Here is a 72089-nt window from a genome sequence, read left to right on the forward strand (position 1 = left end):
GAGGCTTAGTCCAGAAGCTCGCTTCCGACCAATTCAAGAAGAATTAGCAGGATTTTTCATGAGGGAAGTCATCAATTCTAAAGGAGAACACTATACCGAGGACGAAGAAATTTATATGCATACCCGAGATTGAAACTTGTACGAAGTTGTATATGGTCATCCATCCTAATTGTGTATGGAAACTTGTTCGAAGTTGTATATGGTCACCCGAGATTGAATATATATTATATATTCCTCTTGAATTCTTCTTGTTTGAAATTTCATATGCATGTATATAGTAGCGTAAAATATGTGTACTGAAACTTTATCAAAATTAAAATAAAACACAAAATATAATATAAAAGAAATAAAACACTCCAAACTAAAAAGAAACCAGGTTTAGGGGGGCTAAAACCCTAAACCTGCAGAGGAGCCCTTTAGTCCCGGTTGGCCACGAGAACCGGGACTAAAGGTCCTCCGCCCCGACGGACCACGGGCGCCCACGTGGACGGGCCTTTAGTCCCGGTCAGCCACAAGAACCGGGACTAAAGCCTTTAGTCGCGGTCCGTAAGAGGCGCGACTAAAGGGGGGTCTTTAGTCGCGCATATTTAGTCCCGGTTGCACAGCCGGAACTAAAGGCTGTTGCGAACCGGGACTAAAGGGCTTTTTTCTACCAGTGAGCTCAGAGCAATTAAATTACCTAAGTTAAAGAATGTGTACTCTACCTGCAAAGGCAGTTAACGCAGCTTGATAGATCATCTGATCCGATCCTGTCATCACGCCATACACAGAATCCTCGTACATGTTTGTGGTTGTCAGGACTTGCTTGCTGCCATGAACAAGCGACAAGGACAAATGGGAGGCTTTCTACCAAAACTGCATAAATAAAAGAAAAACTACAGATTGTGTACAACTAGTTCAAGAGAAGAACAACACAATGCATTAGAAGGCAATGAGTACCTTAAGGTAGTGGGCTTCCCTGCGAGCACTGGTGTGTCATCGATGGTCTCTTTGCAGATGTAGATCATCCTTCGTACTGGCAAAAGCCTTGCTTTATCACCTGATTTACCATCATCCCCAAGAGATCACAAAAAAAACAAGAAGGTAAATAAAGTTATTATGTATAATTTCTTAGCACAATATTTTATATTATTGGTTGGTTAGTTTCCATGTTCAATTTTTGCCTAACAATTTTTAGAGCAAACTGTTCACTAAGGTTATACGGAAAACTAGAGATAACTGCAAAGATTGGCGTGGATCATGAGTGAACATAGACTTCAAAGCTAGATCGTCAGAATTACCAGCATTTGGGATGGTTGCGTGAGCATAGACTTCAAAGATAAGCTTGTTGCTACGGTCCATCTGCTGCAGGAGCTTCTTCTGAAAAAAAAGGAATACCAAAAAATTGACACATGCAAGATTTATTTAACAATTAAAGATCATGCCAAAAAAAAAGAAATGAACAAGAAGAAAGGAATGAATATGTGCATCCTATCTATAGCTTCTTTTTTCGAAAGCAAATCAACTCAAGTGTGGGCTGCTGGGCATGGAACAAAAACATGGAGTACCTGGCACTGTCACACGTATCGGTAGGAGTGCTCGACGTAGGGCATGCAGGTGCTCAGGGGCGACGATGATCCCGTTCATCCATCCGCCGGTCATAGTCTCGCGAATGGACTAGAGTCGCTGGGGCTCACATAGCTCGGCGTAGGTCTTGCTAACCCACAAGTATAGGGGATCAGAACGGTTTTTGAGAGTAGAGTATTCAACCCAAATTTATTGATTCGATACAAGGGGAACCAAAGAATATTCACGAGTATTAGCAGTTGAGTTGTCAATTCAACCACACCTGAAAGACTTAATATCTGCAGCAAAGTATTTAGTAGCAAAGTGAAGGAAGTATGCCCTAGAGGCAATAATAAAGTTATTATTTATTTCCTTATTCATGATAAATATATATTATTCATGCTAGAATTGTATTAACCGGAAACATAATACATGTGTGAATACATAGACAAACAGAGTGTCACTAGTATGCCTCTACTTGACTAGCTCGTTGATCAAAGATGGTTATGTTTCCTGGCCATAGACATGAGTTGTCATTTGATAAACGGGATCACATCATTAGGAGAATGATGTGATTGACTTGACCCATTCCATTAGCTTAGCACTTGATCGTTTTAGTTTACTACTATTGCTTTCTTCATGACTTATACATGTTCCTATGACTATGAGATTATGCAACTCCCGATTACCGGAGGAACACTTTGTGTGCTACCAAACGTCACAACGTAACTGGGTGATTATAAAGGTGCTCTATAGGTGTCTCCGATGGTACTTGTTGAGTTGGCATAGATCGAGATTAGGATGTGTCACTCCGATTGTCGCAGAGGTATCTCTGGGCCATCTCGGTAATGCACATCACTATAAGCCTTGCAAGCAATGCAACTAATGAGTTAGTTGCGGGATGATGCATTACGGAACAAGTAAAGAGACTTGCCGGTAACGAGATTGAGCTAGGTATTGAGATACCGACGATCGAATCTCGGGCAAGTAACATACCGATGACAAAGGGAACAACGTATGTTGTTATGCGGTTTGACCGATAAAGATCTTCGTAGAATATGTAGGAGCCAATATGAGCATCCAGGTTTCGTTATTGGTTATTGACCAGAGACGTGTCTCGGTCATGTCTACATAGTTCTCGAACCCGTAGGGTCCGCATGCTTAACGTTCGGTGACGACCGGTATTATGAGTTTATTTGATTTGTTGTACCGAAGGTAGTTCGGAGTCCCGGATGTGACCACGGACATGACGAGGAGTCTCGAAATGGTCGAGACGTAAAGATTGATATATTGGACGGCTATATTCGGACACCGGAAGTGTTCCGGGTGGTTTCGGAGAAAACCGGAGTGCCGGAGGGGTTACCGGAACCCCCTGGGGAAGTATTGGGCCTTAGTGGGCCTGAGGGGAGAGAGTGGGCAGCAGCCCAGGAGGTGGCGCACCCCCTCCCATGGGGAGTCCGAATTGGACTAGGGGAGGGGGGCGGCCCCTCTTTCCCTCTCCCTCTCCCTCTCTTTCCTTCTCCCTTCCCCCCTCCTAGTATGACTAGGAAAGGATGAATCCTACTCCTACTAGGAGGAGGATTCCTCCTCTCCTTGGGGCGCACCAAGGCCGGCCGGCCTCCCCCCTTGCTCCTTTATATACGGGGGCGGGGGGGGGGCACCCATAGACACACAAGTTGATTGTTCCAAGCCGTGTGCGGTGCCCCCCTCCACCATAATCCACCTCAGTCATATCGTAGCGGTGCTTAGGCGAAGCCCTGCGTCGGTAGCAACATAATCACCGTCATCAGGCCGTCGTGATGACGGAACTCTCCCGTGAAGCTCTTCTGGATCAGAGTTCGTGGGACGTCATCGAGCTGAACGTGTGCTGAACTCGGAGGTGCCGTGCGTTCGGTACTTGGATTTGTCGGATCGTGAAGACGTTCGACTACATCGACCGCGTTGTTATAACTCTTCCGCTTTCGGTCTACGAGGGTACGTGGAAACACTCTCCCCTCTCGTTGCTATGCATCACCATGATCTTGCGTGTGCGTAGGATTTTTTTTGAAATTACTACGTTCCCCAACAGTGGCATCCGAGCCAGGTTTATGCGTAGATGTGATACGTCTCCAACGTATCTATAATTTTTGATTGTTCCATGCTATATTATATTCTGTTTTGGATGTTTAATGGGCTTTATTATACACTTTTATATTATTTTTGGGACTAATCTATTAACCGGAGGCCCCGCCCAAATTGTTGTTTTTTGCCTATTTCAGTGTTTCGTAGAAAAAGAATATCAAACGGAGTCCAAACGGAATGAAACCTTCGGGAACGTTATTTTCAGAACAAACGTGATCCAGAGGACTTGGAGTTTACGTCAAGAAATCAACCAGGAGAGCACGAGGTAGGGGGCGCGCCTACCCCCCCAGGCGCGCCGTCCACCCTCGTGGGGCCCATGTTGCTCCACCGACGTACTTCTTCCTCCTATATATACCTACGTACCCCCAAACCAACAGAGGCATCCACGAAAACCTAATTCCACCACCGCAACCTTCTGTACCCGTGAGATCCCATCTTGGGGCCTTTTCCGGCGTCCTGCCGGAGTGGGCATTGATCACGGAGGGCTTCTACATCAACACCATAGCCTCTCCGATGATGTGTGAGTAGTTTACCTCAGACCTTCGGGTCCATAGTTATTAGCTAGATGGCTTCTTCTCTCTCTTTGGATCTCAATACAAAGTTCTCCACGATTCTCGTGGAGATCTATTCGATGTAATCTTCTTTTATGGTGTGTTTGTCGGGACCGATGAATTGTGGGTTTATGATCAGGTTTATCTATGAACAATATTTGAATCTTCTCTGAATTCTTTTATGTATGATTGGTTATCTTTGCAAGTCACTTCGAATTATCAGTTTGGTTTGGCCTACTAGATTGATCTTCCTTGCAATGGGAGAAGTGCTTAGCTTTTGGTTCAATCTTGCGGTGTCCTTTCCCAGTGACAGCAGGGGCAGCAAGGCACGTATTGTATTGTTGCCATCGAGGATAACAAGATGGGGTTTATATCATATTGCATGAGTTTATCCCTCTACATCATGTCATCTTGCTTAAAGTGTTACTCCGTTCTTATGAACTTAACACTCTAGATGCATGCTGGATAGCGGTCGATGTGTGGAGTAGTAGTAGTAGATGCAGGCAGGAGTCGGTCTACTTGTCACGGACGTGATGCCTATATACATGATCATAGCTAAATATTCTCATAACTATGCTCAATTCTATCAATTGCTCGACAGTAATTTGTTCACCCACCGTAATACTTATGCTCTTGAGAGAAGCCACTAGTGAAACCTATGGCCCCCGGGTCTATTTTCCATCATATTAATCTTCCAACACTTAGCTATTTCTATTGCCTTTTATTTTACTTTGCATCTTTATTTCTCTTTATCATAAAAATACCAAAAATCTTATCTTATCATATCTATCAGATCTCACTCTCGTAAGTGAACGTGAAGGGATTGACAACCCCTTGTTGGTTGCAAGGTTCTTATTTGTTTGTGTAGGTGCGAGGGACTTGAGCGTGGTCTCCTACTGGATTGATACCTTGGTTCTCAAAACTGAGGGAAATACTTACACTACTTTACTGCATTACCCTTTTCTCTTCAAGGGAAAAACCAACACAGTGCTCAAGAGGTAGCAAGAAGGATTTCTGGCGCCGTTGCCGGGGAGTCTACGCAAAAGTCAACATACCAAGTACCCATCACGAACCCTTATCCCTTGCATTACATTATTTGCCATTTGCCTATTGTTTTCCTCTCCCCCACTTCACCCTTGTCGTTTTATTCGCCCTCTTTTCGTTTGCCTCCTTCTTTCTTTTGCTCCTCGCATTTTCTGCCGCTATGTCTGAATTTGGGGAAATTATTGTCGATATGGACAATAATAATAACATGGAAAATTCTGATGCCCTTGCTGAAGAACCCCCTATCTTACATACAAAAGAATTCCGAATCGGTAGTGGTAATATTATTGGAGAAGGGGTTATTCAAGATTTCTTTACTTGTGCCGGTGCTTTGCCTTCTATGGGTAGTTCTATTCTTCATAGAACTAGCAGTCTTGCGGACGCTATCGCCATGCTTGTAGTTGAACTTGAAAGGCAATTTATGCACATGCACCCTTGCATACAAAGGATTTTCCTAGAATTTTATAATATTGAGCATTCTTCTGTTAAGCGTGCCGCTACTACCTTTTTGGCTCATGAGTTCAGATTTATAATAAAAGAGGCCAAAGAAATCTTTGCGCACTATAGGGTGGATGCTGGCCGTCCTCCCATAGAGGCTATCCTCTTTGATCAAGAGGAAATAATGCGTTTTCAATCTCTAGACTATGTTGCTTTTAATGAAAACCTTAGAAAAAGGGTTCCTACCAATGTTGTAGTTGATAGAATTTCTGAACTTAATAATGATTTTGCTATTCGAAATAATGAGCTAGGATACTCTCTCGAGTATAGGCTTACGAAATTCTATCAAAAGAGTGCTTATAATGATGAATTGGTTGTGCAATACGAAGGGCCGAAGGAGGAACCTATACCGCCCAAGGTTGATCTTGGGGACTTCTGTCCCATTAAATTTAGCCCTTTTGATTACTTTTGCTTGCCTCAAAGAAAACTTGCTGCTGAACGTAGAGAATATGAAATGAGTTTTCGTGATCTATTCTATTATTATGGCAATACCTAGATCTATCCTTGCTTTTATGCCTAGCTAGGGGCGTTAAACAATAGCGCTTGTTGGGAGGCAACCCAATTTTATTTTTATTTTTTTGCTTTTTGCTTCTGTTTAGGAATAAATATTTGATCTAGCCTCTGGTTAGATTTGTTTTTGTGTTTTAATTAGTGTTTGTGCCAAGTTAAACCTATAGGATCTTCTTGGATGATAGTTATTTGATCTTGAACCCATAGGATCTTCTTGGATGATAGTTATTTGATCTTGTTGAAAATTCCAGAAACTTTCTGTTCACGAAAACAATTGTTAAAAATTATCAGAACGTGATATGATATTGATTCCGATTGCAGAAGATCAATAAACAAATTATTTAGGTCTTCCTATTTTGGCTGAATTTTTAGAGTTCGAGAAGTTTGCATTAGTTACAGATTACTACAGACTGTTCTGTTTTTGACAGATTCTGTTTTTCGTGTGTTGTTTGCTTATTTTGATGAATCTATGGCTAGTAAAATAGTTTATAAACCATAGAGAAGTTGGAATACAGTAGGTTTAACACCAATATAAATAAAGAACGAGTTCATTACAGTACCTTGAAGTGGTGTTTTGTTTTCTTACGCTAACGGAGCTCACGAGATTTTCTGTTAAGTTTTGTGTTGTGAAGTTTTCAAGATTTGGGTAAAGATTTGATGGAGTATGGAACAAGGAGTGGCAAGAGCCTAAGCTTGGGGATGCCCATGGCACCCCAAGATAATCTAAGGACACCTAAAAGCCAAAGCTTGGGGATGCCCCGGAAGGCATCCCCTCTTTCGTCCTCATCCATTGGTAAATTTACTTGGAGCTATATTTTTATTCACCACATGATATGTGTTTTGCTTGGAGCGTCTTGTATTATTTGAGTCTTTATTTCTTAGTTTGCCACAATCATCCTTGCTGTACACACCTTTTGAGAGAGACACACTTGATTCGGAATTTGTTAGAATACTCTATGTGCTTCACTTATATCTTTTGAGCTATATAGTTTTTGCTCTAGTGCTTCACTTATATCTTTTAGAGCACGGCGGTGGATTTGTTTTATAGAAACTATTATTCTCTCATGCTTCACTTAGATTATTTTGAGAGTCCTACAAAACAGCGTGGCAATTTTCTTTAATTATGATAGTCATTCAAGATTAGTAAAAAAAAATCTTATGAGTGTGTTGAATACTATGAGAAATTTGATGCTTGATAATTCTTTTGAGATATGAAGATGGTAATATCAGAGTCATGCTAGTTGAGTAGTTTTGAATTTGAGAAATACTTGTGTTAAATTTTGTGATTCCCGTAGCATGCACGTATGGTGAACCGTTATGTGATGAAGTCGGAGCATGATTTATTTATTGATTGTCTTCCTTATGAGTGGCGGTCGGGGACGAGCGATGGTCTTTTCCTACCAATCTATCCCCCTAGGAGCATGCGCTTAATACTTTGTTTCGTTAACTAATAGATTTTTACAACAAGTATATGAGTTCTTTATGACTAATGTTGAGTCCATGGATTATACGCACTCTCATCCTTCCACCATTGCTAGCCTCTCTAATACCTCTCACTTTTCGCCGGTATCATACACCCACCATATACCTTCCTCAAAACAGCCACCATACCTACCTATCATGGCATTTCCATAGCCATTCCGAGATATATTGCCATGCAACTTACCACCGTTCCGTTTATTATGACACGCTCCATCATTGTCATATTGCTTTGCATGATCATGTAGTTGACATCGTATATGTGGCAAAGCCACCGTTCATAATTCTTTCATACATGTCACTCTTGATTCATTGCATATCCTGGTATTCCGCCGGAGGCATTCACATAGAGTCATATTGTTGTTCTAAGTATTGAGTTGTAATTCTTGAGTTGTAAGAAAATAAAAGTGTGATGATCATCATTATTAGAGCATTGTCCCAAGTGAGTAAAGGATGATGGAGACTATGATTCCCCCATAAGTCGGGATGAGACTCCGGAGTAAAAAAAGAGAAAGGCCATATAAAAAAATGAGAGAAAAAGAGAGAAGGCACAATGCTACTATCCTTTTTACCACACTTGTGCTTCAAAGTAGCACCATGATCTTCATGATAGAGAGTCTCTTATGTTGTCACTTTCATATACTAGTGGGAAATTTTCATTATAGAACTTGGCTTGTATATTCCAATGATGGGCTTCCTCAAAATGCCCTAGGTCTTCGTGAGCAAGCGAGTTGGATGCACACCCACTTAGTTTCTTTTGTTGAGCTTTCATATACTTAGAGCTCTAGTGCATCTGTTGCATGGCAATCCTTACTCACTCACATTGATATCTATTGATGGGCATCTCCATAGCCCGTTGATACACCTAGTTGATATGAGACTATCTTCTCCCTTTTTGTCTTCTCCACAACCACCATTCTATTCCACATATAGTGCTATGTCCATGGCTCACGCTCATGTATTGCGTTAAGATTTATAAAGTTTGAGAACATCAAAAGTATGAAACAATTGCTTGGCTTGTCATCGGGGTTGTGCATGATTTAAATATTTTGTGTGATGAAGATAGAGCATAGCCAGACTATATGATTTTGTAGGGATAACTTTCTTTGGCCATGTTATTTTGAGAAGACATAATTGTTAAGTTAGTATGCTTGAAGTATTATTATTATTTTTATGTCAATATTAAACTTTTGTCTTGAATCTTCCGGATCTGAACATTCATACCACAATTAAGAGAATTACATTGAAAATTATGCCAAGTAGCATTCCACATCAAAAATTCTGTTTTTATCATTTACCTACTCGAGGACGAGCAGGAATTAAGCTTGGGGATGCTTGATACGTCTCCAACGTATATATAATTTTTGATTGTTCCGTGTTATATTATATTCTGTTTTGGATGTTTAATGGGCTTTATTTTACACTTTTATTTTATTTTTGGGACTAACCTATTAACCGGAGGCCCAGCCCAAATTGCTGTTTTTTGCCTATTTCTGTGTTTCGCAGAAAAAGAATATCAAACGGAGTCCAAACGGAATGAAACCTTCGGGAACGTGATTTTCGGAACAAACGTGATCCAGAGGACTTGGAGTTTACGTCAAGAAATCAACCAGGAGAACACGAGGCGGGGGGGGGGGGGTGGGGGCGCCTACCCCCTGGCGCGCCCTCCACCCTCGTGGGGCCCATGTTGCTCCACCGACGTACTTCTTCCTCCTATATATACCTACGTACCCCCAAACCAACGGAGGCATCCACGAAAACCTAATTCCACCGCCGCAACCTTCTGTACCTGTGAGATCCCATCTTGGGGCCGTTTCCGGCGTCATGCCGGAGGGGGCATTGATCACGGAGGGCTTCTACATCAACACCATAGCCTCTCCGATGATGTGTGAGTAGTTTACCTCAGACCTTCGGGTCCATAGTTATTAGCTAGATGGCTTCTTCTCTCTCTTTGTATCTCAATACAAAGTTCTCCATGATTCTATTCGATGTAATCTTCTTTTGCGGTGTGTTTGTCGGGACCGATGAATTGTGGGTTTATGATCAAGTTTATCTATGAACAATATTTGAATCTTCTCTGAATTCTTTTATGCATGATTGGTTATCTTTGCAAGTCTCTTCGAATTATCAGTTTGGTTTGGCCTACTAGATTGATCTTTCTTGCAATGGGAGAAGTGCTTAGCTTTGGGTTCAATCTTGCGGTGTCCTTTCCTAGTGACAGCAGGGGCAGCAAGGCACGTATTGTATTGTTTCCATCGAGGATAACAAGATGGGGTTTATATCATATTGCATGAGTTTATCCCTCTACATCATGTCATCTTGCTTAAAGCGTTACTCCGTTCTTATGAACTTAATACTCTAGATGCATGCTGGATAGCGGTCGATGTGTGGAGTAATAGTAGTAGATGCAGGCAGGAGTCGGTCTACTTGTCACGGACGTGATGCCTATATACATGATCATACCTAGATATTCTCATAACTATGCTCAGTTCTATCAATTGCTCGACAGTAATTTGTTCACCCACCGTAATACTTATGCTCTTGAGAGAAGCCACTAGTGAAACCTATGGGCCCCGGGTCTATTTTCCATCATATTAATCTTCCAACACTTAGCTATTTCTATTGCCTTTTATTTTAATTTGCATCTTTATTTCTCTTTATCATAAAAATACCAAAAATCTTATCTTATCATATCTATCAGATCTCACTCTCGTAAGTGACTGTGAAGGGATTGAAAACCCCTTTATTGCGTTGATTGCGAAGTTCTTATTTGTTTGTGTAGGTGCGAGGGACTTGAGCGTGGTCTCCTACTGGATTGATACCTTGGTTCTCAAAACTGAGGGAAATACTTACGCTACTTTACTGCATCACCCTTTCCTCTTCAAGGGAAAAACCAACGCAGTGCTCAAGAGGTAGCAAGATGTTATATGCACGAGTAGAACACAAGTGAGTTGTGGGCGATACAAGTCATACTGCTTACCAGCATGTCATACTTTGGTTATTGTTGGATGAAGCGGCCCGGACCGACATTAAGCGTACGCTTACGCGAGACTGGTTCTACCGACGTGCTTTGCACACAGGTGGCTGGCGGGTGTCAGTTTCTCCAACTTTAGTTGAACCGGGTGTGACTACGCCCGGTCCTTGTTGAAGGTTAAAACAACACTAACTTGACGAAATATCGTTGTGGTTTTGATGCGTAGGTAAGAACGGTTCTTGCTCAGCCCGTAGCAGCCACGTAAAACTTGCAACAACAAAGTAGAGGGCGCCTAACTTGTTTTTGCAGGGCATGTTGTGATGTGATATGGTCAAGGCATGATGCTATATTTTATTGTATGAGATGATCATGTTTTGTAACGGAGTTATCGGCAACTGGAAGGAGCCATATGGTTGTCGCTTTATTGTATGCAATGCAATCGCCCTGTAATTGCTTTACTTTATCACTAAGCGGTAGCGATAGTCGCAGTAGCAATAGTTGGCGAGACGACAACAATGCTATGATGGAGATCTAGGTGTCGCGCCGGTGACGATGGTGATCATGACGGTGCTTTGGAGATGGAGATCAAAGGCACAAGATGATGATGGCCATATCATATCACTTATATTGATTGCATGTGATGTTTATCCTTTATGGATCTTATTCTGCTTTTTTGACGGTAGCATTATAAGATGATCTCTCACTAAATTTCAAGGTACAAGTGTTCTCCCTGAGTATGCACCGTTGCCAAAGTTCGTCGTGCCGAGACACCACGTGATGATCGGGTGTGATAAGCTCTACGTTCACATACAACGGGTGCAAGCCAATTTTGCACACACAGAAATAATCGGGTTAAACTTGACGAGCCTAGCATATGCAGATATGGCCTCGGAACACTGAGACCGAAAGGTCGAGCGTGAATCATATAGTAGATATGATCAACATAGTGATGTTCACCATTGAAAACTACTCCATTTCACGTGATGATCGGTCATGGTTTAGTTGATTTGGATCACGTGATCACTTAGATGATTAGAGGGATGTCTATCTAAGTGGGAGTTCTTAAATATGATTAATTGAACTTTAATTTATCATGAACTTAGTACCCGATAGTATTTTGCTTGTCTATGTTGTTGTAGATAGATGGCCCGTGCTGTTCTTCCGTTGAATTTTAATGCGTTCATTGAGAAAGCAAAGTTGAATGATGATGGTAGCAATTACACGGACTGGGTCCGTAACTTGAGGATTATCCTTATTGCTGCACAGAAGAATTACGTCCTGGAAGCACCGCTAGGCGCCAAACCTGCTGCATGAGCTGAACCAGATGTTATGAACATCTGGCAAAGCAAAACTGATGACTACTCGATAGTTCAGTGTGCCATGCTTTACGGCTTAGAACCGGGACTTCAACGACGTTTTGAATGTCATGGAGCATATGAGATGTTCCAGGAGTTGAAGTTAATATTTCAAGCAAATGCCCGGATTGAGAGATATGAGGTCTCCAATAAGTTCTACAGCTGCAAGATGGAGAAGAATAGTTCTGTCAGTGAACATATACTCAAAATGTCTGGATATAACAATCACTTGATTCAACTGGGAGTTAATCTTCCGGATGATAGTGTCATTGACGGAATTCTTCAATCACTGCCAGCAAGCTACAAGAGCTTCGTGATGAACTATAACATGCAAGGGATGGATAAGACAATTCCCGAGCTCTTCGCGATGCTAAAGGTTGCGGAGGTAGAAATCAAGAAGGAGCATCAAGTGTTGATGGTTAACAAGACCACCAGTTTCAAGAAAAAGGGTAAAGGGAAGAAGAAGGGGAACTTCAAGAAGAACGGCAAACAAGTTGCTGCTCAAGAGAAGAAACCCAAGTCTGGACCTAACCTGAGACTGAGTGCTTCTACTGCAAAGGGACTGGTCACTGGAAGCGGAACTGCCCCAAGTATATGTGATATACATGTTATTGATGTATACCTTACTAAAGCTCGCAGTAGCACCTGTGTATTTGATACTGGTTCTCTTGCTAATATTTGCAACTCAAAACAGGAACTGCGGATTAAGCGAAGATTGGCTAAGGACGAGGTGACGACGCGCGTGGGAAATGGTTCCAAAGTCGACGTGATCGCCGTCGGCACGCTACCTCTACATCTACCTTCGGGATTAGTTTTAGACCTGAATAATTGTTATTTGGTGCCAGCGTTGAGCATGAACATTATATCTGGATCTTGTTTGATGCGAGACGGTTATTCATTTAAATCAGAGAATAATGGTTGTTCTATTTATATGAGTAATATCTTTTATGGTCATGCACCCTTGAAGAGTGGTCTATTTTTAATGAATCTCGATAGTAGTGATACACATATTCATAATGTTGAAGCCAAAGGATGCAAAGTTGATAATGATAGTGCAACTTATTTGTGGCACTGCCGTTTAGGTCATGTTGATGTAAAACGCATGAAGAAACTCCATTCTGATGGACTTTTGGAATCACTTGATTATGAATCACTTGGTACTTGCGAACCATGCCTCATGGGCAAGATGACTAAAACGCCGTTCTCCGGAACAATGGAGCGAGCAACAGATTTGTTGGAAATCATACATACTGATGTATGTGGTCCAATAAATATTGAGGCTCGCGGCGGATATCGTTATTTCTTCACCTTCACAGATGAGTTGAGCAGATATGGGTATATCTACTTAATGAAACATAAGTCTGAAACATTTGAAAAGTTCAAAGAATTTCAGAGTGAAGAAGAAAATCATCGTAATAAGAAAATAAAGTTTCTACAATCTGATCGTGGAGGAGAATATTTGAGTTACGAGTTTGTTCTTCATTTGAAACAATGCGGAATAGTTTCGCAACTCACGCCACCCGAACACCATAGCGTAATGGTGTGTCCGAACGTCGTAATCGTAGTTTACTGGATATGGTGCGATCTATGATGTCTCTTACTGATTTACCGCTATCGTTTTGGGGTTATGCTTTAGCGACAGCTGCATTCACGTTAAATAGGGCACCATCTAAATCCGTTGAGACGACGCCTTATGAACTGTGGTTTGGCAAGAAACCAAAGTTGTCATTTCTTAAAGTTTGGGGCTGCGATGCTTATGTGAAAAAGCTTCAACCTGATAAGCTCGAACCCAAATCGGAGAAATGTGTCTTCATAGGATACCCAAAGGAAACTATTGGGTACACTTTCTATCACAGATCCGAAGACAAAACGTTTGTTGCTAAGAATGGATCATTTCTAGAGAGGGAGTTTCTCTCGAAAGAAGTGAGTGGGAGGAAAGTAGAACTTGATGAGGTAACTGTACCTGCTCCCTTATTGGAGAGTAGTTCATCATAGAAACCGGTTCCTCAGACACCTACACCAATTAGTGAGGAAGCTAATGATGATGGTCATGAAACTTCAGATCATGTTACTACCGAACCTCGTAGGTCAACCAGAGTAAGATCCGCACCAGAGTGGTATGGTAATCCTATTCTGGAGGTCATGTTACTTGACTTGACGAACCTACGAACTATGAGGAAGCGATGATGAGCCCAGATTCCGCAAAATGGCTTGAGGCCATGAAATCTGAGATGGGATCCATGTATGAGAACAAACTGTGGACTTTGGTTGACTTGCCCGATGATCGGCAAGCCATCGAGAATAAATGGATCTTCAAGAAGAAGACTGACGCTGATGGTAATGTTACTGTCTACAAAGCTCGACTTGTTGCAAAAGGTTTTCGACAAGTTCAAGGAGTTGACTACGATGAGACCCTCTCACCCGTAGCGATGCTTAAGTCCGTCCGAATCATGTTAGCAATTGCCGCATTTTTTGATTATGAAATTTGGAAAATGGATGTGAAGACTGCATTCCTGAATGGATTTCTGGAAGAAGAGTTGCATATGATGCAACCTGAAGGTGTTATCGATCCAAAGGGTGCTAACAAAGTGTGCAAGCACCAGCGATCCATTTATGGACTGGTGCAAGCATCTCGGAGTTGGAATAAACGTTTTGATAGTGTGATAAAAGCATATGGTTTTATACAGACTTTTGGAGAAGCCTGTATTTACAAGAAAGTGAGTGGGAGCTCTGTAGCATTTCTAATATTATATGTGGATGACATATTGTTGATTGGAAATGATATAGAATCTCTGGATAGCATAAAAGGATACTTGAATAAGAGTTTTTCAATGAAAGACCTCGGTGAAGCTGCTTATATATTGGGCATCAAGGTCTATAGAGATAGATCAAGACGCTTAATTGGACTTTCACAAAGCACATACCTTGATAAAGTTTTGAAGAAGTTCAAAATGGATCAAGCAAAGAAAGGGTTCTTGCCTGTGTTACAAGGTGTGAAGTTGAGTAAGACTCAATGCCCGACCACTGCAGAAGATAGAGAGAAAATGAAAATTGTTCCCTATGCTTCAGCCATAGGCTCTATCATGTATGCAATGTTGTGTACCAGACCTGATGTGTGCCTTGCTATTAGTTTAGCAGGGAGGTACCAAAGTAATCCAGGAGTGGATCACTGGACAGCGGTCAAGAACATCCTGAAATACCTGAAAAGGACTAAGGATATCTTTCTCATTTATGGAGGTGACAAAGAGCTTGTCGTAAATGGTTACGTCGATGCAAGCTTTGACACTGATCCGGACGATTCTAAATCGCAAACCGGATACGTGTTTATATTGAATGGTGGACCTGTCAGTTGGAGCAGTTCTAAACAAAGCGTCGTGGCGGGATCTACGTGTGAAGCGGAGTACATAGCTGCTTCGGAAGCAGCAAATGAAGGAGTCTGGATGAAGGAGGTCACATCCGATCTAGGTGTCATACCTAGTGCATCGGGTCCAATGAAAATCTTTTGTGACAATACTGGTGCAATTGCTTTGGCAAGGGAATCCAGATTTCACAAGAGAACCAAACACATCAAGAGACGCTTCAATTCCATCCGCGATCAAGTCCGGGTGGGGGACATAGAGATTTGCAACATTGATCAGCACCAAGGCTCCATGGGTGTTAGAATCATTACTGTGTAATCTAGATTCCTGAATCTAGTGCAAGTGGGAGACTGAAGGAAATATGCCCTAGAGGCAATAATAAAGTTATTATTTATTTCCTTATTTTCATGATAAATGTTTATTATTCATGCTAGAATTGTATTAACCGGAAACATAATACACGTGTGAATACATAGACAAACAGAGTGTCACTAGTATGCCTCTACTTGACTAGCTCGTTGATCAAAGATGGTTATGTTTCCTAGCCATAGACATGAGTTGTCATTTGATAAACGGGATCACATCATTAGGAGAATGATGTGATTGACTTGACACATTCCGTTAGCCTAGCACTTGATCGTTTTAGTTTACTGATATTGCTTTCTTCATGACTTATACATGTTCCTAAGACTATGAGATTATGCAACTCCCGATTACCGGAGGAACACTTTGTGTGCTACCAAACATCACAACGTAACTGGGTGATTATAAAGGTGCTCTACAGGTGTCTCCGATGGTACTTGTTGAGTTGGCATAGATCGAGATTAGGATTTGTCACTCCGATTGTCGGAGAGGTATCTCTGGGCCCGCTCGGTAATGCACATCACTATAAGCCTTGCAAGCAATGCAACTAATGAGTTAGTTGCGGGATGATGCATTACGGAACGAGTAAAGAGACTTGCCGGTAACGAGATTGAGCTAGGTATTGAGATACCGACGATCGAATCTCCGGCAAGTAACATACCGATGACATGCAGTTTGACCGATAAAGATCTTCATAGAATATGTAGGAGCCAATATGAGCATCCAGGTTCCGCTATTGGTTATTGCCTGGAGACGTGTCTCGGTCATGTCTACATAGTTGTCGAACCTGTAGGGTCCGCACGCTTAACGTTTGGTGACGATCGGTATTATGAGTTTATGTGATTTGATGTACCAAAGGTAGTTCGGAGTGCCAGATGTGATCACGGACATGACGAGGAGTCTCAAAATGGTCGAGACATAAAGATTGATATATTGGATGGCTATATTCGGACACCGGACGTGTTCCGGGTGGTTTCGGAGAAAACCGGAGTGCCGGAGGGGTTACCGGAACCCCCCGGGGAAGTATTGGGCCTTAGTGGGCCTGAGGGGAGAGAGAGGGCAGCAGCCCAGGAGGTGGCGCGCCCCCTCCCATGGGGAGTCCGAATTGGATTAGGGGAGGGGGGCGCGGCCCCTCTTTCCCTGTCCCTCTCTTTCCTTGCCCCTTCCACCTCCTAGTAGGACTAGGAGAGGATGAATCCTACTCCTACTAGGAAGAGGATTCCTCCTCTCCTTTGGGCGCACCAAGGCCGGCCGGCCTCCCCCTTGCTCCGTTATATACGAGGGGGGGGGCACCCATAGACACACAAGTTGATTGTTCCAAGCCGTGTGCGGTACCCCCCCTCCACCATAATCCACCTCAGTCATATCGTAGTGGTGCTTAGGCGAAGCCCTGCGTCGGTAGCAACATCATCACCGTCATCACGCTGTCGTGCTGACGGAACTCTCCCGTGAAGCTCTGCTGGATCGGAGTTCGTGGGACGTCATCGAGCTGAACGTGTGCTGAACTCGGAGGTGTCGTGCGTTTGGTAATTAGATCGGTCGGATCGTGAAGATGTTCGACTACATCAACCGCATCGTTATAACGCTTCCGCTTTCGGTCTACGAGGGTACGTGGACACACTCTCCCCTCTCGTTGCTATGCATCACCATGATCTTGCGTGTGCGTAGGATATTTTTGAAATTACTACGTTCCCCAACACAAAGTAGTGTGGATGTAACAGTAACAGTGGCAATAGTAACAGTAGCAGTTTTGTAGTGATTGTAACTGTAGCAGTGGTACAAATAACTTAGCAAAGATCAATATGTGAAAAGCTCGTAGGCATTGGATCGGCAATGGATAATTGTTTTGGATAATATTCATCATGTAGTAGTCATAACCTATGGTGACACAGAACTAGCCTCAATTCATCAATATAATGTAGGCATGTATTCCGTATATAGTCATACGTGCTTATGGAAAAGAACTTGCATGTCATCTTTTGTCCTACCCTCCCGTGGTAGCGGGTCCCTAATGGAAACTAGGGGATATTAAGGCCTCCTTTTAATAGAGAACCGGAACTCAAATTTGGTAGCAAACTTATAGCCCTTCAATCTAATTGGCGAGGCGAATATGAAAAAATGATTCCTATTTTCAAGAACTTGGCATTTCTCACCATGTTTCTTGTCTGCATGCTCATCTACAAAACGGGTCTGCTGAACGTAAACACAGACATATCATTGAAGTTGGTATTTCTATTTTGACTGGCGGATCTATGCCTCTCAAATTATGTGATGAGGTGTTTCTCTCCGCAGTTCACCTCATACACATGATCCCTAGTCGTGTCATCAATAATGAAACTTGTTGGGGATATTACTACTGGGTATAAACCGGCCAAGAGAGGCCGGGTTCTCCCCGTAATGAGTTATTTATATTGGAAGCCCATGAAGACAAGGAGTGTGGCGCTTTACGAAGGCCCAGGGCCCAAAGGCGGATTAGGGCCTGTAGACATAAACCGCCATATGACATGTAACTTGTATTATAAGATAAGAAAGAGTAGAAACCGAGCCAGACACGTTTATGAGCCGGCCTCGGGATTCTGTAAACCGCCGGGCGTCAACCTGTGTATATAAAGGGACGACCCGACGGCGGTTTAGGGACAACAAACAACAACTCGAGAGCCAAGCATAGCGGATTCGCTCCCTGGTCATTGAAACCCTAGCAATTCCACAACAACTGGATTAGGCCTTTACCTTCACCGCAAGGGGCCGAACCAGTATAAACTCCCTGCGTCCTTTCTCCGCTTTAACCCCTTTAAGCTAACCCGTCGCGATGGCTCCACGACTAAGTCCTTTCACTAGGACATCTGTCGTGACAAAACCACGACAAAACTAAAACTGAAAGACTTCTCCAAGTAAAACTAGACTACACATTTATTTGTGTGTTTGGATGCACTTCCTGGCCCAATCTTAGACCTTATAACAATTTCAAACTCATGTTCCGTTCGTAACAATGTGCTTTCATTGGATATAGTTCTCAGCACAAAGGGGTAAAGTGCCTTGACTGATCCACATGACGTGTCTATATCTCTCGTGATGTCGTTTTCAACGAAATAAAATTTCACTTTGCTGATCTTCACCCCAACGCCGGTGCCCTACTTCGCAAGGAAATTTTCTTGTTGCCATCCCATCTTAAATGCCTTGATTTTGGGGAAAATAATTGTGATGCTCATATGTTAACTAATCCTCATAATCGTGTGCATGAATAGTGTGATGATGCATACATACCTACTGGAAAAGATGGTGAAGAAACTGCTCAAAATGATTTAAAAAAATGGCCTCAAATAGGCGACATTTTATGTCTCCAGCACTGGGGGTCATATCTCGCACGAGATCAGCGCTGCTGCAGCCCAGCAACCAATCTTCCTCGGGATCAACCCGGCTGCAGGGACAACGCCACTGAACCCGCGTCACCATCCGCCAGGCGTGGCGCTGACGAATCGGCGGCTGCCACTCGGACGCCCCCAACTCGCCTAGAAGTAGCACCCGGCCTGCACAAATCTGCAATGCCCACACAGTCAGGTGCGACTCGCTGGCATGTGGGTGGACCCAGATGCTACGCACAACGCCCGCGTCCTGGCGCAGAACCGATAGGCGGTCGGCCTAACGTTGGTTCGGCCAGAGGCGCGCGATCCGGCCAGGCCCATGCAATCATTGCATGATGATGGGCCTGTCATCGACTCGGGAGGCGCTGGATCTTCTATGCCACTCTTGTCTACTCTGCCAGCACCAGAATCTACACAAGATCCTGCTGCACCTGAAGGATCTGCTACACCAGGGGGGTCTGCCTCAGGATTGACTGGGGTGTCCGTTGGATCTTCTGCGCCGACTCATGTTCCTCCTCAGATATGTAAAGGAGTAATTCAACCTGTCAATTACATGCACATAACCAAATTTGGTCTAGCATGTTCCACAGGTGAACCCAACACTTTCGAAGAGGCACTTGGTGATGAACATTGGATAAAGGCTATGGAGGAAGAACATGTGGCACTTCAGAAAAACAAAACGTAGCATCTGGTTCCCCCACTGCGAGGTCAAAATTTAATTAACTGCAAGTGGGTCTTTAGAATCAAAAGGAAGTCTGATGGAACCATCGATCGCTATAAGGCGAGACTTGTTGCAAAAGGTTTTAAACAACAATATGTCATAGACTACGAGGACACTTTTAGTCATGTTGTTAAAGCTACTACTATCCGTCTTGTCCTATCTATTGTTGTTTTCAGGGGATGGAGTCTTAGACAGCTAGATGTGCAGAACACCTTTCTTCATGGAGCCTTAGACAGCTATATGAAACAACCTCTTGGGTTCGCTGATAAAAACTCATCCTTACATGTGTGCAAACTTGATAAAGCCCTATATGGATTGAAGCAGGCTCCGAGTTCCTGGTACTCACGTCTCAGTCAGAAATTGCAAGCAATTGGTTTTGTTCCTTCCAAGTCTGATACATCACTGTTTATTTACAATAAGTCAAATAAATACATATTTGTGCTTATCTATATTGATGATATTATTTTCACAAGTTCATCTGATGAGGCAGTGACAGGACCATTGAAGGACTTGCGTGCTGAGTTTGCTCTCAAAGATCTGCATTTCTTTCTAGGTATTGAAGTGAAGAAACTTGGAGACAGTCTTCATATTTCCCAAGAAAAGTATGCTGCTGATCTGGTAAGAAGAGTTGGTTTGCAAGTATGTAAACCCTCATCAACTCCCTTTTGTCTAGTACAGAAAAGTTGTCACTTGTTGAAGGAAATCCATTGAATCAAGAATACAGCACCAGGCACAGAAGCTTAGTTGGAGCACTTCAGTATCTTACTTTGACAAGGCCTGATATCTCTTTTCGTATTAACAAAGTGTGCCATTTTCTTCATGCATCCACCACAGTTCATTGGACTGATGCTAAGCGTATAGTGAGATATGCCAAAAACACTATGAATATTGGTCTTAGCTTTAGCAAATCTTCATCTACTCTTGTCAGTGCATTTTCTGACTCTGACTGGGTAGGATGTTTAGATGACAGACGCTCAACTGTTGGATTTGCCGTATTCTTTGGACCAAATCTGATATCACGGTGTGCAAAGAAACAAGCTACTATCTCAAGGTCAAGTACGGAAGCTGAATACAAGGCACTAGCCAATGCTATAGCAGAGATCATTTGGGTTCAGTCCATGCTAAGGGAACTTGGGTGTGAAACACACTCATGCCGCATGCTTAGTGATAACCTTGGTGCAACATATTTATCTGCTAACCCTATCTTTCATGCAAGAACAAAACACATTGAGATAGATCTCCATTTTGTTCAAGAAAGAGTTGCTAATAGACAACTGGAAATCGTTTTGTGAATTCAAGAGACCAGGTTGCAGATGGCTTTACAAAAGTGTTGGCCACAAGAAAATTTGAAGAATTCAAGCATAATCTCAACTTGCGATGTTTTGATTAAGGGAGGGTGTCAAACATATGTGACATGAGGTCTCAACCCCCACGCATGATGGGTCATATCATGTGCCGAAGGCAACTAGCTTGGTTGCTAGGATTGATGTCTATCTCTGTAACTTGAATATCTATCCATGGCTTATCTCTTGTTCTGCAAGTTGTAATCTGAACCGATATACGCGATCAGGGAGTTGCGCCCCTGCACTATAAACACGTAGCCGTCGCCCAGGAAGAGAGTACAACGTTCCAACCCTATTTCTCACACATTTTAGTGACATTCCCTGCCCGCGCTGAGCTCTCCACCTCCAGTTGTAATACTCCTACGATGCGAAACCAGAATTCCACCTCCAACCATCAAACAAAAGATTTTTTTTATCGGATACGTTCAGCTTGTAGAGGGAGGAAAAATAAAATATCACGTCTTTTTGCGGGGAGCACGTCGAGGTAGAAGGTACTGCAGGTAGTCGACATTTGGATGATCAACGAGGATGAGAAACTAAACATATTAAAAATTCCAACTAGTAAAGCTTAGGTGGCTAGTGTGTAATTAAACTGATTTCCTTGTACTTGCAAAGAAACTAATGTGATTCTTCTTCTCAATTAATTTCCTGTTTTCTTTCTTTCTTTCTCCATTGGACCCAAATCACAGTGTTTGTAGATGTAGCACTAACTGAAACAAGTTTATTCACATTAAAGTTACTCAAAAGATATTTGTGTCAATCACGTGGCGGTACAACACTTCTACGGGTTGGATGGTTTGACCCTATTTATATTGCGCCGAAGATGCCAAATATGTTTGTTGTTGTTTTTTTATTAGAAGGAGCACTGAAAGTGTTACACATTTGCGTACTAGCGTATGGTTTTTGATTAGAGGAGTCCAAACAGAGTCACCCAGATGAAGAGGATATGCAGAGAAAATTGAAACAGAGCGAGAATCCTTCAACACAATAAAGCCAAATTGTAACTAATTATAATCTCGAAATGAAGGTTCCTTCAGTACAATACCAAATTCAATGTAGGGTCCTTAAGACATCCATTCATCACCAAAAGAAAACTAAAACCAACTAACTCAGGCCACTGGCCTTACCTTTCGATCCTCTTGCCCTTACAGTACTTAGGGATATATTTGACGATATCCAGCGTGTTGTTAACATCTGCAATGGTTCTTATCCCGGCATTTATGAGTCTCCCACCGCCATACTGGTCCTCGGTGATCCATATATTCCCAAGACAATGTGCCACCGAGAGGTCGTTCCATAAAGGAAATAGTTGAACAACCTCCGGTTTAAGCTTCGTTAGGGTTGACCACCTATGTTTCACTATGTCCCCGACAGGCTTCAGTCTCGCGGACTCGGAGATGATTATTCTGAGTTGAAGCATGGACTTCCTTGCCAATTCCTTATCAAACATGCTCTCTCCATACTCTGCGAGCACCTCTGCTGCCTCCAATGCCGCTTCCTGGCCTATATATACTTCTGAAAGTACTTTACTATCCCCCTCAGGCATATTAGTGAGACCACGGTAATCACCGTTGAACTCCAAGTCCTTGCAGACTTTGAATGGGAAAATATTCTTCTCTATGGCGTCTGACGTGCACCAGGAGGTTCCATATCCATTAATGAAGCCCACATTGTTCCCATTATCCCCTCTGAACAATACGTTAGCAACTACTTTTTTGCCTGGCACCTGGACAACCAACCACCTAAGCAGCGGTGTGTCTACTGCTTCTTCGGGAGTAAAATAGTGCCCCCATTCATCAGGTAAGGTGTTTGCTGCCAGCCCATCTTCAAACTGTTTGAGAAAGGGTATAGAGGCACCTTCATCCTTCATGGTGAAGTCCAAGGCGATACTTACTAGTCCTTGTATTGGCTGGGGATTGTCTCCAGCTCCAGGCTGGGGATCAGGATCCTCGTCATCGTCATCGTTGCAGCTTACGTGCGTGATTGAGGCAAGAATAAGGGCGACTGCAAGCATGATGCATGCTTTCTTGCCGAGAGATCTACGGGTCGCAGACGTGCTTTTGATGGTGCAGCACGCGATTATGGCAGCTGCAGACCACAATATAACAACCACAAATGAATCAGTCTTTTCCTAAATAGGGGATGATTCATAGGATACAGAAAAAATGCAGGAACAGCACAAGTTAAAATTTCCTAGTATACAGCAAAGAAACAAAAACGTACTAGTTTTAGAGATAATGATTCATTTCCTGCAACAAGTGTGTGTGTGTGTGTGTCTGTGTGTGTGTGTGCGCGCGCGCGCATTGGCAATATAGTTACAAGCTCAGAGTAATTGTATTAGCTAAGTGAAAGAATGACTACCTGCAAAGGCAGTTAACACAGCTTCGTATATCATCTGATCCGATCCTCTCAGCACCCCATAAACAGAACCAACCTGGATATCTTCGTACATGCTTGTGGTTGTCAGGACTAGTTTGCTGCCATGAACAAGTGACAAGCGTGAGGCTTTTCCTTTGCAGATAGGCTGCTCATCAGTATAATTGGACCAGAGAACATAATGTTATTCTACATATCTAAGACGCAGTGCGATATTGATCTGAAATCAAGCGACACTTCAGTCATGATGCATCACAATAATGCGCAGAGCAACTACATAAGTTCCCTGAGTAGTAAAAGAAGTGCATAAAGAGAGGAAGAACGAACAACTACAGGTTATGAACATCTACTTCTATAGTACATTTGGTCAGCAAGGTCATTCAGATATAAATGGCAGGACCTTAGGCTTTGTACCAGAACTGCATAAATAAAGAACCAAAAACTACAGGTCGTGTACAACTACTTCCAGAGAAGAACAAGAAAGTGAATTAGAAGGCAATGAGTACCTTAAGGTAGTGGGCTTCCCGGTGAGCACTAGTGTGTCATTGGTCGTCTCTTTGCAGCTGCAGATCATCCTTTGTACCGGCAGAAGCCTTGCTTTATCACCTGGTTTACCTTCTTACCGGAGAGATCACAAAAAGAGGAAAGCAGATGCATAAAGTTATTATGGATAATTTCATAGCACAATTTTTTATATTATTGGTTGATTAGTTTACCATATTCAAACTTTGCCTAATACAGAAAAGTAAAATATGATCCAGGCTTCTTTTAGAAGCAAACCACTCAACAAGTTTATACGGAAAATTAGAGATGACTGCATCTACATATTTAAGATTTTCAGAATTTATGAGTGATAATGACTAGTGGAAGATAATCACGAAAACAACTTTGAATATTATTTACTATTTCAGATTATTTTAACAATGAAGGAAGTTGGTGAAAAAAACCCCAACTTTTTAACTATTGCTTCCAATAGGTTGATATTGATACCTCCAAGACTAGGGTAAAAGTTGATTCTACCGCTAAAGGAGGTTGACAAGCAAAAACCAGATTGTTTGGATTACTACTTGAAATTTGTTGATGTACCAGTGCTCGGGCATGTATATCATCCATAACCAAAGCGATTGTTACTAAAATGAGATTTATAATATGGTGTAGAGATGCCATTGGCATGCTAATCAAAAGGAAATCAGCAAAGCACAAACATCAGGAAATTTTTCGAATATATATGATATTGAAGTCCTGCGTCAATTACACATATAAATTTCAAAAATTCAATTTCCAACATCACTTTGCATGTTTAAATCCCTTTATTGACGAAAAAAAGTCAAGATCACCCAATAGAGAGAAACCTTACCTCTAATAGTATCAAGATCTTTCAGAAGGTAAAAAATGATGATTATAACTTCAAATTTGGCACGATGAAGAGTTTACTCTCTCTCTCTCTCTCTCTCTCTCTCTCTCTCTCTCTCTCTCTCTCTCAAGCAAAGTACAACATAAGAGGTTCATTTATAACCCATGTTATCACGTCACCGGCTCACCGCAAATGCATCAAAGTCTACTTGGACACTAGCATTTCTATATACATGATTCAGGATTCTAGGCGACCAGGGAGCTTAGCAATGAAATTATATGGCCTCTGTGCCGGAAAAAATTGGCTTGGATCATGTGTGAACATATGAGACTTCATCAATTTTGTACAGTACTAGCTGATCCTAGTCCTAGCTACTGAGGAATATACAGTTACAAGCTCAGAGTAATGAAATTAGCTAATTGAAAGAATGTGTACTCTACCTGCAAAGGCAGTTAACACAGCTTGACATATCATCTGATCCGATCCTGTCATCACGCCATACATAGAATCCTCGTACATGTTTGTGGTTGTCAGGACTTGCTTGCTGCCATGAACAAGCGACAACGACAAATGCGAGGCTTTTCCTTTGCCGATACGTTGATGCTCACTATAATTTGATCAGGAAACATAATGTTATTCTAAAGATCTAAGACGCAGTGCAAGATATTGATCTGAAATCAAGCAACACTTCACTCATGATGCATCACAACAATGCACAGAACAACTACATAAATTTCCTCAGAAGTACCAGAAGTGTATCATTGAAGAACAACAAAAAACTACAGGTTATGAACACCTACTTCTACAGTACATTTGATCAGAAAGGACACTCAGAGATAAAAGGCAGGAACTTAGGCTTTCTACCAAAACTGCATAAATAAAAGAAAAACTACAGATTGTGTACAACTAGTTCCAGAGAAGAACAAGACAGTGCATTAGAAGGCAATGAGTACCTTAAGGTACTGGGCTTCCCTACGAGCACTGGTGTGTCATCGATGGTCTCTTTGCAGCTGTAGATCATCCTTTGTACCGGCAGAAGCCTTGCTTTATCACCTGATTTACCTTCATCCCCAAGAGATCACAAAAAACAAAGGTAAATAAAGTTATCATGTATAATTTCTTAGCACAATATTTTATCATTGGTCGATTAGTTTCAGAACAAAAATCTGAAAGTTTTTTCACACATTGATGTTCTAATGTTTGTTCGATCTGCAAAGTTTGAAGTTCATATGTTGTTTCATTTTTGAGAAACAAAAAAGAGAAATCTTCTTGTTTTTAGTTAGTTGGAGAGTACGGATCTCAAAGCAAGGCTGGAGGGTTGAGGATAAGAGGTTCCATGTAGCCTGAGCTATAAAGGAACTTTGTGGTTTCCCATATTCAAATTTTGCCTAATAATTTTTAGAGTAAACTGTTCACTAAGTTTATACGGAAAACTAGAGATAATTAACTGCAAAGATTGGCTTGAATCATGCGTGAACATCGACTTCAAAGCTAGAACGTCAGACTTACCAGCATTTGAGGTGGTTGCGTGAACATAGACTTCAAAGATAAGCTTGGTGCTACGGTCCATCTGCTCCAGGAGCTTAGTCTGGAAAAAAGGAATACCAAAAAATTGACACATGCAAGATTTATTTAACAATTAAAGATCATGCAGAAGAAAGAGATGAAGAAGAAGAAGAAGAAAGGAACGACTATGCGCATCCTATCCGTAGCTTGTTTTTTTGGAAAGCAAATCAAGTCAAGTGTGGGCTGATGGGCGTGGAACAAAAACAATCATGGAGCACCCGGCGCTGGCACACGTACCGGTAGGAGTGCTCGATGTAGGGCATGCAGGTGCTGGGGTGCGACGATGATCCCGTTCATCCATCCGCCGGTCACCGTCTCGCGGATGGACTGGAGAAGCTGGGCCTCGCATAGCATCGCCTTCATGGCCGCCAGCTCGGCGTAGGCTGGGAGAACCGGGGTCGCGTGCACCATGGCGTCCCTACTCAGCCGCACGCACGGTAGGTTCAGGAGGCCGTCGATGTGCTGGCGGTAGCTTCTGGCGAAAGGGAGGGTCGTGGACGCAGGAAACAGGTGCTCGTGGCCTGGGAAGGCCTGACAATGGCCGCTCCCGTCGGTGCAGCCGGTGAGGAAGAAGTCATGTTTCCGCAAGGGCACAGAGATCTTGTGGCCAGCGGGGCCGTGTCCTTGCAGCTGGACGACGAAAAGCGTATTGGCGGCGACTGCCTCGTGCTTGCTGTTGCTCGCGACGACGACGACGATGAGAGCCACTAGGAGGTACTGCGCCATGGCGAAGCGATCGGTGGTGGACCGGCCCATCTCTCTTCAATAATGAACAATGAACAATTACCTCACTTGGTTCATATATAGCAGAAGAAGCAATTTACACTAACAAAACATAGCGTGACTACTGGCAGACGCATGGTGCTCTGCTTTGAGCAACCGTCTTTAACAAGAGAAGAGGAATCGATTCCATACATGCATTCCACATTTCCGGTCTAGCACAGCCTCATGTCTTCCATCCACCCTAGTAACAACCAATGTATGGCCTATCTACCACACCTAGGTTTTTTCAAACGGATTCATTCTCTCCTATTCTATCTGCTAGGAGATTTTTATTTGTTCGCACAGTTTTACTTCTAATTTTTTCTTCTCAATTTTAAAGGCAAAGAATGTGATGGACGTAGGAATTGAAGCATTGACCTCATCACGAGGACACCAAGTTGAATCCATTAAACCAATTAGACTAATAACCTTGTGTGTAAGGCAAATTATAACATGGTCCCTCGCTTACCTCCTCTTTTCACATGACCAATGAGACTAATATCTTTCAAGTTTATATGTATGTACGTGAATCTATCAAGATGACAATCCCAATTTTTGAACTATACTTTGCTATGTTGTTCTTACCACACTGGTCATGTTAGTTATCAACATGGTTATCATGTAGGTTCCGGGCCACACATGCTATAGTTATCGGCATAACTATTATGTACTTATCTAGGTGCTCATGCTACATTTATGAACATATGATTTATTTAGTGAGCGGGTTGCTCATTCTATAGTTCTCACTGCTCATGCTAAAAGTTACGAGGTTGTTCATGCTAAACTTATCAGGCTGCTTATATATTTGCTACTAGGCTGCTCATGCTAAAGTTATCACGCTGCTCATGTTTTAGTTACTAGGCTAATCATGCTAACCAGGCTGCTCATGTTAAAATTATTGGGCTTCTCATGCTGAAGTTATCGGGCTGCTCATGCTGAAGTTAACCAGACGACACTGTTATAGTTATAAGTCCAAAGTACACAAGTTGTGTATGCTACGGTTATCACACTGTACATGCTGCAGTTACCAACATAGCAGCTATGCAATTACCGAGTAAAGCATGCTTTTTTACAGCACAGCCCAGCCCTGACTGCTCCCCGCGTCCCTCGTGTCGCCCCTCGCTAGGGCGGCTCGGGCGGAACCCTAACCCCCACCGCCGCCGGGCACAACCAACCTCTCCCTCCCCTCCGCCGCCGTTGGAGGAGGTCGCCGGGCGAAGCCCTGGGCGGCTGACGGCGGCGGCGGAGGCCCCCTTCCATCCCGCGTTGCATTGGGCGAGGTGGGTCACCCGTGGCGCAGGGGCCCTCCTCCCCGATCTGAGCCGCGGTGGCGCGGCCGTTTGTTCGGCGACGACGCAAGGTGGCGGTGTGGTCATGGGAGGAGGCGGCGAAGCTGCGGGCTTCGTGGAAGATATGGTGGCGCCGGCTGCTCGGTGGGCTTGCATGGTCATGGCGGCGGAGGTCGCGGTGGCCGACGGCTTGGCCGATCGGCGACGGCGGAACATGGCCGGTGGCAGCGGCGATGTTCTGTCTGGATCCCGAGGCGGCGGCCCTGAATGGTGGCGGCTCGTGAAGCTAGGGCTTCCCGCGGCGGCATGGCGTGGTGCCGTCCTTGTCCAAGGCGGATCTGTTACGGCGATCTACGGATTGGTTCGGATCAGAGACGGTGACGAGGGCGCGGGATCCATCTCGGCAGCTTGGCGAGGCGGGGTGGGAGCCCTCCTCCTAGGCTCCAGTGGTGGCACACTCAGGCAGTGGCCGGTGGGCCAGGGCTCCTACGATGGCACTGCTGTTGCGGTTGGTCGCCGGATCTAGGCGGCTAGATCTGGGGCTTTGAAGGCGGTCGAGACGGTGCACAGGTTGTCGGGTGGATTACTTGGGACAGATCCGGGTGAAAACCTGGTCTTCGGTCGATGGCTGGAGCCAGTGATGACGATGCCCTCATCATCGTTTCCTTCATCAAGGCATCATCGAGGTGAAGCTCCCAACTCTACTCAATACCTCCGGAGGAAACCCTAGATCTGTTGATCGGATGTTGGCGGCAATCATGTGTTGTTACCCCCTTGGGGGCGGCATTCTTGGAGGTGCACTCGGCCTCGCGGGACCAGCGGACGGCATCTTTGGTGGAGCGGTGCTTCATCCTACACATTGATGGCGACGGATCTCGACGGCGTGGCGCAATGCAGATTCGGCGTCCGATGTGCGAGGAGATGGACTCGCGCAGGAGGACGACGCTGTCTGGCATTGTGGTGGCGTCGATGGCAGAGAGACCTGGCACGGTAGATGCAACAGTACAGCTCTGAAGATGGATTGGTGGTAGGTGGGTCCGGCGGCCTCATACCGGGCAGGCGTCCTCGTTGAGGAGTGCGCCGGACTGGGAGGTGCCCCATACCCGGCAGGCGTCCTGGTTGGGACCTCAGGTCTTAGATGTTTAGGTTTGGCTGCGAGGTCTATTTGGTATTAGGCCCAGACTATCAGCATCCCTTCATCAACTGGATAGGAGTAGCGACAGATGTTGCCTAGACGGTGGCTTTAGTCTTACTGTTGTATGACTTTGTAAGGTCTTGTGTAAATAATTAATAAAGTCGCTGCATGCATCCTCCAGATGCACAGGCCGGGGGTCTTCCTCCTTGTCTAAAAAAAAGCATGCTTTTTTAAATTTTAAAATGCAGCTTCGAGTGATACAAGCTGAATATGTGAATTTAGTTGAAGCATTGTGGTGGATGGCCGGCGCCGTTACACGTGAGGACGCAACACGTTGCTAGGCGGGGTGACCAGGGCAACAAAGTCGAAACGACGATACTGCAAGGCCTGACTGATGATGTTGTAAGCCGGAGTGGCGATGCGGCCATGGCGCATGATGCATCAAGAAGGGTGACCTAGGCTAAAAGCTGGAATGAGGATGCTTTAAGGCCAGGCCAACGACACTATATAAGCCGGAGTCGCGACGCTGCAAGGCCATGCATGCGATGTTGTGACACTTCTCTTGTATTTTTTATAGTGAGAGGAGACGCCATCTCCGTTGTCATCATCGAGCAAGTTGTAGGCCACGACGCCACTATGGTGTCGCTATTCGGTTGCCTTGATGTCGCCATCATCTCGCTAGGTGCTGCGTGGCGCTGCCAACCAGACATCGACACTAGTGTTGCTAGTTTTGTTGTTGTAGAGCAAAGCAACACTGTAAGCCAATTGTTGCTATTTTTTTGTTGATGCAATAGGACCGCTTTGTTGCAAAGTCTGGCGTGCAACGCTTCTAAGAATCATTCCCCAAAAAACATGTAATGTTGCCTATCTACTACCCTATAAAAGAAAGAGAGGGGGCAGATCCAAGCGTACATCTATAATATCTGACGGCCCATAATCCTTCCGTGGTTAACCCAACAAGCGGTTAACCCAACAAGCCACGCAATTAGCGACTGGTCCTGCCCACCCGTTCGAATAAAATAACCCATGGCAGCACACGCACGCACGTCCCGCACATGACATTTCGCACGTCCCGCACATGACGTTTCGCACGCCCCGCACCTCCGCCCAACGAACAGAGCACGGCCGGGGCCTCCGCCGCGGTCCGCCTCAACCGCCGCTCCACGTCCCCATCCTCCTCTGCCGCCGCCCCGTCCCCGCCCATCCTTGCCGCCGCTCCACGCCCCATCCTCCGCCGCTGCCTCTGCCGCCTCCCTGCCCCCCCTTTTTCGCCGCCTCCGCCGCTCCCCGCCTCCATCCTCCGCCCCCGGCGCAGAAGACAGGACGGCGTGACGCCTCGCGTCACTGGCAGAAGGATCAAGGATCTAGGACCTCCCTCCGACGCCACCTCCCAGGTAGGATGCACGCAGAAGCCGCAGGTCCACGGACTAATGGTCCTCCGACGCCACCTCGATGCTACAGAAGCCGCAGGTCCACGGACGCCGTTACACGGCTTGGATTTGCCACCTCCCTTGGACGTCGCCGGCAAGGTGTGATCCAACGCCGCCGCCGCCGCAGTCCTCCCACGCGAGGAGGTGGCTGCTATCATATACCTCTCCTCCATGGCCCTGCTGCAAACTCAATCTGAAAATATACACAATATCTTTGAGGTCAACATATATTCCTTGCTCGGAGGAATCTGCTTGCTTATTGGATTTTGTGTTGCTTGATAGATGTTTATGAAGATAATAAAATTGTTCCGTCAAGTTTGATGATTTCTTGATTGGTGCTTGGCAAGGCTTGTGGAAATGCTTAGTAAGCTGATGATATGTTTGATTTGCAGAGACTAATGTTGCATGAAGAAAGAAGAAACATGTGGTTCTGTTGCAAATCAATGCAGGGATGCAGTAAGTTTCGAGAATTATGTCACTAACATTGCACACCAGGGAATCAATGTATGCGGTTGGACATAATGCATACGTGGTTATTATTTTGACCATATTGGTGCCATGGAAACTGGAGTATTCTTATCTACTGTACTTTTTCGTTGCCTCTATCATATTGCAGTTCAGAAGTCCACATAAGGTATTCCATTAACATTTGGTCCACCATTTTTTCGGCCATATTATTCTTGATAGATCACATAATGAATACCATGGACCTTCATACAAGTTATTTTGTGTCATGTTCAGTAAGTTTGAATAACACATTGATGTCTATTCTGTCATACTATGATGTTTTACATGTAAGATTTTTATCCTCTTTCTAATGCTAATGGTGAAGAGAATACTTTTGTGGAATTAAGCATCATTCAGGGCAGATAATGTATGGATGTGCATCTGTTTTGTATTTTTCTATAAAATACATATATTATTCTGGTATTAAAACAACTCAGATTGGTTAGAATAAACAGGTTAGCTCGGAAACATTCACGTTTTTCAACTGAAATCATTATGGACAGAGTTATTCCGATATTATTGCAAAGTAATTGAATTTTTACTTTGCACTGCAGTTTACTACGCAATTAGATGCACCATGTTTTAACTGAGAAGGTCCTTGTCAGTCCAATTAGTTCAAAGAGGTCCTTGGATGAGGGAGTGTCAAAGCTCAGCTAGGCGCTTCGAAGTCAATTGCTCAGAAGTTAATGCCGTAGGAAGCTTAGACAATTGGTGACATATATAACATCATAAGTAAATATAAGACGTTTTTTTTTTTTTTTGCAGTTCCAAGAACGTCTTATATTTAGTCACGGAGGTTGTACAATTTAGTGACTTTATTTTGGGGGGCAACAATTGCAATATCATATTCACTGATGTTGTTTTTAATAAAATGTTCTTTTGGGTGCAAGCTATCCCTGAAGACAGGTTGGAGACTTGTCGTGTCTGATTCACGCATAGTTACCATTGAGACACTTGAGTAATTGAGAAGTACAATTGATTGTTTCTTTACGATGTGTTATCATATGCTTCATGGTTTCATCCGTAAATTGCATACTCATATTTGTATTGTTGAATCCATGAATTAAGCATGGATGCGCATCCTCTTAAATTGAATCCTTCAAGTTGGTATCATAAAAAATATTTGCTCTGGTGTTTTGAAGTTTCTTGGTGAAGTGTAATATATTCGACCATTAGTGACAACCCTCACGATAAGGCATAGATGTACTCCCTCCGTAAACTAATATAAGAGCGTTTAGATCGCTAAAATAGTGATATAAACGCTCTTATATTAGTTTACACAGGGAGTACCAATGATGTTATTTCATGAAGTCAATTTGAAATTTGTATCTGCTGTGAGTAACAAGTAAATTGCTCAGGTTGATCTCATTTCTTTATTTTAAAATTGATCTCATTTATTTATTTTAAAATTGTTTTCTGATTGATGTAAGATCGTTATTAGTCCAGACATAATCAATATACTCCCTCCGTTTCTTTTTAGTCTGCATATAAGATTTGATCAAAGTCAAACTTTGTAAGAAATTCGGGTCATAGTAAGTACGCTTTAGGAACAATAATGAAAATTCTCTGCTGCGAAGAACACGTCAGGCTTGCGTTTTTAATCTCCCTGTACTTCTATAGTTCCAAATCTTCTCCTATAGTTTTATTGTATTGTCTGCTTGTAGAACCTCTACCGCAAGTTAGTTTGTTATTGATCCATTTATTATACCGTTGTCAGTTTGTGCTTATTTTTATGATTGTTGAAGGCAAGGCAAAGAGATGGTGCATAAGAGCAACTCTAGCAGACCCTGCAAAAATACGACCCGCAAAACGCGTTTACGGGTTCACGAAAATTGACTTTGCGGGTCAAAATCATACGCGGCCGAGCAGAACCCGTATCTAAACCTGCATAATTTGAAAAAATTGTTTCGCGGGAGAAATTGCACGAACAGAGTTCATCACATACTACATTGTTCATGGCATACTACATAGTTCATCACAACTAGAAGCATAGTTATACTACATAGTACGTTAAACTAGTACTAGGGGGTCGGATCTGACGGCGGCGAGGTCGCGACAACTGGACGACGCCGGAGAGGCGCCGGAGCTGCAGAGATCGACGTACTTCTCCGTCTGCTCCTTGCGGATACGGCGCCACTCGTCCGCCTTCTTGTTGGCGGCGACGTTGTCGGCGACCGCCTGCCGCCACTCGAGGGCTTCGAGCTCCTCGGCGTGGCGTTGGCGCTCCTCCTCCTCGCGCACGCTCCGCTCGGCGATGGTGGCGGCGACGGCGTCGAACTCCGCGACGTAGTCCTCGGGCCCGATGACTCCGCGGCGGCCGGGCGGAGCGGGCTCCTCGGGCTCCTCGGGCTCCTCCTTCACCGGGACGAAGGCGAACGGCGCCGGCGGCTCCGGTTCCTCCTCCTCGTCCGGCCACTCCCTCTTCACGGGGAGGAAGCCCGCGGCGGAGGAGGAGGAGCAACCGGCGTACGAAGAACGCGCGGAGGAGAACGACGCGCGCCGGCGGCGAAAGCCCGCGGTTGGTCCACTTCCGCGCGCCGCGCTTCCGCGCGCCGTCGGACCGGACGCGCCGCTCGCGCTCCGGGTCCCTCTCCCGGCCGGATCTGCTGCCGTAGCCGCGTCCGGAGCTCCACATTCGCGCACACATGGCGGCTGGAGGCGGGGCGGAGGGTCGCCGGCGGCGAGAAATTAGGAGAGGAGAAACGGGAATCGGGTGGCTCGCTGCGGCGGGGGGATAGGGTTTGGACCCGCAAAAGGGTCGCGGAACCGCACTTATAAAGCTCGGGGGGGCAGTTTGCGGGCTGCGGCAAAAGTTTTTGCGGGCCGGGCGAGTATGCACTAGTACAAAAGAGGGCTTTGGTTCAGGCCGGGTGCCCATTAGTCCCGGTTCAGTCCAGACCGGGACCAATGGGGGCACTGGTCCCGGTTCGTGAGGCCAGGGGCCTGCTGGGCCTCGTGGGGGCATTGGTCCCGGTTCGTCTGGCCCCTTTGGTCCCGGTTGGTGGGACGAACCGGGACCAATGGGCCTCGCTCCTGGCCTACCACCATTGTTCCCGGTTGGTGGCTTGAACCGGGACCACAGGCTACCCTTTAGTCCCGGTTCATGCCACGAACCGGGACCAATGAGGTGCCTATATATACCCCTTGCCCGCGAGCAGAACACTCCAGTGCTCTGTTTTTCTCTGGTCGGCGAGGGGAGGGCTTTGTGGTGCTCTAGCTCACCTCCTATGCACATGAGGTGTTCGATGAAATGCCCGAGCCACACTAGTTACGCTTTCTCCTCTCGAAGCTCGACCTCAAAGCTCCATTTTCCTCGAGATTTGTCTACGTTTAGCGGCCCGTCACGTCCCATTCCCGTCTTCACCGCCGTCGATCGCCCGCGCCGATCTCGTCGCCGGCACCACCGTGGTGAGCCTCTTGTTCTTATCTTCTTTCTGAAAGAAAAAATTCTTACTTTAGATAGATACTTGTCTAATTTTCTTACTATTTTATTGCTTGTTATCATATAGTGCGATGGTTTTGGTATCCGCCCCCGTCGGCCCTCGTCTTGTCTATGATTCGGATGTGGTATATATTATCTTTATAACTATTGGTTCATTTATTGTTTATGAAAATTATGCCGACCAACGTGACATAGATTTTATTTATTTAGGAGGTATGTGAATTGGAAATTCCAACCGACCCTATTGTCGAGAGGTTAAATTTAGTTGAAGAAGAAAACAATTTCTTGAAGGAAAAAATAAAAAAAATTGAGGAGGAGAAGATGATATTGGAGTTGCATGTTGCGGATGTCGTCGATGATCACAAGATCAAGATGGATGCAATGCGTTTGAAGATTAGAAAGATTAGAAAATATGCCATTCATACCGAGGCTTGGTATCATTATGCCGTTGGATCAATTGTTACCTTGGTTGCGATTATGATCGCATTTGTTTTCGCATTGAAATGTTTTACATAGTTTCAATGTATGGTTTAATTAATTAGATGCTCTAGAGAGCTATATGTTGTTAGATGAGTACTATGTATGTACTTTGGTTTTAATGTGATGATGAACTTCTATTAATTTGGTCACTTAATTATCTATTCATGATGTTCTGTAATGGTTTTTGACACACTTAATTATATATAATGCACGCAGATGAACCGGCAATGGATGTACGGTGACAGACACACCTCCGAGTACATTAAGGGCATGCATGATTTTCTCGAAGTGGCTGAGGCAAACAAGCAGAATGGTTTTATGTGTTGTCCATGCCCTAAATGTGGGAATACTAAGTCTTACTCTGACCGGAAAATCCTTCACACCCACCTGCTTTACAAGGGTTTCATGCCACACTATAATGTTTGGACGAGGCACGGAGAAATAGGGGTTATCATGGAAGACGGCGAAGAAGAAGAGGACAATGACAACTATGTGCCCCCTGAATATGGTGATGCTGCAATGGGGGAAGCTGCTGAAGATCAAGAGGAACCAGACGATGTGCCCAATGATGCTGCAACGGGGGAAGCTGCTGAAGATCAAGAGGAACCAGTGCCCGATGATGATGATCTCCGCCGGGTCATTGTCGATGCAAGGACGCAATGCGAAAGTCAAAAGGAGAAGCTGAAGTTCGATCGCATGTTAGAGGATCACAAAAAAGGGTTGTACCCCAATTGCGAAGATGGCAACACAAAGCTCGGTACCGTACTGGAATTGCTGCAGTGGAAGGCAGAGAATGCTGTGCCTGACAAAGGATTTGAGAAGCTATTGAAAATATTGAAGAAGAAGCTTCCAAAGGATAACGAATTGCCCGACAGTACATACGCAGCAAAGAAGGTCGTATGCCCTCTAGGATTGGAGGTGCAGAAGATACATGCATGCCCTAATGACTGCATCCTCTACCGCGGTGCATACAAGGATCTGAACGCATGCCCGGTATGCGGTGCATTGCGGTATAAGATCAGACGAGATGACCCTGGTGATGTTGACAGCGAGCCCCCCAGGAAGAGGGTTCCTGCGAAGGTGATGTGGTATGCTCCTATAATACCACGGTTGAAACGTCTGTTCAGAAACGAAGAGCATGCCAAGTTGATGTGATGGCACAGTGAGGACCGTAAGAAAGACGGGAAGTTGAGAGCACCCGCTGACGGGTCGCAGTGGAGAAAAATCGAGAGAAAGTACTGGGCTGAGTTTGCAGCTGATCCAAGGAACGTATGGTTTGGTTCAAGCGTGGATGGCATTAATCTTTTCGGGGAGCAGAGCAGCAATCACAGCACCTGGCCCGTGACTCTATGTATGTATAACCTTCCTCCTTGGATGTGCATGAAGCGGAAGTTCATTATGATGCCAGTTCTCATCCAAGGCCCTAAGCAACCCGGCAACGACATTGATGTGTACCTAAGGCCATTAGTTGAAGAACTTTTACAGCTGTGGAATGGAAACGGTGTACGTAGGTGGGATGAGCACAAACAGGAGGAATTTAACCTGCACGCGTTGCTGTTTGTAACCATCAACAATTGGCCCGCTCTCAGTAACCTTTCAGGACAGACAAACAAGGGATACCACGCATGCACGCACTGTTTAGATGACACTGAAAGTATATACCTGGACAAATGCAGGAAGAATGTGTACCTGGGCCATCGTCGATTTCTTCCGACCAACCATCAATGTCGAAAGAAAGGCAAGCATTTCAAAGGCGAGGCAGATCACCGGAAGAAGCCCACCATGCGTACCGGTGATCACATACTTGCTATGGTCAATGATTTAAACATAATCTTTGGAAAGGGTCCCGGCGGACTAGCTGTTCCGAATGACGCTGAGGGACACACACCCATGTGGAAGAAGAAATCTATATTTTGGGACCTACCCTACTGGAAAGACCTAGAGGTCCGCTCTTCAATCGACGTGATGCACGTGACGAAGAACCTTTGCGTGAACCTGCTAGGCTTCTTGGGCATGTATGGGAAGACAAAAGATACACCTGAGGCACGGGAGGACCTGCAATGTTTGCACGAAAAAGACGGCATGCCTCCGAAGCAGTATGAAGGTCCTGCCAGCTACGCTCTTATGAAAGAAGAGAAATAAATCTTCTTTGAATGCCTGCTCAGTATGAAGGTCCCGACTGGCTTCTCGTCGAATATAAAGGGAATAATAAATATGCCAGAGAAAAAGTTCCAGAACCTAAAGTCTCATGACTGCCACGTGATTATGACGCAACTGCTTCCGGTTGCATTGAGGGGGCTTCTACCGGAAAACGTCCGATTAGCCATTGTGAAGCTATGTGCATTCCTCAATGCAATCCCTCAGAAGGTGATCGATCCAGAAATCATACCAAGGCTAAGGAGTGATGTGGCGCAATGTCTTGTCAGTTTCGAGCTGGTGTTCGCACCATCCTTCTTCAATATCATGATGCACGTCCTAGTTCATCTAGTCGACGAGATTGTCATTCTGGGGCCCGTATTTCTACACAATATGCTCCCATTTGAGAGGTTCATGGGAGTCCTAAAGAAATATGTCTGTAACCGCGCTAGGCCAGAAGGAAGCATCTCCATGGGCCATCAAACAGAGGATGTCATTGGGTTTTGTGTTGACTTCGTTCCTGGCCTTAAGAAAATAGGTCTCCCTAAATCGCGGTATGAGGGGAGACTGACTGGAAAAGGCACGCTAGGAGCGGACTCAATAATATGCAGGGACGGGCATTCTTGGTCTCAAGCACACTACACAGTTCTACAGAACTCTACCTTGGTGACCCCGTATGTCGATGAACACAAGAACAGTCTGCGCTCCAAACACCCGGAGCAGTGCGACGACTGGATTACATGTGAACACATCAGGACTTTCAGCAGTTGGTTGGAAACACGTCTCAGAGGTGACAACACTGTTTGTGATGAGCTGTACTCGTTGTCCAGGGGACCATCTTTGACTGTATTGACTTACAAAGGATACGAGATAAATGGGAATACATTTTACACGATTGCCCAAGATCAAAAGAGCACCAACCAAAACAGCGGTGTCCACTTTGATGCAGCAACTGAGAGGGGAAAGGACACATATTATGGTTACATAGTGGACATATGGGAACTTGACTACGGACATGATTTTAAGGTCCCTTTGTTTAAGTGCAAATGGGTCAATCTGTCAGGAGGCGGGGTACAGGTAGACCCACAGTACGGAATGACAACGGTGGATCTGAAAAATCTTGGGTACACTGACGAACCATTCGTCCTAGCCAATGATGTGGCACAAGTTATCTATGTGAAGGACATGTCTACCAAACCGAGAAAAAGAAAAGGTAAGGAAGCGAATACATCATACGATGAGCCAAAGCGCCACATAGTTCTTTCAGGAAAAAGGGACATCGTGGGAGTGGAGGGCAAGACAGACATGTCTGAAGATTATGAAAAGTTTCATGAAATTCCTCCCTTCAAAGTCAAGGCTGACCCAAGCATCCTGATAAACGATGAAGATTATCCATGGTTACGGCGCAATAAGTAAATGACACAAGCGAAGAAAAAGTGAAGACTTTCTCCCGCAACTATTATGATGATACCATGCCAACTTTGTAACAGACGAGTATGATACCAGTGTCCGTTTTGTACACGAAGTGCATCCAGTTTTTGCCGTAACCCTCTCAACTTTCTTGAACATGCTATGTGGATGAAATGATGATACCATGCCAACTTTCAACCTTTTCAGAGTTCATTTGAAATGCTTTTCAATTTGAGGGTCTTATAGCTCAAAATAATCAATAAATGCATGAAAAATAAGAAATGAAGTCAGAAAGGGTTGAAAATTGATTATGTGGCTTTGAATGGTGCATTTTGAACACACAAAAAGTCAGGAGTTCAAATTAGTTTAAAAAAATAAAATCCCTTTGTAACAGACGAGTTTCCGTATGAAATCCTGATACTTCGAAAGAGATTGTCCGTTTTGTACACGAAGTGCATCCAGCTTTTGCCGTAACCCTCTCAACTTTCTTGCACATGCTATGTGGATGAAATGATGATACCATGCCAACTTTCAACCTTTTCAGAGTTCATTTGAAATGCTTTTCAATTTTAGGGTCTTATAGCTCAAAATAATCAGTAAATGCATGAAAAATGGTGCATGAAAAATAACAAATAAAATAAATAAGTAATTAGAAACAAAATAATATAAACTTTTATAAAATATATAAGTACAAAAAAAATAAACTTTAATAACATAAATAAAATTTATGAAACTAAAATTATCAAAGTATTTTCTGTTCAAAACATTATAAGCAACCTCTAGTATTATTGAAACTAAAATTATATAAAATTGATGCAACTAAAATTATCGAAGTATTTTATGTTCAAAATCATTGAAAGCAAAAAGAATTTTCATAAAGAACTTTTTTGTTAGAAACTTTAATAGCAAAAAGAATTATCATAAAGTAAAATAAATAAGTAATTAGAAACAAAATAAAATCAAATAAATAAGTTTTTTGTTGTAAGTAGAAACAAAACAAAATAAATAAAGCAAAAAAGAAAACAAAAAATAGGCAAAAAATAAAAAAAAATATGCCACCTACTGGGCCACCACGGCCTGAATACGACTAGAAACCCATCGATGGGCCAGGATTCAGGCCCGCAGAAGGCCCAATAGGCCCATCAGGCATAGCAGGGACAATTAGGCACGTAAGCCTGCAATGGAGAGGAGCTCGAGAGGGGAGCGGCAGTGGGGCTTATAAACCACTGCGCGCCCCTCTCAACTAGCGAGGTGGGAATAAACTTTCGACGCGGGCGCAGCAGCACAAGGCCTTTGGTCCCGGTTGGTGGCACCAACCGGGACTAAAGGGGTGCATTGGTACCGGTTGGTGGCACTAACAGGTACTAATGCCCCCCTTTAGTCCCGGTTGGTGCCACCAACCGGGACCAAAGGCCGCTGCTTCCCGCCCTTTGGGCTGCTGAAAAGAGACCTTTGGTCCCGGTTGGTGGCACCAACCGGGACTAAAAGGGGCATTGGTCTCGGTTGCTGCCATGAACCGGTACCAATGCTCTCCGTATATAGGCAGGACTTGTAAATTTTTCAGTTTCATCGAACATTTGCCCCCCGACGACGCTGAACTCATCGACGCCGCCAGGCTGCCCGTGCTCGCCGTCGCCGCCCCGCGCCCTTGCTGCCCGTGCTCGCCGACGCCGGCAGGCTGTCCGTGCTCGCTGCCCCGCCGCCCGCTCCTCGTCACCGCCCACTCCCCGTCGCCGTCGCCCCGCGCCGTTGCCCTGCCCCGACGCGCCGCCCCGGCCCGTGTCCCTGCCCCGACGCGCCGCCCCGGCCCGCGCGCCCCTGCCCCGACGCGCCGCCCCGGCCCGAGCCCCTGCCCCGACGCCGCCCCACGCCCCCGGCCTGCCCCGACCACACGCCGCCGCCACGTTCGGTCCGGCCGCCGGCCTTCCTCTCTGGTTTTTCATATATATGATATTTTTTTCAGATTTTTTGTTCATATATATGATGATTTGTATTTTGCATTTTTATAAAAATGTATATATGTATGTATGTTCTCTGTGCATATAAAAGTTAGATTTTTAGTACATTTGGGTACATTTTAGGTTAGTTTCATTTTTAGAAAAGTTTTATATATTTAGGAAAAGAAGGAAGAGAAGGAAGAGGGAAGAAGAAGAAGAATAAAAAGTTTTATATATGCAAAAGTTATATTTTTAGAAAAGTATTATATATCTAGCTAGGAAGATAATGAAGTAGAAGAAAAAGAAGGAGAGGAAAAAGGAAAATAAGAAGAAGAAAAAAGAAGAAAAAGAAGAGGAGAAGAAGAAAGGAATAGAGGAGAAGAAGAGAAAATAGAATATTCTATTTTCTCTTCTTCTCCTCTTTTTTTTCTTTTTTTTCTTCAATCTTGTCCTCTATTAATATCTTCTTCTCCTCTTTTTATTTCTTCTTCGTCTTCTTATTTTTTATCGGATATGTCGTTGTCGATATACCCCGTGTCCCAATAACTTCAACACGAGGGGGGGTTCGACCTACCCCCTCCCCGATAACATTATTTTCCCATGTATGTATGTCGTTGTTGTCGATATAACCCCCTCCCGGATAACTTCGACCGTGATAACTTATACCACGGGAGCACCCCCCGGCCCTCTCGCTCGACCAAAACTCTCGAGGACACCCAAACCCTAGAAAAAAATGATGTCGGTCTCCTACCCCCTCCCGCCGCGCCCCTACCCTTGAGGCGTTGCCGAGGCCACCCCAAACCCGGAATAAGCTAGGTCTACGTTTGCACTAATATATCCACCTGCTGTCATGTTTGTGTAATAATTGCCATGTTGTAATATTTGCAGAAACAATGGAGCACGGACTAGACGAGGAAGCAGAAGAGGTGTTGGGGGACATAATCTTAGCCGAAGGTGATGTCTTGTCGTATCTTAACGACAATGATGGTCTGGAAGAACAGGGTGAAGAAGCAGGCTACGGTGATCGAAGAGTGGAGGAGGAAAGACATGATTATGATGGCTCCGGTGACCCAATGCTGGTGCAAGAAGGAGCCCGTGGTGACAGCTCCGGTGACCGAACAGAGTCCGGCCAGGTAAATATATTAGTTAAGCCTGTGCTGACTAGCTAATTGATGCATTCATTGTTTTGGTATGTACACATATTAATTAACTCTCGTCTTTCTTCTTTTTTATAGCCCTTCGGATCGAGCACAACTTCGGTAAAGAGACGAGGCCCGAAGAGAAAGTTGCGCTCGGATGAAAGGTTTGAGATCACAGCAATCGCGCGCGACGGCCAACCGATTGAACCCATCCGGACAAAGGAAGCATTTGCAGCTCAGTGCGGGGTTCTTGTTAGGGACAAGATCCCGATCAGCATCCACCAATGGTATAAGCCTAAGAAGGAAGACCCTGAGGTGTCTTATGTCAATGATATGCCAAAAGATGATCTTTGGACTGAGCTGAAGGCAAATTTCACCCTACCGCCAGAGGAGGATCCGGAGAAGCCAGTTAAAGAGCAATTAATCAAGTCTCATGCTCTTAAGAAGATGGCAGACCTATTCAGGAGGTGGAAGAATGAGCTGAAAACGTTTGTCGACAAAGAAGAGACACCAGAATTCATCAGCAAATATGAGAAGATCAGAGATCACTGGCCCACATTTGTGGCCCACAAGACATCGGAAAAGAGTAACAAGTTGTCAGCGACAAACAAGAAAAATGCTACGAAGAAGAAGCTTCACCATCACACGGGGTCAGGTGGCTACCTCAAAGCCCGGCCTAAGTGGGCCAAGGCTGGGAATGATCTGCTTGATAAAGGGAACGAACCAGAGACAATGAACTGGCCAGACCGTTGCCGGACTTGGTTCTTCGGGGCTGGCGGAACCTTGGACCCTGTATCAGGGAAGTGCGCTTGGACAGACGAGCTTTTGAGAATACCAGTCAAGAGGCTTCAGCACTATATCGATGCAGCGCAGCAAGGGGCGTTCGTTCCAGACAGAGAGAACGACGAGCTCACAATGGCCCTCGGGAATCCTGAGCATCCTGGACGGACACGAGGCACGCCAGGCTCCGTTCCGTGGAAGGCTGGTTTTCCGGATGCAGGCGGTTACAAAAGCCAGGAGAGGAGGAAAAAAGTGGAGCAGACCCAAATTCAGAAGCTGCACGAAAGGATTCAAGCGCTAGAGGAACGAGACGTAGCTCGCAGCAATCGACCTGCCGGAACTACCCCCGAAGCTACCCCGCCATCTCAGCGGAGAAGCAGCGTGGCTTCCACCGAGCTGCTTCAGCCGGAGCATGTCTTGACGGCTCCTGCTAGCTACCCCGTGGATGCTATCACGGAGTCTCAACATTGCCACCTTATGACGCAATGGCAGAACTTCAAAGTCAAGGCAGCTGTCGGCTCTGTTCGACCTCCTGAACACGACGCAACTTTTCACTGTCGTCCGATTCCAGAAAGATATGCAAGGGTGACGGTGGACGAAATAACGGAGGGATTTGAGGACCTCGGGCTTGACCACCCTACCGGTGAAGGGGAGACTCGGCTGGGTTCTGCTCTGAAGACTCCATGCCTATGGCGGAAGGAGCTCATCAACCTTCCGAACTGGACGCCTCCGGCGAGTAAGGGCACTCCGCCTCCTCCTCCGGCGAGTGATCAAGGCACTCAGCCTCCTTCTCCGGAGCGTGGCGGCACTCCGCCTCCTCCTCCGCCTCCTCCTCCGGCGAGTGATCAGGTCACTCAGCCTCCTTCTCCGGCGCGTGGCGGCACTCCGCCTCCTCCTCCGCCTCCTCCTTCGGCGAGTGATCAGGCCACTCAGCCTCCTTCTCCAGCGCGTGGCGGCACTCCGCCTCCTTCTCCGCCTGCGCCGGCGCGCCCGAGCAGCCAACCTCCTCCTTCTCCGCCTCGTCAGCAAGGGCGGAAGAGACCCGCCGCCACTCCGGCTCCTCCGGCGCGTCGTAGTCCTTCTCCTCCGCCTCGTAAGCAAGGAAAGAAGACAGCCGCAGCCGCTCCGTCTTCTCTGCCGGCGTCTAGGAGTACAGCCAGAGGCGGGAGGCAATACAGATTCGGTCCTTCTCTGAAGACTCCGGAGAAGTTACCATACGAGAGGACCGAGGAGGAAACCACGAAGATCGTGCGAGCCGAAGTGACAAACTTCTTTGAAGGGGTGAAAGCAAAGAAACATCCACCTCCGGAGGAGAAGGTAGATCCGGTGAAAGCGAAGCGCACTCTGGCTGCCCTGACAAAACCACCAAAGTCTCCGCCGAAAGGCAACTATGAGCGCATTATTGCAAAGACATTTGTCGAAGCGGAGCGGTCGGGAAGTACTGTCCGTGATCAAAGATTAAAAGAACGATGAGCTGGGAAAAAAATTGCCCAGCTCGGCGAACAAGCGAACCAATCGTGCCCCCCGCTCAAGGTGTCTAGCGACATCGTCGCTAATGATCCGAGGATGGTGCCCGGTTATAGCAATCTTGGAGATTACCTGCCCGACGATGTACATTATGATTTTTTGGAGGTGGACGAACACAAATACCATTACGGAAAGCCTCTCGTCAAAGATGAAAGATCTCTAACAACGATGATGTGAAGATTACATGATTGGTACATGAAAACCTACAGAGAGTCTGGGGGGGGGGGGGAATACTTTGACGCTGAGAGTTAAAGAGGAACATGACCTCGTTGGAATTGAACTGTTGAATGTTCCATTTGAGGAGTTCTTCCAGTTTTTCAATCAAAAGGCCCTCGATAAATCAACGGTCACTTGCTACTGTCTGTAAGTAGTACTACTTCTGTCATTAAGTCTCTCTATATAGGTCAGCTCTTTCATTGCATGTATTTATAATTATCCTCACTATATTATGCAGATTGAAGATCGCCGAATTGAAGAAAAGACAAATCGGTGATATTGGATTCATTAACACAAATCTCATAGATGCAACTGATGTTAAATATCATGCCGAAAATACCGAGGCCAACTTGCTACGATCATTGGTAATAAATGAAAACAAAGATATAATACTCTTTCCTTACAACTTCAAGTGAGTGTTACTGTCTTGTGCATATTCGATTTCCCTTATTAGTCCAGGTTATAGTAATGTAATTGATGACTTATGCATGCGTGCGTAGCTTCCATTATATTCTCCTAGAGATTAAGCTTGAGCAGGGACTAGTAACCGTCTTAGACTCGAGAAGAAAATATCCCCAGGACTATGCGGACATGACTCAAATGCTCGAGAAGTAAGTTAAATCGATCATTATCCACCATATCAGCAACTTTGTTCATTTCCTGATATCAAGTAATTGTTTTCTTTGTCTGGCAGGGTTTGGAGAAAATTCACCAAAAAAGCTCCGGGACTGCCGAAGAACCTGCAATTTAGACACCCGAAAGTAAGTACTATAGTAGCATGTTCCGCGCATCTCCTAGTGATTCAAGCGCTAGTTTCATCAATACCATTCAGCATGCTTGCTTATCAGTTTGATTGACCTCTATTTCTTGTAAAGTGGTTGTGGCAGGAACCCGGAAATAATTACTGTGGATACTACGTTTGCGAGTCCATCCGCCACACGACCTGTGAGCGGGGCTACTCTGACGAACAATATGAAGTGCGTAAGCAATAATATTCACAATTTTATTTTATTATCATCATTTGTGTTGAGTTTCATTTATTCATATATATATATATATATATATATATATATATATATATATATATATATATATATATATGTATGTATTGACCCCCTTCTTCAAATTAGATCTTTCGGATGCGGGATGAACCCCTAGCACCAGATCGTATGCGAGCAATTCAAGAGGAATTGGCGGCATTCTTCCTTGACCACGTGATCGCTGAAAGCGGAGAATACTATGTGGACCCTGTGTTCATATATAATTAGGAGATTTTATTGTGAGAGATAATTATTGTATATATGTAGCCGGTAGTGTCGGATAGATATACGAGAACTTGTTGTTCGACCAATCTCTCGGAGAAGGAGAGGTGGTCGATATCACTTCTCTCTGTATGCATATGTTCATGACGATCTTCTGTTTCCTTCATTTGCTTACTAGCTAGCATGTCTAGTCCTCTCTATACGTATATAGTACGTAGCGTCGACCAAGCACGGAGATAAGAGAGGACACTTCTCTCTATTAATTAGCTAGCTAACACAATATATGAAACACCTAAATTAACCCCCCAAAACCCCCAAACCCCCCCCCCCCCCTTCAGAAAAAAAAACAAAAAGCCCAGCCCCTGAAATGCTGACGCGTGGATGTCTATTGGACCCGGTTAGTGCCACCAACCGGGACCAAAGGCCCTCCTGCCTGGGCTTGCCGCACCGGCCACGTGGAGGCCCATCTGTCCCGGTTCGTGTAAGAACCGGGACTAAAGGGCTAGGGCATTAGTTATGACCCTTTAGTTCCGGTTCAAAAACCGGGACAAAAGGCCCTTACCAACCGGAACAGATGACCCTTTTTCTACTAGTGATGCGGGGTCTGTTCTGGCCGCAAAATTGGCCCGAGCCCGCATACTCGCCGGAATTTTTACGGGTCGGGCGTTTTGCGGGGTCTGTTAGAGTTGCTCTAAGGAGCTTCAGCAGCCAACAGGCATGGTGGTTCGACAACCACAACCTTGCAAAGCCATCCCTGTGAGCCGACAACAATCTTTCAGGTTTGCCTCTCGCTCCCTACCCAGCCACTCTGCAGTGGATGTTATATTATTGAGGTTACTCCATGAACTGATAGGTTGCTGTAGTTACTCCCATGGATAATATGACCTTTGCACCGAACCATTTCTTTTACAAACTAGCTAGCTTTGTTCTAGCGTATGAAATTTTGGCAGCACGCTCCAGTGCCTACAAACTGTTCCGTCGGAATGCTATTGTAGTTTGTGCCATCATGAAATGTGTGAAGTTTGTAATGACTGGCGGAATGCTATTGTAGTTTGTGCCATCATGAAATGTGTGAAGTTTGTAATGACTGCAGATCTCACCAACGGTCATGGCTAATTTTTTTACTCTTGTTCAATTCATATTCTTAACTTAATTTCTAGATACTGGAAGATTGCTCCTCTGTCCTCTGCGTCGTTCTAGAATCTATATTGCCAAGAAATGTTTTTTTTCCTGTTGCTTGATATGGGATCCTATTTTCTTATACAACTGTCTGCCGGTTAAGTGCTTGGCTTTGCCATTGTTTCTCTTGGGATCACTCCGCATATCAGAATATTTTTACATGTTGTATTTATGCTCGATCTACATTGTAATTTGACATGTCATCCTTCCAGTCATGGCTGCTACTTCTGCCTGTCTCAAGCTTATATCCTTGAATTGATTTTTTTGGTTAAGTTTAACTGTATAATATTTTTTTTGCTGTTTCAGATAAGATCAGAATATCATTTTTGGATAAGCTGGAAGGGAGGTCCTTATGTAGAACTGCTTAACATCTGCTATTTCATCAGACTAATAAACAAAGGTTGAAATGACTGGTGTTTCTAGGAAAGGGATGTCCTTATCTGGAGCTGCTTAACACATCTGCTATTTCATTAGTCTAAAAATTATGGTAGCCCACTAGGGTTGTACCAATATTAGGTTATTTAGTGTACACTTTTTAATTTGTGGCTAATGACAATTTCATATTATTTGGGGAGTCGTGAATGCTATGAAATATAGATGGAGAGCTTTATTGAATATCATGTATTGTTCTTTCAGTATTAGAAGAGAACAAGTGCCGAAATTCAAAGTTCTGGAACACTTGTCATAGTGTCCTTGTTTTGTATCCTGTTTTTGGTAGTTGGGTATTGCATTTGCCATGTTGGTGTGTAGAATACACTAAACATTTACATGTCAGAGGGAATCACACATAAATATTGACCGGGAGCATCAATTTGTGAGTACCAGACATGGACATTCATCGTTTTATGTCATAAAATAAATTTTTCCTATATGCCACAATACGAGCAAAACAACTCTACCATATGGCGGCGAGTATTTCAAATATAGCCAGCTATCATACGAGTATATTGCTATGTTATTATACAGTTTATTTTATTTAAATAATTGCCTCTTAACTAGGATTAATGGAGAATATCTTTATGCGTTTGTACGTGCGTTGCACGTACATGCTTACTAGTACTACTAAGTTGGTGTTTGCAAAAGCGGTTTCACCATTATGCATTCTAATATTGTTATGGACACCTCAGTAAACTTGTTATATTTCATATGATACCATGGTTTGTTTAGCAATGTTTTTATAAGAACTAAGACTTGCTGCATATATATACTCTCGAAATATGACAATATATTTTACAATACTTGACCTAAAATACAAAAGATTTCTTTCCAAACAATATCATATACAAATACACGAGAAAAATGTGAAACTTTCCCTTAGGTGTGGTAACCTTTCACTTTGAAGCACGAGACTGTAAGATGGTTATAAAATGGTCCACTGATTTGAGTTATGTTGACGTGCACAAAAAGGAATAGGTAAAATAGTCCATGGACTTTTGTTATGTTGACGCGCATGCCAACAAATGAACCATCTACCACACTGCAATGTCTTCCGTAGATGCCACACGACCACCTTAACAACAGAGGAGAGGACATCCATTTCTTGGATGCCCCAAGAGCCATCTACCACACCGTCATGTCTTTCACTCCTAATGAAAACTAAGGGCATCTCCAACATGTACAGACCCTCGGAAAGCTCGCAAATGTTCTGGACGGACTTTGCCTTCCAGTCCAGTACCCCACCGGTCCGTGGACGGGTCCGGATATCAAAAACACAAACCGAACGTAAGGTAGGGGAGCTTTGCAGGCGTCCTGGCCGCACCACGTACGCATCTGACACACTTCTCCCACCTAAAAATCTCTTTGCCTAAAAAATCCTCTCCGCGTAAAGCGGCTGCACCGGGTTCATGCCAGTCAGTGACGCTCCAAAGCGGATGTGACTCTACGACATTGATGCCGGTCAGAGCGATCTAATGGGACGACCGGGCGATGCCACTTCAATGCCGATGTGGCGACCAAGAAGCCTAATTTGGACGGTGCACCGCATTGAAGTCGGCTTCCCGTCCGTTCACCTGGTAGCACCTATTTAAGCACGGCTCCGACGCCATCCACACCACACAACATCACTCCTCTCCACTCACACAGCCTCTCAGATCCTTTCTGCTCCAATGTCGTGCACACTACAACGCCAGCAAGCGACGGCTCCGTATCAGATATTGGCGACGGCGCCGCCGCTCTCTGGGGCCCTCGACCTCCACGGCGGCCGGCCATTACTAACAATTTTTTTCAATTTTTTTTCAAAAAATTTCAAACTTTTTTTTCATTCTTTTCTTAATCTCGGGTCACTATGGCTTAATCTCGGGTCAATATGCTTAACTTCGCAGTTCTATCCAACCCCGGCACCAGCTCACTTCACAGGCACTTGTTGATATATCTATCATATCAATTCTATTAAACCTTGTTGATGTCTAGGACTTTGTTCATGTTCATGAGTGTGATGAAATTTTGAAAAAATATTTCAAACTTCCCGGTCATATTACGTATCATATTTTGAAAAAAAAATCCAAAAAAAATTTGAAAACAATTTTTTTTTCTGTTACTAGTGGCGCACCTAGCAAATGGTGCGCCACTAGTAAGTTTGAATTTTTTTTTTCCATTTTCCTCCTCTAGATCTTAAAAGCCTCGTATCCACACACGGATCTGAAAGGTTCAGACCCGTTGACTAATAACCTCTCTCACAAGCGAGATAAGAACAAACCCCATGGGTGTTGAATTCATTACAATCACATAGTGATGTGAACTAGATTATTGACTCTAGTGCAAGTGGGAGACTGTTGGAAATATGCCCTAGAGGCAATAATAAAATGGTTATTATTGTATTTCCTTGTTCATGATAATTGTCTATTGTTCATGCTATAATTGTATTAACTGGAAACCGTAATACATGTGTGAATACATAGACCACAACATGTCCCTAGTAAGCCTCTAGTTGACTAGCTCGTTGATCAATAGATGGTTATGGTTTCCTGACCATGGACATTGGATGTCATTGATAACGGGATCACATCATTAGGAGAGTGATGTGATGGACAAGACCCAATCCTAAGCATAGCACAAGATCGTGTAGTTCGTTTGCTAAGAGCTTTTCTAATGTCAAGTATCATTTTCTTAGACCATGAGATTGTGCAACTCCCGGATACCGTAGGAATGCTTTGGGTGTACCAAATGTCACAACGTAACTGGGTGGCTATAAAGGTGCACTACAGGTATCTCCGAAAGTGTCTGTTGGGTTGGCACGAATCGAGACTGGGATTTGAGAGGTATCTCTGGGCCCACTCGGTAATGCATCATCATAATGAGCTCAATGTGACTAATGAGTTAGCCACGGGATCATGCGTTACGGAACGAGTAAAGAGACTTGCCGGTAACGAGATTGAACGAGGTATTGAGATACCGACGATCGAATCTCGGGCAAATAACATACCGATAGACAAAGGGAATTGTATACGGGGTTGATTGAATCCCCGACATTGTGGTTCATCCGATGAGATCATCATGGAACATGTGGGAGCCAATATGGGTATCCAGATCCCGCTATTTGTTATTGGCCGGAGAGGTGTCTCGGTCATGTCTGCATGGTTCCCGAACCCGTAGGGTCTACACACTTAAGGTTCGGTGACGCTAGAGTTGTTATGGGAAATAGTATGTGGTTACCGAAGGTTGTTCGGAGTCCCGGATGAGATCCCGGACGAGACGAGGAACTCCGGAATGATCCGGAGGTGAAGATCGATACATTGGACGAAGGGTATTGGAGTCCGGAATTGTTCTGGGAGTACCGGGTGACGACCAGCGTGACCGAAAGGTGTTTCGGAGGCCCCGACAAGCGTTGGGGGGCCTTATGGGCCAAGGGGAGGGGGCACACCAGCTCACTAAGGGGCTGTGCGCCCCTCCCAACCCCTCTCACGTAACCTGAAGAGGTGGGGGCGCCTCCCCTAGGGCAGCCACCCCTCCCGGCTTGGGGGGCAAGTTTCCTAGGGGTGGGGGCGCCCAAACCCATCTAGGGATTCCCCTGTGGCCGCCGCCCCTCCCCTAGGGAACCCTAGGGCGCCTCCTCCACCCCCTTCCCCCTATATATAGTGAGGGAGATAGAGGGCAGCCGCACCCCTTCGCTGGCGCAGCCCCTCCCTCCTCCAACTCTTCCTTCTCCTCTATAGAGCTTGGCGAAGCCCTGCAGGAATACCACAAACTCCACCACCACGCCGTCGTGCTGCCGGAGTCCTCCCTCAACTTCTCCTCACCCCTTGCTGGATCAAGAAGGAGGAGACGTCCCCGGGCTGTACGTGTGTTGAACGCGGAGGCGCCGTCCATTCGGCGCTAGATCGGATCTTCCGCGATTTGAATCGCCGCGAGTACGACTCCATCAACCGCGTTCTTGTAACGCTTCCGCTTAGCGATCTTCAAGGGTATGAAGATGCACTCCCTCTCTCTCGTTGCTAGCATCTCCTAGATTGATTTTGGTGACACGTAGGAAAATTTTGAATTATTGCTACGTTCCCCAACACTTGCCGCATGCGTGCAGAACCTATTTTGCTTTGTTTCACAATTCAGCTCCTGTTCTTGTCTGGTGATGCCATCATGCAAGCAGGCTGCTGTGTAGACCGTGCATGTGTGCTGTGTTCAGTTACAGCAGATAGAAAGTGGTTTAGTTTGGCTAAATTGATATGATGGGATTTGCTTCTATCTGTGTTCCATTGGAGTAGATAAGAAAGTAGTTTAGTTTGGCTAAATTGATTAGTTATAAAAAGTTGACGGGCTTCCCTTCGATCTTTAGGCCGTTTGATCCTTTGCTTTTCTATAATTTGGTTTGGGTGAATTTATTATCAATACAGATTTGATGGTCCTTTGTTTGAATATTTGGGTTTATCCGTTGATCTTTAGGTTCATTATCTATACAAAGGACCATCAAATCATATTATTAGCTGTAAAGTTGGCTAAATTGATTAGTTCTAATTTAGTTTGGGTGGTATTAGCTTTAAAAAATTGATGGCTGGTCCTTTACTTGAATCTTTATGTTTATCCGCTGCATCTCTATTGCAAGCTCACAGGTCTAGCTTCGGCCAAAGAAAGGACAGCAGCTTTGGTTAGCTTTAGGGAAAAAATGATTTCTAAACCATGTGCCTATAGAGAATAATTCCGTGTTTGTTTCATTAATTTTCAGGTTCTGTTATTGCGGCTAATCTGATTTGTTTACTTATCTTTGGAAATATTCAGCTGATGCGTTGTGCATTGGACTGCATTTATATTAGCGGTTGTGTTTTTGTTTGTCTTTTTTGTGATGTTTTAGCCTTTTAGGTGAGACCAGAGTATTTATAGTTGTGGCTAAGGTGCCCATGATACAAGCAAGTGACTCATGGTTCCATTCAAGTAATGGATAGATAGTAGTTGCTAATTATATTTTTACTGATTGCAAGCATAGTTATCCTATCGTTAATGTGGTTTTCTTATTATACACGTTCTTATCATTTGTATTCCCCCCTCTTAAGGCATTTCTTCTATCTACCACAGGTTGCTTTTGCCATTCTCATCGCCTGTTTAATCTTCGTCCGCTGCTCTGATGGTTCGGCCCCATCCCCTTTTGTTTTTCCTCCTTTTGTTTTTCTACATTATTTACTGCTCCTTGCTGTTTGCTGATGACCCACAAGTATAGGGGATCTATCGTAGTCCTTTCGATAAGTAAGAGTGTCGAACCCAACGAGGAGCAGAAGGAAATGATAAGCGGTTTTCAGCAAGGTATTCTCTGCAAGCACTGAAATTATAGGTAACAGATAGTTTTGTGATAAGATAATTGGTAACGAGCAACAAGTAACAAAAGTAAATAAAGTGCAGCAAGGTGGCCCAATCCTTTTTGTAGCAAAGGACGAGCCTGGACAAACTCTTATATAAAGGAAAACGCTCCCGAGGACACATGGGAATTATCGTCAAGCTAGTTTTCATCACATTCATATGATTCGCGTTCGGTACTTTGGTAATTTGATATGTGGGTGGACCGGTGCTTGGGTGTTGCCCTTACTTGGACAAGCATCCCACTTATGATTAACCCCTATTGCAAGCATCCGCAACTACAAAAGAAGTATTAAGGTAAACCTAGCCATAGCATGAAACATGTGGATCCAAATCAGCCCCTTACGAAGCAACGCATAAACTAGGGTTTAACACTAGTAAAAAAGGGCCTTTTGTCCCGGTTTATAAGGGCCTTTAGTCCCGGTTCTGGAACCGAGACTAAAGGGTCGTTACTAAAGCCGCCCCCTTTAGTCCCGGTTCTTACACGAACCGGGACTAAAGGCCGTCCACGTGGCCGCAGCCTGGAGCTCCACCTTTAGTCCCGGTTGCCAACCGGGACTAAAGGAAATTTTATGATTTTTTTTCAATTTTTTTTTGAATTTTTTTTTGATTTTCAAATTTCTGAATTATTTTAACCTCTAATCTCTAATCACCACCCCTCATCACTGCTCAATTTGACCTCTAATCTCTAATCACCCCTCATCATTCCAAATCATCTAACTTCCCGGACGGTCACCCATCCTCTCACTACTCCAGCCTGAGCACGCTTAACTTCCGGGTTCTATTCTCCCTCGTTTCCAAGTCTGCACTTGTTGTTTTCCTAACAATAGTAAAAACTGAAATTTGAGCATAACCTTTTTTCCTTTTAGAATTTGAGTATTCTAAAAATTTGCAAACAGGCTGTAGGCAGTCAAAATCGGATGCGGATTTTCGTGCTGAACATTTTGATATATTATACGTTTTTTTTCTGACATCGTATGCAAAAGTTATAGCCGTCTTACATTTTCCCTACACTTTTTGCAAAACATGTCCAAATTTAAGTTTTTAAATTTTCCTAACTAGTACATGTAGTAACATAACTACATCTGGAAGGATTTTAATTTTTGAAGTTTTTATCATTTTCTTTTGCTTTTTACAAAACTGAAAAGGCGATCCATGGGGGGGTGTAGAGTTTGAAAATGGGACCTTTAGTACCGGTTTGTGCCATGAACCGGTACTAATGCCTCAAACCCCATTAGTACCGGTTGGTGGCTCGAACCGGGACTAAAGGTCTAACCTTTAGTACCAGTTGGTGCCACGAACCGGTACTAATGGGCATCGCACCCTTTAGTCCCGGTTCGTGGCACCAACCGGGACTAAAGGTCCCATTTGAACCGGGACTAATGCCTTAGCCGCATGAACCGGGACCAATGCTCACATTAGTCCCGGTTCGTGACTGAACCGGGACTAATGTGAATATTGCCCTGTGACCAAAGCCCTGTTTTCTACTAGTGTAAGCTTCTGTCACTCTAGCAACCCATCATCTACTTATTACTTCTCAATGCCTTCCTCTAGGCCCAAATAATGGTGAAGTGTCATGTATTCGACGTTCACATAACACCACTAGAGGATAGACAACATACATCTCATCAAAATATCGAACGAATACCAAATTCACATGACTACTAATAGCAAGACTTCTCCCATGTCCTCAGGAACAAACGTAACTACTCACAAAGCATATTCATGTTCATAATCATAGGAGTATTAATATGCATAAAGGATCTGAACATATGATCTTCCACCAAATAAACCAACTAGCATCAACTACAAGGAGTAATCAACACTACTAGCAACCTACAGGTACCAATCCCAGACTTAGGGACAAGAACTGGATACAAGAAATGAACTAGGGTTTCAGAGGAGATGGTGCTGGTGAAGATGTTGATGGAGATTGCCCTCTCCCGATGAGAGGAGTGTTGATGATGACGATGGCGATGATTTCCCCCTCCCGGAGGGAAGTGTCCCCGGCAGAACAGCTTTGCCGGAGCCCTAGATTGGTTCCGCCAAGGTTCCACCTCGTGGCGGCGCAGTCTCGTCCCGAAAGCTTGCTTATGATTTTTCTTCGGACGAAAGACTTCATATACCAGAAGATAGGCATCGGAGAGCCAACAGGGGGCCCATGAGGCGGGGGGCGCGCCCAGGGGGGTAGGGCGCGCCCCCACCCTCGTGGACAGGTGGAGGCCCCCCTGACGTAGATTCTTCTTCCAGTATTTTTTATTATTTCCAAAAATAACTTTCGTGGAGTTTCAGGACTTTTGGATTTGTGCAGAATAGGTCTCTAATATTTGCTCCTTTTCCAGCCCAGAATTCCAGCTGCCGGCATTCTCCCTCCTTATATAAACCTTGTAAAATAAGATAGAATAGACATAAGTATTGTGACATAATATGTAATAACAGCCCATAATGCAATAAATATCGATATAAAAGCATGATGCAAAATGGACGTATCATTTGCTGACATGGTATTGCCTGCGTTCCATTTGTGTGTTCTGGTTGTTTATCCTTGGTATTGTATCTACATTCCTCTTTACTGGTTGGCTTCGCTTCCTTGTGCATGCGCAGATTAGGTTGGGGCCTTGTTCTACTATGTTTTCTGAATCCTTTGAATGCTGTTGTACAATGGGGATTGTCTTGTTCTCCTTCTACTAAGGGTTGTGGTCTGCGTATTAGCAATATGCCTCCGCGTCGTGCTGCGCCTGCGCCTCCCATGGTTCATGTGCCTGCGTTGGGGTTAGGCCTACATGGCGAGCTGCACCTCGCAGGGTTCCAGGGCCTGTATTGCCGGTTAGACCTCAAAGGCTTGCAGACCCTCCCAGGGTTCCTGTGCCTGTATTGCCTGTGTTGTTTGTGAGGCCGTCTCCTTTGGTCATCCGAAAGAGAAAATGTATGTTGCCTTTCCTTATGATCATGTGCTTACTTTAGGATCTTGTCTTCCCTGTGTTAAAGGTGGTTTCATTCGCCTGCTTATAGGGGATGGTTTCTTCCCACTTCTTCCTCCTGATGTTACTGCGCGGAACCGCAAAAGATGTAGGTTCTTATTGGATAGGCTGCGAGCCCATAACAAACGTGGTTAGTGCAAATGGACCTTTGTTTTCGTTACCGTTGGCCCTTTGCTTCTTCATCCTTCGTCGTATGAGCGTTCTGTTTCTCTTTTTAACACAGAGGATTTGCCTGGGTCTCCGCTTGTGTCTGGTTGGGTTGGTTTTCCACCTGAAGAGGTCAAAATATTAAAAGGTATAGTGCTATGTCCTTATCCGACATCGTGTTTACCCTCTGCCGCATCATCTTTCTCCTGATATGGGATGCCCTCCCTGTAGCATTCCATCGAAATAGATCGTACTATGGGGGTCCTGACTACAAGTGTGGTCGCTGCCATGCTGTCTTCTGGTGGCGCGACAGGGTCCAGTCACTGTCAGCTATTACAAAAAGGCGTGTTGTTTACAACCTGTGTTGTAAAGGAGGAAAAGTGTGCATCGCTCCGTTTAAGACACCCCCTCCCTTTTTAAATGACTTGCTTGACTACACCGGCCCTCCACAGAATCTACAGTTCATAAAAAAGATACGTCAATACAATTGTTTGTTTGCTTTCACTTCCATGGGAGCAAAAATTGACCGTTCAATAAATAATGGTGGGGGCCCAAACATTTTTAAGATTAATGGTCAGGTATGTCATCGCATAGGATCACTTCTACCAGAAAAAGGGGATACTCCAAAATATGCTGAATTATATATCTATGATACACAAAATGAGGTGGAAAATAGAATCAAGGCTTTAAACAATGATGATGAACACGAGAGTGGGCTTAGCAGGTCTATAGTTACAGGCCTTATGCATATGTTGGATGACAATAATTCATTCGTCAAGAAGTTCCGTATGGCTCGAGAAATTTTAGAAGAAAATAAGCATGTTGTTGTTTCAGTCCGCATAATAGCGCCCGGTGAAGATGACAGCCCACAGTTTAGTCTTCCTACAACCGATGAGCTTGCGGGTTTGTTGGTCGGTGAGTTAACAGTGGAGGCTCCTTGTCGGGACTTGATAGTGCATTGTCGAGGTCCAGGACTACAACGCATTTCTTCTTTAGAGCCTTCCTATATGCCTTTGCAATACCCCCTGCTTTTTCCATATGGTGAGCGTGGATTCCAGCTAGGTGTGCGTTACATTGGTGTTGATAGCAGTGATACGAGTAAAAGGATTAAGATGACCATGCAGGACTACTATTGCTTTTGCTCACACTATAAAGCTGAGCAACATAACCCATATTTGTGTTGTGGTTTGTTGTCTTCACAAGCTAGAGTTGATGCACGGGCTTGCATAGATGAATGTAGGTTGCGTTATCTTATAAAGGTTCAGGACGACATGCGAGCTGAAAAGCTCCAGCTTGTTGTTGATGCTGTTGGACTTGGTACGCTTGATGGAGCCGATGTTGGTAAGAAAAATATAATGCCATCATCTTATACTGGTGGGCGTCCCTATATGACTGAAAACTTCCACGATGCGGTAGCTGTTTCGCGTGTCCATGGCTCACCTGATATCTTCACAACCTTCACATGTAATCCAAAGTGGCCTGAAATAACTGAGAGCCTTGAACCTAGGCAAAAAACAGTTGATAGGGCTGATATTACCGTTCGAGTGTATCACATGAAGCTCCTTGAGTACCTTCGGAAGATCAGAATCGGGAAGGTGTTTGGGACTGTGGTTGCTGGTACTGTGCCCAGTGCCTTTTCTTCCCGTTTCTTCATTTTTCTTATCCATGTATCTTATTTTTCCTGTTTTTCATTTGCCCTCTTATTTTCCAGTTCTCCACACCGTGGAGTTCCAGAAGAGGGGTCTTCCACATGCACATATCCTTGTTTGGCAGAAGAAGGATGATGACCGGGTGGTCACACCAGCTTTGATAAATTCCTTTATTTCAGCTAAAATCCCTGATCCTGTTGAGGACCCACTGGGATATGCCCTTGTCGCAGAGTTCATGATGCATGGGCCCTGTGGCATTGATGGCCCCAAATGCCCTTGCATGAAAAAAGGAGTTTGTTCAAAAAAAAATCCAAAACCATTTCAGGATGAAACTTCCATTGATGAGAGTGGGTTCCCTTTATACAGGCGTCCTGATAATGGTAGATTTGTGATGAAAAACAACGTAAGGCTTGATAATAGACATGTTGTGCCATACAACATGAAACAACTTAAAAGATTCCAGGCCCATATTAATGTTGAATGGTGTAACAAGGCATATGTCATCAAGTACCTTTACAAATATGTTACCAAGGGTCCTGATAATTCAAAAACTTGGTTCCAAAGTGTAAGACAAAAAGGAGACAATGAGGTTGACGAAATCAAAGAATATAGAGAGTGTCGTTACATATGTGATCATAGTTCTGATTGGAGAGTTTATGGCTTTGAGATACATAGTAAAACACCTTCAGTCGAGAGGCTTCCTATCCATTTGCACAACATGCACATCATACGCTTTCGTACACAGTTTGCCCTCTCTTCGGTGGCTAATAACACTTGGTTGCAAAAAACCATGTTAACACAGTGGTTTGTTGCAAATAGGCAGCATCCTTCAGCTAGGCACTTAACTTACTGTGATTTCCCTACTAGGTGGTCCTGGATGGCTGATACTAAAACATGGGTAACTAGGACGCGGAGCGATAGAATTGGTAGGATTTATTATGTGCACCCTTCCACTGGAGAGTTGTTCTACTTTAGAATGCTATTGATGATTGTGAAGGGTGCGACGTGCTATGCTGATGTTAGGACTTATAATGGTATCGTCTATCCAACCTTTAAAGAGGCTTGTGCAGCTAGGGGTTTGCTTGGGGATGACATGGAATGGTACACTGCCTTTGATGAAGCTTTAAAATGGGGAATGGGAAACCAATTGCATCAGTTATTTGTCACCATGGTCGTTCATTGTGGCATTAATGATGAAAATGCTTTCTCTGAAAAATACTGTGCTTACCTAAGTGATGATATCCAGTATAGAATGCAGTCTGCTCGCCTGGGGTCTAATTATGTGGTTCCTCCTGTTACATTAAGAGATATGTTGCTTGATGAACTGGCTGCTCTGTTTTCTAAAAATGGTTCCTCTATTTTAGACTACAACTTGCCTGCAAAATCTACTTATGACGGTGTGCCGTTGCAAGGTGACATGGTTACTGATGCATTAGATGTTGATGTTGTTTCTCTACTTGCAAAAGCAGAGGCAATGTATCACAAGTTAAACAAAGACCAGTTATATGCTTATGAATCTATTCTTGAGCGAATTAGGTCAGACAAGCATGGTTTCTTCTTTGTGTCAGGTTATGGTGGCACCGGAAAAACTTTTCTTTGGAATGCTCTTGATGCTTACCTTAGAGGTCATGAGAGGGTGGTGCTGGCTGTTGCATCTTCAGGGGTTGCCGCTTTGCTTTTGCCAATGGGTAGAACAGCCCACTCTAGATTCAAAATACCGATTGACCTAGCCGATAATGGGACTTGTGATATTAAAAGGTCCACAATGTTGTCTAATTTGATTGAGTCAGCTTCACTTATTATATGGGATGAGGCTTTGATGTGCACCGGAAGTGCTTTGAGGCATTAGATCGATCCTTTCGCGATGTCCTGTCTGCCACTGATTCTTCCTTGGCTGACATTCCTTTTGGTGGTAAAGTGGTTGTTTTAGGTGGTGATCTTGACAGATTTTGCCGGTCATTGAGGGCGGTACCCGGGGTCAGATTGTAGGCGCTGCAGTCACAAACTCACCTTTGTGGAATTCTATAGAGGTCCTGCAGCTCACTCTTAACATGCGCCTAGCAGTGCAGACATCTGATCCTATCATGCAAGCTGAGGTTGCTGCTTTTGCACAATGGATTCTTAGCATAGGCGATGGTACAGCGCATGCTGTCACACGAGAAGGGGAATCGAGTCCATCTTGGATAACCATTCCTGATGAGCTTCTGATCCATGCAGTTGATAATAAAGTCGATGCTATTGTTCAAGCTGTGTATGTGGATTTGCTTGCTAGGTATTATGATCCTGCCTATGTGCGAGAGAGGGCTATTCTAACACCAACAAATGAGACGGCAGAAACAATAAATGACCACGTCCTTTCTTTACTGCCTTCAGTTTAGAGAGAATATTTAAGCTGCGATTCTCTGGGTAACGGTGCAGACAAGGGAAGTAAAATGGATGCTTTCTTTCCTGTTGAAGTTTTAAACAAAATTAAGATCAATAACTTCCCATACCATAGATTGGTTCTCAAAGTGGGTGTTCCAATTATGCTTCTTAGAAATTTAAGCCAATCAACTGGTCTATGCAATGGCACTCGCCTTATAGTCACAAAGCTAGCTAACAAGGTCATTGAAGCGGTTGTTATTACTGGTTCTAATGAAGGTGATGTCGTCTACATTCCAAGACTATGTTTAACATCCAAGCAGGCAAAATGGCCATTTACTTTGCATGGCCATCAGTTCCCAGTTAGAGTTTCATATGCCATGACCATCAACGAAAGTCAAGGCCAAACCCTTAGCAGTGTTGGTCTATACTTAAATGCACCTGTATTCACGCATGGCCAGCTTTATGTGGCGGTGTCGCGTGTGACCTCAAAAAAGGCTTTGAAAATACTGATTGAAAATGAAGATGGCACTACTGGTTCTCAGACCAGGAACATTGTGTTTCCTGAGATCTTCCAATCCATTTCTTAAAATCCATGCTGCTGGTATCTTTTATAATATGTACATTATTATATTTGTCATGTTCAGTGCATCCTACCAGTTTGTTCTTCCTATCTCAGATACTCATTAGATATGTGTGTGCAAGCTGTCAATAGTCTTTTGGCTCATATATATTATTGTCTCATATATGGATGCTCTTTCTAGGTTCTTAAGTTCCGTTTCTGCCTATGTTTTGCTGACTGCATTGGTTATATGCCTGTTCTATACCGATGCCATTTCTTTACCCTGGTCCTATGTAGCGGATATTGAGATCTACTACCTTTTTATTGCTCGCTGTGGAGATGCTTTTGGTCATTGTAGATGATTGCATGCTGAATAGAATTTGCTTTTAGGCTTCTGCGATTTGTTGTTTCTGTTTTGCCCATGTCTACAACAACATGCTTTCTTGGTCGCCTTTTGTACTTCACGTTTTCTGGGTATGCCACTTCTTTGATGAGTGTGTGCATCTCTCCTTTGTTGGATCATCCTATATTTTCTTGCTGAACATTTTTTTTGTTCTGCTTGCAGATGTCAAACACCAAGATTAGCTTGCTTTCTGAGTTACATGACAAAGAATTCAACTGGAATGTGTGTGTGCTCGTGTCTCGTCTGTGGCACTACCGTGGGGCAACTGATCATGGACCTATCATTCATACTGACCTTGTGGTGATTTATAAAGAGGTTGGTTTCAATACCATTATGTTATTTGGCTTAGTATGCTTCTGTTCTCATGCTTTCTTTGATTCGCCTGTAGTTACCTTGATTACAAATGCTTTGTAGGGAACCCACATGTACGCCCAGATACCTGCTGACGAATCACCCCGCTTGATGCAAGACCTAGAAGAGGGGAAGGTCTTTCTTTTCAGGAAGTTCCTGTGTAACCCATCAAGGCCGGCTTTCAAGGTTGTTGACAACCCTTTCATGATTCAGTGCACTCGATACACCACTGTTGTGGCTCAGGAAGATTTGGAGGATGCATATCCATATTGTACCTACAACCTTGTGCCCTTTCCGGAAATCCCAAAGCCAGGTGGCAAGGCCCCTTATTTCCTTGGTTCGTCCTCGTATCCACATCCTATCTATGCGTTGTGTTACTGTTGTTTTATTATTGTCTCATGCTTCTGGTTTGATTGCTTGCAGATGTGATTGGGCAAATCACAGCAGTGTCTGATGTCATCTCTGTGCAATCTATGTATCAGACGCAACCCTCGGACACAAGGACTATTGTTCTACAAGATCAGCTGTCAGTTTTCTGCCTACCTTTTCTTTCTTTGGAAGTTGGTGTGTTCAACAATCTACTTATGCATTTAGTGATCAATTGCAGTGGCAATGAAATGAAACTCACCCTTTGGGGTGCTCGTGCACGCGAATTCGAGGCTGAACAGGTTTATGCTGCAGGCGAAACAGGCGCTGTCATAGCCATCTTTGTAGGAGTGCTGCCAAAAATGTTACAAGGTTGTTATAACTTAGTGCCATGTAGCATCAGCTTTGATTCCTTTGTTTCCTGTTTCTATATCCTGGCTGATCCTATCTTTATATATTCTATTTTTAAGGTGTTAAATCATTGAGTGGTAGTTCTGCATGCCGTTGGTACATAGACGAAGATTTGCCGGACATTAACTCCTTCCGTACTAGGTCTTTGTTCTTTTCGATAGATTTTATTTGTTTATCTTGGCTCGTCCTGCGTTTTACTGGTCTTCCTTTGTTTTCCTTTGTAGCCTTGGAGAAGATATTGCTCCTATTGTTGTCTATACATCCATGAATCAAGGTCTGGATGCAACCCGTGTTCGTGAGGCTCCGGTTGAGCTAAATGTTCAGCAGCTCCTTCGTCTTGACCCGTTTGAAAACATGGTCTGTTTTTGCTCCTCTAGCTTTTCTGTTTCAGGATTAGTTCTCCATAAATTGTTATTGCTAATCCTATGTGTCCTTATTAATGCAGAACAAACCCTTCATTTGTACTGTCTCTATTGGGCGGTTGGGCTCTGACCAACGTTGGTGGTTTCTCTCATGTGAAGGCTGTCGTAAAACTGCTTATGTTAATGGACGCCAATTCCGTTGCTCAGACCGTACATGTGCTTCTATTGCGGCAGAACCGACGTACGTTTTCCGCCCACATTTATTGTCTAGTTATGCCATAGGAATAATGAATTAGTATACTGGTCACTGAGGTCACTTTGTTAGGTTCGCTACCCAACTGGTCTACTGATATTGGCTTGTGTTAGTTTGCTTGCCAATTAATTTTATCTTTTGTTCTCCCTGTAAAGAAATATAAGCGCGTTGAAATCACTGCTTTGGTGATCTAAACGGCCTTATGTTCCTTTACAAATGGAGTATTAGGCATTAGAAATTGCCCATCACTTTTTGCTGGGCGTGTGGTTGACATGTTTTTATTAGCAGCGTCAGTGGGGTGCCCTATAATGCATGTTCAAACTCATTACATTCTATTTGCTAGGTACTGTATCTGCACCTTTGCAAATGATGGCACGGCTGAAGCTGAGATCATGTTCTTTGAGAAAGTTGCTAGGGCGGCAGTAGGGAAACCGCTCTTGACCTTGCTCAGTCAGAGATACCCTGGGTATTCAGAAGTACATGAATTCGCACAGATGGCAGTATCTGACCAAGGAGCTCCTGTGGAGGTTTCTCGCATGGTAACAAAGAAATATCGCCTGGTGGTTACTATCTTACGCAAGAGCATTGCACCTACAAGCCACCAGCTCTCCTTGCAGGTTAGTAGGATTGAGCATACCTTCAAACCTGAACTTGGTCCATTGGGCTTTGGTCATGGTGCTGGAACTTCCGGACCATCATCGTCTGGTGGGAGCTCAGTTGGAGGTTCCCTTGCCATACAATCTTCATCATCGCTTCCACTGAACACACCTTCATCAAAGGATGTGCATGGTTCTGGAGGCACTGCTTTAACCCAGTCGGCTATGGACGAGGTATGCTCATTGTTGTTGTGTTGGATAACTGCTCCTCTTTTATTTGGCTGACCATTACATGAAAACAGCTCAACACTCCTATTGCTGCGATGAAAGGCAAAAGTGCTTCCCTTTCTCCAACAGGGTCAGTACATTGTTCTTCTTGCCCCAGTTACACGTTTCTTGTGTGCATTGTTAGTAACACAAATTCTGTTTTCCTGTTCCGGTACAGGAAATCACCATGCCCCAAAAGTTCTAGGCGTAAGCTCCCGTTTGTCTCCCCGGTGAAGGGCAATGAAAATGACAAAATTCAAGGCATAGTTGATCCTCCTCTCAACACTACAGATGTGATCATCACTGAGGTTACAACCACTGTTAGTATTTCTATTGGATCTAGCTTCCTCTTTGTTTTTTCTGTTTGTTTCCTCTTGCACAGTTCCTAATGGTCAACTACGCCCTGTCACAGGGATCTAAACTAACAGATGTTGATGCTGATGCTCCTACCACTGCACCTGCTAAGACCATGGAAACTGCGGTTACTGAGCCACATAAGCTTAAGAGGTAAGCCCTCTCTATGCAATCAATCATAAAACACTATTATCTACCTGTACAAGCTGGAAATCATAAAGAATTTAGCACTGGAGAACCCCATACAATAAAGCTTCTGTTACTATAGCAATTGCAGTTTTGATGCTTAGGTTTCTTTATTTTACTTGTTGGATTTCTGCTTCTGTTTATATAGCATATGAATATGTGTTTCTGATGCAATCCTTTTGCTGGAAACTTGCTGATATTAGGGCTGCTGCTACTGCTGCAAAGGCCGTTTCATCAAAAAAGCTAAAGTAGTGCCTGATTCACGCTTTGGGATGAGCGTGCGTGTCTCGTACGTCCATTCCTGCAACCCATGGTCCCTTTGCTGGTTTGTTCGTGCCTTCCTTTTGGTTATTTTGCCACTGCCATGCTTTACATTGTGTTGTCTTTTACATAATAAAAAACCAGAACTGTTGTTATTTTTTTAGAAAATTGGTTAGTGTTTGATACATGTAGTTGCTTCATTGATTTATCATTGCCTTCTGCCTTTCATATGAACTGATACATTTGTTCATGTCCACGCCAATGTTATTAATTTATTTTAGAAAATTAGTTAGTGTTTCCATGATGCATGTAGTACCTTCATTGATTTAGCCTTGCCTTCTGCCTTTCATATCCACTGATATATTTGTTCATGTCTACGCCTTCTATCAATAACTGATGGACTGCGTATATAATGGCCTTTATTATGATGGCAATTTAAACCTTATAAACTTGTCGATGCCTTGTCTTACGGAATGTCATGTCTTTTTCATCAGGTTGTTTTGTATATAGAAGCTCGCCACTTTAGCCCTCGCTGCTTTGGCCCTTGCTACTAAAGCCTCCGCTCGCAAGGAGAAGTGAAGACTGGTTCGCCGTTGCTGTCTTCAGGCACCTGTCTTTGCACCCTTTTGAACACGCTGCTACTACGTTTCTAGCGTGTTTGCAAACCCAGTCTTTGGCGCTCAGAGCCATGTCAAAGTTCTGTTGATACACTTCCCTATTTAAGATCGGAACTAAGCTACTTTCATGTCTGTAAATATCGTTGTTGGCCTTTCCTGCTATCCCCTGCCTCCTCAATGACTATTTCTATCCATTGTAAATATACGTTCGGCCATGCTACCTAATGTATCTATTACTACCAGTGCAATGTTAGTTGTTCTGAAGATTATGTCTGTATGCACCTGCTTGTCCCGAAGATTTGCCCACTTATGGTTGTGCCTTCTTGCCAATGGTTATACCCATAACAGATCACTTGCCTTTTTATCCAGCTTCTCTATTCAGGTTACTGAGAGATGTCTTTTCTACATACAACTTCACTGAAGATAATGATCCTAGGTCTAGCTATTGTCAACCTTTCCATGGCAAATGTTGTGTTGTTTCCTATGCAAATGCACTGTGTTAACTTTTGCCTCTGCTTAGTTTTCATCCCCTTCTTAGGTAACTGGTTTTTGCACTGTTGTATACCTGCTGCAATGTATCATGTAGATGCACGCTAATTAGAACTGGGTTGTTCCTTTTAGCTTTCTTTCAATTCCAATGGGAATTAGGAATTAAGAATTCACCTCAGTATTAAGTACAGAGAAAATAGATTATTTTCCACAAGTTATCATAACAGTTTTCATTTAAGTTTTCGATGCCTTCACATGATTTAAGTTTCAGTAGGACCATCATTTTTCTTCCAGTATAACCATAAAATATTTGTTAAGTGTTCCTTGACCCAAACCTAAGATAAGTATGTAAAACCGAGAACTTCTGGTCCCATTCTGTCATGGTCACGGGTTACTCCCAAAAAACCTTTTCACTTACAACTTATCACAGTATATGTACAACATGCTGCTGCTATAATATTTCTTTGGGCAACCTGTCCACACGAAAGCACATCCTGATATTACAATGAAGAGGCTGGGATGGGGAATATCTTTGCTTAATGCTTGAACAACTATTACACTACTACCTTAAATGAATAGTTTCCTCAGCATGCTTGACAAGTTAGCCTAACAAAATTAATAAATTACATTCTTTCTTACCTATAGTGAACACATGACAGCAACTAATCTAAGTTACTCTTTATTTGTATCGTCAGATTTCCGTGATGGCACCTGTTCGTATACCAGCGAAGGCCCTTTTCGATGATATGCTAGAGTAACTTGAGCTGCCAAAAGCAATCTACTCAACGCATAAGGCAAGAACCATTGGCCTAGAAGCAACAGTTGAGTTCTATCCATCTGCACATCGTTTGACCAATGGGACCAATAAAAAAAACTTTTCCATTTATGTATCTGGAACAATGGAAGAGGCTGAAGATCGCCTTGCGACTGAAGCTCTTAAATACATGGGATATTGTCATAACAAAGTACTGCAGGACTTCAACTATGATAAGTTGCAGTTTGTTCAGCAGAAGAATAAATCACTGATGCATGAACTAAAAGAAAAAAGATGGCATAATAGAATATGTAAGTGATGGCTGGAGCAACAGTTTGGGCAGTGAACACACGACGGTTACCGAGCTTCACAATATACTGGAGACTAATTTCAGCCCTGGGTCAACACATGCAGACAACGGTATAAATCATGCCTTACATCGCGTGAAACATGCTGCCGAGAACCTTGATGATGCAGCCTTACAAGCTGAGGATTCTCTCCAGAAAATAAACAAATATACCTGGAGTTTAGATGATGAGTTCATTGAACCAAAAGACTACATCTCCTACTTACTCACTACTAACATCACTTCTAACTGGTTTCTTGCGCCATCAGCGCAACCGGGTCATCTAGTGGAGAGAAATAGCGAGGCATCAAGAGAGCCAACCAGCAAGTTATACGCTGAGAAAAAAAGAATCCAGGGTCCTAGGCTGGGAAATGACTATTATACATAGTACATGCATCACATCGATCATCGAGCTTATCATCCTGTAAGGCCTCGAGGTTTTCCTCCCTTCCAAGTGTCCGAAGCCCTAGAAGAAGCAGGTGCGGCCATCAGAAACACGCAGTAGCCTCCCACCAACACACCCGGCGCCGTCGAGAAGGATCTTGTTTCTTGTGGGGGGTCAAGTGTAGTATGCCTGGAGTTCGTAGTGCCCACTAGACATCATTGGCAAGTTATAGAAGTCTTTCTCTCTTCTGAGATATCATTGGTCAGTGCAGCGAGGGGCAACCATCATTTCTATTGCTCTGTAAAGAAAAGATAGGTCAAGGGTCTTGCTCCACCCAATGGAGATAAAGCACGGGGATCCGTTAAGGGCGTATTGAATCGATAAGAAGCACTTGAATTCTAGTGGGCCCGGCTACCCAACACTAGCCCCGGATCATTTATGTATTATCAATTGATAGTAGGGGCAGGCAGGGGAAACTCTTTATATCAGTTAAGTAAACTACTGATTGTATTGTGGGTTGGGATCCTACTTCTATAGCAAAGTAAAGAAGTGTGGAATGCGCTATCTCAAAGTAAAGAAGTGTGGCTTGATAGATAAGTTGCACAAACCTTTGAGCTCGATACGATATAGTCTAGCGATTAGTTCATAGACGGGAAGCTCCATTCTCCCATTGTTCGGGACTCTCATTGTTCTGTTCAGAAAGTAGTCGGCATCTTCCTTTATTCAATTAGCAAGGCAGTGCTGGTTGATTTCATCATTTCTAGGTATACCCTCTCCCTTTTCTACGAAGGTTTGCTGCTCCGCCTGCACCAGTGAATTATTCTATTCTTCTCCCTTGGTTCAGTCTGTGGGGAAATCAGAATTCACCATTAAATCATGTGGATCAGCTCCCTTACATAATAATATTTCACTGTATCAGCTACGAGGGGAAAATCTGAAAGACAGAGGATAGAGAGTGAGAGAAAGAGTGTGAGACTTGCGCCGCTCTCCATTTCGAGGGGATTTCGATGATTCTGGGGTGATTGAACTATTTCTTTACCTGTTCAATTTCTAACGAATCAAGATATTCTCTTGTTCCGGTATAAATAGTAGCTATCTGCTCTTCCACTGGGAGAGGATTTGCCTGGGATTATTTAAGCAATTCCCTTAATCGTCGACCCGTTGCCAATTGATTCTAACTTGTTTTATCGAGAGCAGAGGCGAATTGTGCAAAGGCTTGTAACTCTGCGAATTGAGCTAGTTCCAATTTTGATTTGCCAGCTACTTGTTTCATGGCTTTAATTTGAGCCGCGGATCCTACTCTGGAAACAGAAATACCCACATTAATAGCGGGTCGAATTCCGTCATTGGATAGATCCGCAGATAAGAATATTTGTCCATCTGTAATGGAGATTACATTAGTAGAAATATAGGCAGAAACATCTCCAGATTGAGTCTCTGCAGTCTGGTGACTGTCTCAAGCAAGACCCCACCTCACACAAGATGTAGTAATTTCCATGTGTGCAAAGAAAAGGAAAAGGCGTGGACGCTCAAAAACCATAATAATAACAAGGTTAATAATTGTCGACAATATAGTGCGTAGTACATGCACAAATGCAGTCAAATAATTCTCTCTTCCTACCTTCCATCTCCGGAATAATTCTAGAACAAGAAGTCTATCTATGTACTAGTACAAAGCTAGCGTTGTTGGGTAGATGAGATCCGACGTACTCTTCTCTTCTTCTTCTCACCTCCTTTGCGTCATCATCGGCTACTCCGCTCCCAGCCCCCCAGTGGGGCGGAGAGGCCAACATAAACGAGTGCTCCTACCCCGGCTACACCGCCGGCGACGGCAGTAAAAGCAGCATCCACGCACCTCCTCTTCCTGCGTACATCGTAGCACGATCACCACACGTTTGCCATCAGTATCTATATAGACGTGCGCCACTCGATCGATCACGGATGCATGCACTGGAAATTAAATTGAATTTAACAAGAGAGATCATCGACGAGAAGATTGGTTAACGAGCTACTCACCACCTGGCGACGCGTCGCCCAATGGTTGTGGTGGACATGGTCTGCCGTTGCAGGGTGATCAAACCATTGGAGGAGTCGCGGCCGGCGGTGCCCGGGAGGCGACACGACGCCTGCAGTGTCGCCGGGCTTCGCAGCGTCGCGAGGACGACGGTGGACCGGAGCGCCGCTGCCGCCATGAAGCTTCTTCTTCGGTCGGACCGTACGTGTCGGAGAGATCCAACACGTCTGACTCGGGGTTGCTCGCTCGAGAGGACACGGCGGGCACGTTGGGGTAGACGATCTCTCGTGGCTATCTAGGACAGTGGCCTGTTTGGCGCGTGGACACCTTGGATCTAGGAAGAAATTAGAGCATCTCTAGCAGATCCCTTGAAGCAACTCCAACGGGCCGACCCGAACGAACGACGCTTCTGTCTGTTTTTTGTCCGTTTGGGTCGGCCGCCCGCCCGGCGTCCACCCACTTTTAGATTTGGATCGGCAGTGCGCCCAACGCGCCGACCCATTTCATGACCACGCGCGCTGTAGATCATGCCAGCGGCCATTGTCGTCGTCCTGGTTTTGGCGCTCCAGCGCGCGGGGGAAATCGGCCTAGCGCGCGCTGGTTTTGGCGCTCCAGCGCGCGGGAAAGGTTCGCGTGCGCGCCGCGGCCGGCGCTCGTTATAAGAAGGCGCTTCCTTCAAACTCTGTCCGCCGCCCACTCGTCTCGCCCCCTCTCACTAGCCTCGCCGCCTCTGCGCCACCGTGTCGATTCGCCGCCTGGGCGCTTCGGATTTTCGCGGAGTCCGCGAGCGCCGCTCCGGCGCCTTCTCCTCCGAAATCTAGTTTGGCGAGAAACGCCTCATCCTCGGCACCTTCGACACCGCAGAGGAGACGGCCTGCGCGCATGACGCAGCGGCGTGGCGCCTCCTGAGGCCTCGTCGGGAGATGGATTTTCCCAACGTGTCGAGCCAGCGGGCACAGGATCTCGCGCCTCTCCCGCGGATTTTCACCGACGAGGATCGTCGTGCCCACCGGAGGCGGCAGCGTCTCCTCGCCATCGCCGAGATGGACGTGGAAGCCATGATGGTGTGGCGCGAATGCTTCCCACGGGATATCGTCGACGAGCGCCAGTTCTACAAGTAAAGGAGGACGGAGAGGGAGGCGAGGAGGACGGAGCGAGCTGCCTATCGGGAGGACAAGCGTGCGCAGAAGCAGGCCGCTCAATTGAAACTGGAGCTACGAGAAACGTCGGCGTGGTACTTCGAGGACGAGCAGTATGCTGACGCCTACATTCAGACGTCGGAGGAGGACATTAACGAGTTAGAGTCGGAAAGCGACGAGTAGTTGGTCTTCTCTTTTATATGTGTACGCTAGAACTATCTATGTATCCTTTTTCTATCGGAAAAAATGGCCGGCGGCGTCGGCGACGAAGCAGGCGGGCGAGGGTGTGTTGTTGGTTGTGGAGAGGCCAATGTGCCACCGACCAGCGGGCACGGGGAGGAGAGGGGGCGAGCGCGCGCGTCCGTCTTGTGTCCGCGCCGACGCAAATCCGACTCAAAAATGGGCCGGGAATGGGTCGGCAGGCGGACGAAAGCGGACGCGCGTCCGTTTGGGTCGGCGCGTTGGGCCAACTTTTCTGTCCGCGCCGACCCAAACGGACGGCGGCGGACGAAATGGGTCGCCCCATTGGAGTTGCTCTTGTATCGCGAACCCTTATAGTACAATTAAAGTTTGTGAATGCGGGGTCTGTTCAGCCGCAGCCCGCGTCAAGCCGCAAAACAGATGGTTTTTTCTGAATTTGACACATGTGTCATATATTATACAGAATTATGAATTCAATCCAATGTAAAATATAAATATTATGATACAACAATCATCCCAATTATAATAATTATTCAAATCACCGAATCAAACTAATAATTTGATACAAGAATTGTCCCGAATACAACAATGATACAAATCACACATGAATTAAATGAAATGAATGTAAAAATGCCAGGTTTTACCGCCATGCCTTTGCCAATGATGCTCAATGAGATCCTTCTGAAGCTGATGGTGGGTGTTTGCATCTTCAATCTGTCGGTATGTCTGAAGGAATGCTTGTATGCAGTCAGATTATGTAGCTGGCTTCACATGGCTACCGATATTGTCGTAGAAGAACTTCAAGTTCATGTCCCTCTCATCTTCGATGATCATGTTGTGAAGAATCACCCAACATGCATGTCATGATGTTGTTCAAGGTTCGCTTGACCCAAAAACGAGCAGAACCACAAACAATGACAAACCTAGATTGTAAAACCCCAAAAGGCTCTTTCAATATCTTTTCGGCAACCTTTTGTACCTTTGTAAATTCATATGCTTCCTGGTCTTGAGCTTTTTGATGCTCTTGACAAATGTACACCAAGAAGGGTAAATACCATCTGCAAGATAATACCCCTTTGTGTACTCATGCCCATTCACCGTGTAGAAGCATCACCACTAGCAAGTCTCGCAAACTAATGGGACTGTTGCAACACATAAATATCATTGAGAGTACCCGCCATACCAAAAAAACAATGCCAAATCCATAAATCCTCAGATGTTATGGCCTCTAGCACAATATTGCATAACGAGACTTGCCACAATACTGCCCGTGTCATGCATTCAGACAGTTTTTCCAAGTCGAATGCATGCAATCAACGCTTCCAAGCATGCCGGGCCAACCACGCCTCTCATTTGCTTCCATCAACATTTTCGTGTCTTCCTCGTTGGGTGCATGAAGATAGACAGGACCAAAGACGCGGATTATCACTTTGGCACAACTACACACTGACTCAATCGTAGTATCTTCGCCAATGCGAAGATATTCGTCGGCATAGTCAGCCGGAATGCCATATGCAATCACCTGCATAGCTGCCAAGATTTTTTGGTATTCATTAAAGCCCAACAAGCCCTCGGCATGTCTCTTTGAGTAAAAAACCCAAGAATTGGCCTTGCAAGCTTGCATTGTTTTTACGAAGAGGGATCGGCGCATTCGATACCTTCTCCGGAAGAGGTGCGGCGGATACGTAGGATTGTTTGCGAAGT

The 72089-nt window shown here is 44.6% G+C and overlaps 1 protein-coding gene across 1 annotated transcript; it reads right to left on the bottom strand.

Moving 5' to 3' along the window:
• Window positions 1-22173: 22173 nt before the first annotated feature.
• Window positions 22174-27349, bottom strand: LOC123178368 (uncharacterized). Its single transcript, XM_044591446.1, has 7 exons — window positions 26759-27349; window positions 26465-26543; window positions 25909-26017; window positions 25396-25562; window positions 24108-24216; window positions 23587-23702; window positions 22174-23313 (listed from the first exon to the last, which is right to left on the bottom strand). Exons 1-7 carry the CDS (start codon window positions 27275-27277, stop codon window positions 22349-22351), a joined length of 2064 nt encoding a protein of 687 aa, XP_044447381.1. The 5' UTR covers window positions 27278-27349; the 3' UTR covers window positions 22174-22348.
• Between the last annotated feature and the right edge of the window lie 44740 nt (window positions 27350-72089).

This window comes from Triticum aestivum, chromosome 1D (assembly GCF_018294505.1).
Source record: "Triticum aestivum cultivar Chinese Spring chromosome 1D, IWGSC CS RefSeq v2.1, whole genome shotgun sequence".
In the NCBI taxonomy this organism is placed as follows: domain Eukaryota; kingdom Viridiplantae; phylum Streptophyta; class Magnoliopsida; order Poales; family Poaceae; genus Triticum; species Triticum aestivum.

What these genes read in the sequence shown, in the direction of transcription:
- LOC123178368 (XM_044591446.1), bottom strand. Translation starts at nt 27,277, where the DNA reads ATGGGCCGGTCCACCACCGATCGCTTCGCCATGGCGCAGTACCTCCTA. An exon ending in GGGAAGCCCAGTACCTTAAG is followed by an intron (nt 25,563 to 25,908) that starts GTACTCATTGCC and finishes ATCAAATTATAG; the next exon opens with TGAGCATCAACGTATCGGCA. An exon ending in TGTGTTAACTGCCTTTGCAG is followed by an intron (nt 23,314 to 23,586) that starts GTAGTCATTCTT and finishes TGTGGTCTGCAG; the next exon opens with CTGCCATAATCGCGTGCTGC.